The sequence below is a fragment of the Humulus lupulus genome, chromosome 7 (genome assembly GCF_963169125.1).
Source record: "Humulus lupulus chromosome 7, drHumLupu1.1, whole genome shotgun sequence".
Taxonomy (NCBI): domain Eukaryota; kingdom Viridiplantae; phylum Streptophyta; class Magnoliopsida; order Rosales; family Cannabaceae; genus Humulus; species Humulus lupulus.
The window spans coordinates 10,600,534-10,672,622 of NC_084799.1; the positions used below are offsets into that span (position 1 = coordinate 10,600,534).

The 72,089-nt window shown below is 32.9% G+C and overlaps 4 protein-coding genes and 2 long non-coding RNA genes across 7 annotated transcripts; all 6 read right to left on the reverse strand.

Moving 5' to 3' along the window:
• Window positions 1-6,982: 6,982 nt before the first annotated feature.
• LOC133790638 (protein PIR) lies at window positions 6,983-19,509 on the reverse strand. 2 transcript variants are annotated; one of them, XM_062228336.1, is made up of 31 exons: window positions 19,351-19,509; window positions 19,137-19,220; window positions 18,758-18,830; window positions 18,378-18,442; window positions 18,129-18,206; window positions 17,670-17,789; window positions 17,510-17,580; window positions 17,254-17,346; window positions 16,866-16,935; window positions 16,671-16,735; window positions 16,263-16,458; window positions 15,996-16,147; window positions 15,029-15,122; window positions 14,729-14,941; window positions 14,361-14,572; window positions 13,944-14,091; window positions 13,040-13,208; window positions 12,811-12,887; window positions 12,376-12,546; window positions 11,867-11,943; window positions 11,660-11,762; window positions 11,362-11,481; window positions 11,120-11,263; window positions 10,709-10,858; window positions 10,415-10,558; window positions 10,241-10,328; window positions 9,711-9,838; window positions 9,186-9,393; window positions 8,309-8,481; window positions 7,553-7,759; window positions 6,983-7,359 (listed from the first exon to the last, which is right to left on the reverse strand). In XM_062228336.1, exons 2-31 carry the CDS (start codon window positions 19,188-19,190, stop codon window positions 7,165-7,167), a joined length of 3,858 nt encoding a protein of 1,285 aa, XP_062084320.1. In that variant the 5' UTR covers window positions 19,191-19,220; window positions 19,351-19,509; the 3' UTR covers window positions 6,983-7,164. The 2 variants fall into 2 exon arrangements, with proteins under 2 accessions (XP_062084320.1, XP_062084321.1); XM_062228337.1 differs by lacking the exons at window positions 18,378-18,442; window positions 19,137-19,220; window positions 19,351-19,509 and having other exon boundaries at window positions 18,758-18,804.
• A 928-nt stretch (window positions 19,510-20,437) lies between these two features.
• Window positions 20,438-26,670, reverse strand: LOC133790639 (uncharacterized). The gene is made up of 13 exons (XM_062228339.1): window positions 26,235-26,670; window positions 25,961-26,132; window positions 25,650-25,867; window positions 25,499-25,559; window positions 25,183-25,255; window positions 24,919-24,996; window positions 24,178-24,335; window positions 23,506-23,674; window positions 22,594-23,056; window positions 21,871-22,329; window positions 21,309-21,512; window positions 20,959-21,092; window positions 20,438-20,831 (listed from the first exon to the last, which is right to left on the reverse strand). Exons 1-13 carry the CDS (start codon window positions 26,589-26,591, stop codon window positions 20,654-20,656), a joined length of 2,724 nt encoding a protein of 907 aa, XP_062084323.1. The 5' UTR covers window positions 26,592-26,670; the 3' UTR covers window positions 20,438-20,653.
• Window positions 26,671-31,416: 4,746 nt separating this feature from the next.
• Window positions 31,417-33,795, reverse strand: LOC133791359 (uncharacterized). Its single transcript, XM_062229289.1, has 2 exons — window positions 33,432-33,795; window positions 31,417-33,383 (listed from the first exon to the last, which is right to left on the reverse strand). Exons 1-2 carry the CDS (start codon window positions 33,793-33,795, stop codon window positions 31,417-31,419), a joined length of 2,331 nt encoding a protein of 776 aa, XP_062085273.1.
• A 13,270-nt stretch (window positions 33,796-47,065) lies between these two features.
• Window positions 47,066-49,651, reverse strand: LOC133790640 (uncharacterized). The gene is made up of 3 exons (XR_009874056.1): window positions 49,374-49,651; window positions 49,166-49,304; window positions 47,066-47,284 (listed from the first exon to the last, which is right to left on the reverse strand). It is a non-coding gene; the product is annotated as an uncharacterized LOC133790640 (long non-coding RNA).
• Window positions 49,652-54,902: 5,251 nt separating this feature from the next.
• Window positions 54,903-56,541, reverse strand: LOC133789455 (uncharacterized). The gene is made up of 4 exons (XR_009873560.1): window positions 56,425-56,541; window positions 56,087-56,223; window positions 55,633-55,733; window positions 54,903-54,949 (listed from the first exon to the last, which is right to left on the reverse strand). It is a non-coding gene; the product is annotated as an uncharacterized LOC133789455 (long non-coding RNA).
• A 10,351-nt stretch (window positions 56,542-66,892) lies between these two features.
• On the reverse strand, window positions 66,893-68,965 carry LOC133790641 (GDSL esterase/lipase LTL1-like). Its single transcript, XM_062228340.1, has 5 exons — window positions 68,657-68,965; window positions 68,413-68,540; window positions 68,020-68,262; window positions 67,648-67,900; window positions 66,893-67,288 (listed from the first exon to the last, which is right to left on the reverse strand). The coding sequence occupies exons 1-5, from the start codon at window positions 68,895-68,897 to the stop codon at window positions 67,056-67,058; spliced, it is 1,098 nt and encodes a 365-aa protein (XP_062084324.1). The 5' UTR covers window positions 68,898-68,965; the 3' UTR covers window positions 66,893-67,055.
• Between the last annotated feature and the right edge of the window lie 3,124 nt (window positions 68,966-72,089).

A 72,089-nucleotide genomic window follows, 5' to 3' on the forward strand; every position in this document is an offset into this window, starting at 1 on the left:
TAATAAAAACCATACAAACTCATATTATAACTTCAAAAGTTTAGGACATTATTGGTTCGTAATTTGAAAATTATATTTTTAAAAATGATTCTGAAATAAAAATTTGGATTTAGTGTCTAAAACATGTTTTTAAAAATGTGATTATTAATTGTACTATTTGCTAACTGTCTTTGAGTTTTAAAAAAAATGAATATTTAATTAATAGAAAAATTAAAAATATAAAACTAAATATGTAATTAATACGAAAACTATTTTAATTTGTTACCATATTTGTTTGATTATAATTTTTTTTTACTTTTAGTATAATAATTGAAGTGTAATAATATTATTTTTATTATTTATTAATAGTAATTATTTGTTTGTTGTAATCTTTATTTGATAAAATATTTTTTTCTTCAATAAATTTTTTTAACAAATATATTATAAATTAGAATAAAGTTATATAATTAATTTCAAGTGTTCTTTTTTTAAAATAAAAAAATAATTAATAATAAAAAAACAAAAAGATGGAGCTTGCTTCAGTCAAATATTAATCTCATTAGATCACCTAGAAGAGCCTATACATGGCAGATTCTCTAGTTTTAATAAAAAAACATAAAAGAAAAAACTTAAAGAAAAAACTTAAAACTGAGCAATAAAACAAGACGATACTGATACAGAGGAGGAAAGTTCCTTGGATGAATAGCCAATCACCAACTTTTTCCAACACATCCTCACCAATACTACTACACCGGCTTCTAAACACTGCTAATCCACCGTCGTAATCCATAGTAGTTGTCGTTTCATTGGAAGAGAATGGTACCCTCAAACCGTCACAACCGACCTCCATCCCAATCGTTCTCTGCTTCGACCAAGGTATAATAATATTACCACTTTTATACGTAACATCATAAGTCAACGCAAAGTCAACGTAAAAAACCCCAGATTCTTGCCCAGAGTGCATGCCGGTACTGCTGTCACCATCTACGTCCCAATGCTCGACCTCCGCCGTCACGTTCTCGAGGCTGAACCACTTAGTGTCGTAATAGTCATCTTCTTCGTAATCATTGCTCTGATAGTAAGCCACTATCGCGACTGGAGAATCGGACTTGGCAATGGTGAGATATTTTTTGTGGTTGATGAGTTGTGAAGCCGTGAGCGTTACGTGGTCGACGATCATGGCCTTCTTTTCTGTGTTTTCGAGGAGAAACCCTACGTTTAGGCTGGCGGTTACGCGGTTTTGGTCGACGTCGACGCCGCGAACGGTGGTGGAAACCGTCGTGACTGAGACTTGGGGTGGTTGTGGGAGTTGTTTTCTTATATGCAGCGTGTAGAGGGAAGTGCAAAATAGGATTAGTCCCATGGTTATGGTGATCATGAAAGCTGTGGTGAGCCAATGATCAAAAGATTTCTTCCCAGATTTCTTCATGTTAATTTGGTTGAGTATAGTCTATATCGATAGTTAATTGAATTATTGATCAGAATATATATATAGATATATTTATAGGCTAGACTAATTGGGTTCTAATTATATTTTTTTTCTTTTAAAAACAAATAAATATCTTTTAAATTGTATATAAAAAAAAATAATGAATTTAAATTTGAAAAGATATTAGTATTTAAATGGGATATATATTTGAATTATAATTATAAATATATATGAGTATTAAATAGTTAATTGTTAGTTTATTAAATTCCGGAAAATGTTACACGTTTGGTTCTTGTTATTTATCAATCCTTTCGGCCCAAATTTAATTTTTTCAGCCATTTGTCTCTTTTGTGTTAATGTCGTTTACTGGCGATGATAGTGTCGTTTTTACGTCATGTTTCTTTAATTGATGTCGTTTTATATTTTCTTCTGGAACGTCTTTGTTAAGAGCTCTGAATATATTGCATTGTCAGGCATGCAAATGAGTTGGAATTGGCACATCTCTGGTAATCTTAAAATCAAAAGCTTGAGTTTCAAGTCCAGTTCAATCGTTCTGTTCATCATATTTTTGAAACTATTTGTAGAATAGCCTAGTAATCAGTGACCTGCCATTTCAACTGGGTTTTGAGGAAAATGTCAATTATTCCTGTAATATGCCAGTTGAGCACCAAACTCATTAGTTTTTTTTTTCTTTCTATTATTATTATTAATAAATAGACAATAAGAAAATTTGGAAATAAATTCCCTATTGCTTAAATAGACCACATTCTTAACCCTAAAAAAAACTTTTATTACTCTTTTTTTATTTTCCTGTTTGAAAAATAGATTTTTATTTTATTAATTTTTTAATTTAAAAAGGTAAATTTTCAGTAAATTATTAAGAAATTCATAAGTTTTATTATCCTAAAAAAATTTATTTTCTCAAATAACAAAATAAACAAATTTTAGTCCTAAGTAATAATTATTTTTGTGAAAAAAATAAAGTTCTAACTCACACAAGAATATTTTAAGAATTTTCAATAAAATATAGAACCTCGTTATATTTTAAGTCACTTAAATCTTAATCTTAATTCATAGAAAGTTATATTCTATTTACTATAAGAAGAAAAAAATTAACATGATTTGAATAGTGAATTATGACTTAAAGTTTAAAAACCAAATTTGTCCAAAATATAACTTAATTTGACAACATTTTTAGAAAAATCAAAACTCACAATCTATGGGGTATTTCTTAGTCAACTCTTGCAGGACCTTTAATTAATATAAAAAGATTCAATAAATAAAACCAGCTAAAAATATTGATTTTACACTTGCCAAAACGTTGTTCAAACATATACTCTTCAAACTGTCAGCTTTTCACTCCACTTTGCACATCAATCACAAAAAACTTATAACTTAACCTTGACATAACATTTTTTAGTGTTTCAAAATGCTAAAATTAAGTACTATTCTTAATAATAAAATTCAGAAAGTCTCATTTTAAAATTTGACCAATAACCTAGTGTTTGGCTCGTTGGAAGCCACTATAACAAAAACCATTTTGGCAGCAAACAATTTTGAGCATCTAAGTTAGAAAATTCATAACTGTAGTGAATTTTTAAAAACGATTTCATAGGTTTAATATTCAATATACCAAGAATGTCTAGTTAAAATTTCAGCCAAAAATAAATAGTTTAACTCATCCAAATCGTTACTCAAAGTCTCAGTATTAAAACTGCCAGTCAACATTTCAGATTGCACATGCAATCTAAAAATAATCATTACTTGAGTTATCCAAAACGTTTTTCAGAGGTTCAAAAGCCTAAACTTGTGCAATATTCCCATATTATTTAACAATGGTGAAAACCATTTCATGATAACAGATTGTAAAATTAGAGTTTGACTCGTTGGAAGTCACCCATAAAATCTGGCATCAAGAAATTTTTATAAACTTCCTATGGAAGCTTTGGATTTCCACTAAAAGATCAACATAGCACACATGCATGCACCATCTAATGCTATCACACACATTATTACAACATAAACAAGAGATCAAAACCTTCCATTCATCTCAAAAACACAAATCGGAAGATTAAACATAAACTATTACCAAAACACAAGATTTTTACCTTTGAAGTTCTAGGTTTTGTTTCTCTTGGGTCCTTGAGCTTTTTGACCCACTCCTCTATCCTCTTAGCACCTTAACACTCATCACAAATTCACCATGATCATATCCAAACCAATCTTAGAATAAAAAAGTAAATGAAGAGATTTTGAAACCCTAAAGTGTACCTTGAAATGTTAGAATAAGGCTTGCATGCACAAGCTTTTAGCTCATCTTCCTACTTGAAATTGATTCCTACTCTTTCAATATACATGATTTGAGTTAGATAGAGCTCCAACTCTAAAATACGAAATGAGAAAGCACCCAAGGGTGCTCAGCCAAGAGAAAGGGAAAAAAACAAGAATGTTCATGAGAAACTTACCTCTTTGATGAGCTCAAGCTTGGAGGTTCTCTAATGGAATTCTTGTGAGGAGAGAGGGAGATTTCTTGTTCACATTTTCTAGTGAGATGGGAGAGCTTTCTTGCTGAAATGTTGCAGAGAAAGAAGAAAAAAAAATGAAAGAAGAGAGAGAGACAGAGGCTAGGCGTGCAGAGAGGAAAAGGAAGAGGAAGAATGAGTTGTTGGTTTTGCTCTTAGAGAGTTTAGTGTAAGACTTGAAGTAACAATATAGGAATATGATGACTATCTTACCACTCACATGTCAGCCAACCCCTCTAAAATACACTTATGCCCTCCTATTTTTTTTTTTTAAATAAAGCAACTTATTGCCCAAGGCTAGAATGATACTTTTTGTAAAAATGTAATTTCTTATAGTTTTCACCTAAAGGAACTTATGATTTTTAATTTAATTGAATATCATACAAAAATATTTGATGACATTAGTCTTGCAAAAATAAATATTGCATAATTTTACTTATGTAATTTCTTTTGGTCTTAATTCCACCTTAAGTAGGATTAAATATTTTCCCATAGCTTGCACATATTGAATTTTCCCGGAAAATTCATTAAAAATTTTTTTTTCTTTTTCATAATTATTTTATGCTCAACTTAATTTTCCTTTCGTTATAATTATTGGAGAATATTTTAGATCCGAGATTTTCACCTGATTAGGGATTTTGACTCGGTCCGCGACCGCAGTCTTAGTTTGATTGCATAACCAAACTTATTATATAATAACCAATATTTAAACACATAACGTACATACAAGACATACCATATTTCTTACAAGTATCAAAATACTTGGAAATAAAGTTTTTGAAAATAAAATTTACCGTAAACCCGAATTTTACTTGGTGCCCTAAACGCGGGGAGTTACATAAGCCAATTTTTTTGTCACCAACAATTTTTTTTAATTTCAATTGATTTTTGGTTTAATGGTTTTTTTTTCCTTTTTTAATATTCAAAAGATTGTTTAATTTTAAAAAAATTTAAAATTCGGGGAGTCAGTTGGGTAATGATAATAGTAATACCACATCGGCGTCCAAACTGCCACATCACTATTCCATTAGAGAAATTGGACGAAAGTCACATATTTTAGGAACGTAAATAATTCAAGGAGAATTTTTAACATGCTAAAAAACTATGGAGGCACGATTTGGATTTATAATAGTTCCGGAGAAAAAAAATCCTAATAAGCCTTTTTTTTAATACTTAACTCCATTGAGAACAAATTAATTTTTTTGAGAACAAACTAGCTAATTCAGATGATTCACACATGAATGAATAATGACATTGTATCAAATTTTTAGTAATGGGACAAAAAATTAGATTTAAAGATCTGTAAATCTTAGTATTTTTTTTTAGTGTAGATATAATAAGACGTAAGGATCATCTTCCACACCCTGACTTTTTATTGGTAATTACAGAATGAGCTGAGTAAGTATTAAATATATAATTAGGATAAATAATAATTTAGATTATACTCCTCTTCCATGCACCACAAAAAGTAAAAAAATATAGGGATATATTGAAGAGTTATACCGTATGTATATGGCAAGTTGGTTTTAATTAATTTTAATGGTGCTAATATTATACACTTAGTTTAAAGTCTTTGAATATTTGCTAAGGTTTCACCAATCATAGACTTAGTTTAAAGTCTTTGAATATTTGCTAAGGTTTCACCAACCACCACCGTACATGGAGAAAGACTTCTTTTGTTATATTTAAGATATTATACCAAAATATGAGGGAAGATGTGATTAAGAAACACCTTTCATGCCATCCAATCATTACTTAGATAATATTGAAGGTTATCATTAAATAAAAGTAGCATAATTTAATATCTGAAATTTCTTAGTGATTGACTAGTTAAGCTTATTGAGAATAAAGAGATTAAATATGTCTGTAAGCTCCTAGCTGCACTGCATAAATAACCCGTCATTTTAATAAATATACATATATATATATATATATTTGACCTAGTTGATATTATTGTAGCAGAGAAATTTGACTATTGATGCATAAAACCCTTTTATATTTCTCAAATGCAGGCTAACCAGGTACAGCTAATCCCCTCATATCGTTAGATTGGAGTCTTTGGAGTTGGAGCTTGCCCCATTGGAAAGGTATCTTTCCACATGGTATTGAATTGCAGATGTAAATACTAGATATGATTATGGTTCTTGGATTTCATTTTATTTCTCAAAAAGATAAAATATAATAATCCCAGAACATATTTGAACAGAGCAAATATTACATACATTACAGATTCAGAAGAAAAAAAAAAGAAGAGAAAAGACTATTGAATTAGAGTTATGCAATAGTTGGCTTAACCATCAAAATCATCACTCGGTGGTATGACTGTTGGTCTTGTATTAGTCATATTCGCTTTGCTTTACGGTTCCTTTGGCATTGACCGGTTCACATGGCGAAACAATATTAGAATTTAGAGTTGCTTTAATTACTGAGATTTGGACCTAACAAGGAATTATGATTAGTTTTCAATATGATTTTTAAAGATTAGCACACATAGATATGACTTTAGTGACATGAGATTGAGATAATCATAGTAAAGATGACATGAGACATCAAATTATTACAAGAATTCATTAAAGATGAACGTTAATCTTTGTTTTTATTATTAATACTCTTAAAAGTAAAAAAAAAAAAAATTGTCCTCTACATATTCGTAAAAAAGTTATCAAGTAGAACAAAGATTAACCATGTTGTTAAAGTGTTCAAACGTGGTCTCAAAACTCAAATAAGCTATTGATTCATGGCAAAAAGTTCCAACGCGTATTGTTATTATTATTTTGAAAAAGTGAGAGCTGGTGGCATCACTGGCATGAAGATGGTAACCACGATAAAGAAAAAAGAAGTAATTCATTATTGAATGGTAAGTGCTTTGCTTAAATAAATTCAACAATCGAAAGAGCACAAAAGTTACCCTGTTTTTAAGTCTTCTAATTTGTCCAACTCATAATGAATCTTGTATTTGAATGACGACTTGACCTTCTAACAAAGAAAACTATATTCCATAATGCACAACAATAGAAATAAATAGAATTAGAAAGAAAGAATAAAGATGCCATTTTCACCCGTGCCTACCTTCTATTTTTTTTTTCACCTAGTATTCAGTTCTAAATAGAGTTTAGTTAATGGAACAACATTAACGAAAACACTTTAGTACTTCACCACCCTATATTTAATTACAGATTAGGAAGAAAACAAAAAGAAATCAATAGTTGATGGAATTGCAAGAAATCTCACGGCTTAAGCCCCTTTCTGTGGCAGTGTTTCGAAGGCTGAGATGGTATTCTCGAACTTAATCCGATGGAGAGGGGCACCGCTTTGCTTTATAGCACAAGCTGTTTTGTCTTCAAGAGGGCAACGTGCTTTTAGCATAGAAAATACGTGATTGTTTAGCCTCCTTGCTTTCTTCATTGATTCTATTAGGGACTCCCATCCCTTCACCCAAACAACAGTACATTTTATCAAAAGATTATATAAAACACACATGATTTTAGTTTAGTATAGTCTCTGCTGCTACAATACTAACATGCATGCATGAGCCTGATTATTGATTTTGAAATCTTAGTGCTATAAGCTTAAAATAGACGGATGGTTTTTTTTAAAAGAAATAGAAGGCAATCTTGCATACCTGGGAAAAGTGAGGATTCCTGGGTGATTGTGTAGATGACAGAGTCTCTACTTCTGCGACATTGAGGACTTGATGTGAAAAATCGAAAAGCTCAAAATGTATCTGCTGCCCAAGCAAATATATCATGGTGCAACCACCCCACGCTACTGAATCACCCAGCAGTTCATGATTGTTTGAAGAGACTTGCCCAGATTCTTCCAGATATCCCTACAATTCAAGGATTATGACATATTAGCAGGAATACGCGATATACAATATTCAATTTTTCCATAATATTGGCCTACCGAAGCCCAATCACCGACCATTCTAATATGGATTCCCAAAGAATATTAGAAGTCAAACTTGCTTACGCATATGTATGTGCCCTTGCATGTACATTATTGTAATATACTTTCTAGCAGTAAAATGAATGTGGTGGCTATTGATTGACATTATCTCAGGGATCTGTATCAAAGCTGTTAGTCTCCTCAACTTTGCATTCTGCCAAATTGCAGAGCTAGACCTAAATATAACCTTCCACGAGTTTAAAATGTAGAGGGTTGCAAAAAGATCAAGAAAAATTAAAGCAACAGCTTTGAGACTAGCCATATACTAAAAAGCAATATGTTTTCACATCTGTAGTTTGGCTTTCAAGATAATTTCTTCACGATCTCAAAAGAAATCGCACTAAAAATGAGGCAACACATACACTCAGAATTTAAGAAGTATGCCATTATAAAAATAAATAAATAAAAACCACTTGAAACTTTTCCTTACAATTTGAAGCCCACTGTATATTCGGTAGAAATCCTTTGAAGTTGTAATGTCAACAAATCCTGTTTTGGGAATAGCACTCCATTTACTGCAATACTTATCCAATGCTGCACTTGTAAAGGCAAGGGCATATTCAAGCACACTTCCAGTATTCATATTTGCCTTGTATAAAAGATCTGCAATTGGAGGACACTTCAATATTTTAAATGAACTATAAAGATAGAAGCAAGATTCACATATCAATTTAGGAAGCGGAGAATTTAAGTGATCGTCATTATTGAAGGCTGAAAATATTCCGAGTAAATGTTTTGATTTCTCACAGACAACATTCAAATTAAACTAATATCTGCACAGCTTGATGATGTCTCATGACAACAATGTTGCAAAGAAAGCAAGCAACAAGTGTTAAAACTATCTTGCCCCAAAAGAGCACTGAACTAAATATATGGGAAGAAACTCACTAGTGAAGAAAACCATAATCACAATACTTGGTAAAAATTTAACCCAAACTTCCAGGGAACCACTTTGTCGCAATTTCAAAGCTCAAAGTAGTTACAATCCAAAAAATAATTTATAAGACCACCTTGACACTGCATCAAATTCAAAAGATTTTGCCCCCAAAAAAAAAAATCAAAAGAGGATATTGATAATTGATGCATATTTAAACTACTCTCCGCCTAACCCTACAATATTTGAGGAATAGCTATGTAGATGTTCAAGAAAACTCGAATCTCAAACTTTATGAGAGCAAACCACATGTATGACCATTTGAACTACCTGAGAATCGATGATATATACATACAGTGAGTTTTTGAAATATTGAATGTTCAGCTCTGTACATACAATGAGTTTTCGAAATATTGAATGTTCAGCTCTGTACCTGCAGCTTCTGCTTGTTTTGATAGGGTGCTGAAAGAGGTTGGATTTGGGCACCCTGGCTTAGATAATATTGCAGCAGTGACTGATTTAAAGAGACTGACAATTGGACTATCTCCACCATCTTGAGAATGTAATACTTGCCCATCTGCACTGGGGAGTAAACCCAGCCAAGGGGCTGTTTGCATGAAGTGCCAGGTATCTACTTCTCTCTGTTCAGCATGTGAGATGGCAACAATAAGATTCAAGTGGCCAGAAACACTTATTTCAACTTTAACTAACCAATTAGATGGTATGAATTAGGTTCATCCTCCCATAATATGACAAATTCTGGCAAAGGAATTCTCCATAATATTTCCGTGTTAAACTCATTTTGAGTGCATTTGGACAAAGTTCAGGTTTAATGTTCTTATATATGATTGTGATCTTTTCCTGTTGCACATTACTTTAGATGTCCGTTATACTTACAATATGGGTTTTGATTTATAATCATCTCAAATATGTAAAATTAAGCATATGGGATACCAACCAACACTATATCAAGAAGCCCCATCCAATATAACACACTTCCAATCTCCTTTATCCCCAGGAGAACCTCTGATTTGAGCTCTGATTTTGTTCCCCAATTAAGATGTTCTTTTACAAGCCTCATACAACCTGTGCATAGAGAAATCTTCACACAGATCAGGAAATATTATCCAAAAACTCTTAAAAGAATAATATTGAATTTGAAGAACACGCAATATAAACAGAAACATATGTTAGAAAACATAAAACATCTATTAGTGATTAGAAATAATAATAAATTTCACTTGATTTTAGGTATAAAATGCCACAAGAGAATGGTCGATTTGCAACATAACATTTCAGCAGCAATAACAACAATTATATTATAAGGGTCTCAGTGTTGGATATGACACGTATCATGTTTCAGGCATCTCCAGTCCATTTTGAAGACTTCAGTAAAATTATAGCAAAAGCAAGGACACCGACATACTTAATTTTATAAACAAACTCTAAAGAAAAGTCTTCAAGTTCAAGTATAATAACATCATGTACCTGCCACACCTCCATCAAAAGGAAGCAATCCAATGGACTTTGGCAATGATTCTTGCAATCCAGTGATCATTGGTTCAAGTGTTGTTAGCTGAAGCAAGCAGGAAGAGATCATAAATTTATTTTGTTTTGAAATACTGGATGTGAATAAGGACTTGTAATGGATAGGAGGAACACCTTATTTGATATATGATCAAGAAGTGCCCTAATAAGCCAAGGCAGAGATCTCGATCCTAGAAGCTTGACAATGGAGAACAAATGAGGAATTCCAAAGAAACCACTATGAAGCCGTGCAAAACTTTGATGAGCCAAATTTAATTCCTATCACGCCAAAAGCCAATGTAGCAGAAAATAAGACTATCCAGGGAAATCAAATATTTGATGGAAAGCATTATTATACTTAGTTATTAGAAAAAAACATAAAAGTTGATCTCTGATATTACTTGTGGTGCATGGGAAATAGATTCTTACTTGAGTACCACAATAGAAATTAGGCTTTGCATAGGGAACTGATGGCTTTTGCACAGGAACATGTGGAACCTTCGATGATCTAATAAAACGCTGAGTAGTGTTGCAAAGGATAAAGTTTGGCAAGAAATCATTTTGCATCTCTGACCATATCTGAAAGACATAAATTGATTAAGAGAAAACTCACAATAACGCTCCAATATTTTTTTTTTAAAAATTGCGTCTTAAATTTTCCCACACAGTAAATAAGATCCTTTTGTGTGTGTGCGTGTGAATACTCGTTCTATTAATTTGAAGCTAAAAGAAACTACCTCTACTCATTCTATTAATTTGAAGCTAAAAGAAAATGCCTCTCAAGTGACACAAGTCAGCTGGAAAGCCTATCATATTAGAATAAAGAAAATGTTACTAAACCTGTGAAGCAAGTCGACTAGAAAATGACACGAGAGATATATTTTCTTGCATCTCATTCATCATCAAACTGAAGGAATCTATTGAAAGATCTGTTGATAGCAAATCATGAGCATGCTTCAAAATATCCACTAACTTTTCCAACTCCTGAAACCATAAAATCACATTTAATGAGTAAAAGAAAGAAAGAAAGGAGGTGTCTCTCAATGCTCCATGACAAAGACAAATAAAGTCAATCAACTTACGACTATAGCACAAAGGTCCTGAGACTCAAAACGATCAAAGAGAAATTCAAGATTCTCCCTAAAAACCTTATTCATCCGCTCAGTAATCAAGCTTCTCAAGTTAATTGTCCTCCCAAGTAGCTGTATTTAACAAGTACATAGAAGTGGAGAGAGCCAAAGTTAAAGATGTTGATCTTATGATATCAAACCCCATAAACATAAATAAGCATAAATTTCTACTATCTAGTAATAAAAGCGCCCCCCCCCCCCCCCCCCCCCCTCCTTTTTTCTAGATAACAAACTAAAAAATATTATTTACCTTCACTCTAGTCATCTTTAGGAGTGCAGTAAACCTCATAGGATGGATAGAAAATTTATCACCATTATCTGATGCAAAGAGGAATGAGGGATCAAGTAATTCACTGCAAATATATGAACAACAATATTTATTAGCTATCTCATAGTTCCTGTAAAAGGAGTAATAATAGCATTCATATTCCGGTGGCACAGGAGAAAAAACACAAACCTCGCTGCCCAGCTCTTGTAATATGTAAATACAGTGTCGCACAGTTTAGAAACAAATAAGTCAAAGCAGTGATCCACCTATAATTTAAAAAAAAAACGATATGACGAATCGTCAAGAAACTACTTTGGGAAGGCAAAAAGTATATCCATGAGTGGCAGTGTAAGAGAATATCCATAACGTAATAGAAGATGCTTTCGATCCAGCAAGGGAATTTATTGGTCCAAACTAAAACATGTATTAAAAAAAATTAAAACATCTGATTGAAGAAAATTCACACGACTTGGGCAAAATTTCCAGAAGACTCTGCTTTTGTAATAAATGATTATCATAACTCGTTTGTACTAAATATTAGCCAAAGGATAACATTTTCAAAGATCAATAAACAATCATCAAGGAAAGAATATAGCGGACGGTAAAACAAGGTAAGAGAATACTTATTGCCCAGTAGGATAAATGGAAATACAAGAATAAAACTACAATGTCTCAAACTACTTCAGAAATTTCTATACCTCAGCCTCAATTTCATCATAGAGGAAACGTTGTTTCAAGACAATTAATGCTTGCTGGGCTGAATCATTATAGATGTCAAATGGCATTAAAACACTCTCAATAAGACTCGCGTTCTGTGACTCAAGAACATAATCCACCAACATCCAGGGAAGAGAGCATTCAATAGGAAACTGAACAAGGAGAATAAAAATGTTTCAATAAAATAAACAGGACTATTGATGATTAGTCAGAACAGCAAAGTAATAACTTTTAAGAAAATCGAGTGAGTACAACAAAAAAATAAATAACAAATAAGAATGCAAACATTTCACAATTTATGAAATCATTAGAAATTGTATCTATTTAAAAGTATCCCTCTGTATATATGTTTCAGCTACATATACTACTTCAAGTTTAAGAAGACTCCAATTCTAATGCTATAAAGTTGTTTATACCTGAATAACACGAGATGATTCCAAATAAAATTCTCTATACCATAGGAAGCCAAGGTCTGTCAAAGTTGCAACGGTTGCTGCGCATAGAATCACATGAAGGTAAGATAATATCATAATATTAATTATAGTTAATCTAGCTTATCAACTTCGACAAATTCAAAGGCTGGGTTACATGTGTGATATGGACACTCTTAGGAAAATGGGGCCAAAGTTGACTAAGCAAAAATACCTGAGTAATCCAATATATGTAAGAAAAAACTGAGCTTGTAAAAGAAGGTTTCCAACTGTTTCATATCATTGACTGGAATCTCAGACCCACTATTCCCAAAGAGCCCTCCAGGCTTCCTCAGATTACCACCAGAAACCACCTCATATATCAAAAACTGCAAGCAATGGACCTAAATATAGAAAAAGAGCTTATCAATTTCTTCCCTCTTTCTTTTAGGAAAATTAACTTGTTAATTAGTTCAACATCAATGGAAGTATCAGCTATCCCAAACGCATAGATGGTATAAAGTTTAACACGAAGACTACACCACCTCCTTATAGCTTCATAGAATATTGTGTTCGGATATTTATATTTTCATTTATGTGTAAGAGGATTTAAATCAAAGATGCACAATTTATGTCTACATTTTATATGTGTGAGCCCAGGCAAACAAGTGTTTTGCATGCCTGAGTAGAAAATCAGTACTGTATGTAATGATGATCGTGTCTGATTCTCACACATGTAGACTTTCTTTTTTTTTCTTTAAAAAGAAACTTCTTTGTATTAATAATAGTGAAAATACAAAGGTAAGAGATCAGGGGCAGATCTCAAAAATTTGAACACGGACATGTAAACATATGCGAACACGAACATCATATTGCCCTAGTAGTTTTTTCAGAAACAAAGCACCACAACTTGTATTATTACTGACAAGAATAATACAAACAGAAGAAGGTGTACAAAGATATTGCCCTAATAGTTAAGTGAAAAAATTTGAACCAATTCATCATAAAGTGTTTCCTTTAGTCCAATTCATCTCAAACATAAGTTTTTACAATTATTTTGATAATAGAAACTGAGCTAACATCAAAGAATTAAAACACACAAAAATAGAAAAATTAATTAAAAGTGAGAGAAAAGAAACCTGAGAAGCAGTTGGTGCAACAGGCCTAGGGAAAAATACATTTCCTTTGCTTTCTTCCCCTCCATGCTGCAGAGAATGCATCTCAGATTCAGACTTGCCTGTGTTTGCCATCCAATCTGCTGAAAGGGTCCGCATATCAGAAAGAATCCTGAAAATTAGCAATCAAATCAACATATAAGTTTTTTGGAACATCCTACTCGTAATATAACTAATATACACAATAGGATATTAAATGAATTTGCCTTGAAATTCAGGAAAGGAAATATTTTCATTTGGAAATTTGTTGTCTTACTAATGTAATAATTCTAGGCATAGTGTATATCAGGGTAGCATCAACTTAATGTCCAATTGAGTCAATCAGAGTAAATAACAAAAATGTTAACCATTTAAATAACTAAATGCAAAGTAAAATCCCACCTAGAGAGATCCTTCTTCTTCCGAAAGGTAGTCTTCAACATAGTAGCCAATGTATTCTGGACAAAATCCTGGACCTCTGCATGTATTGTTTCCCATAAAGCATCAGCCACCAATGTATCACATTGCTGCATCATGGATCCAATGCTTTTAACATAGCTAACAAGTTCAACCAGGGCTTTCCTTTCCTCTGAACTGTAATTATATCGTACAACCTGTAATACAAAAGGAAAAATCAAGTCAGTATCTGCAGTTGGAGCATGCACTATAGTGGGGTGGCCAAACCAGCATCTATCATGCTAAGTATGGTGTTTGGAGGAGGCCAAAAATTAGAGAATCCGTTTCAATTCTACATCTATTGGAGATGATACCTTTTCGTAGTCAGAAAAAGATGCTGATGCCTCCTGTAATTCCAGAGGAACATCTTTGCAGGGCCGAGAAAACTTCCATGCACATTGTTCCCAGATGCGTGCAGTCCATCTGCTTAAAATCTGAAAACCTTCAACAACCATATCATATATGCTTCCCTTAACTTCTTTGCACCACTCAGCATCTGCACTGTCCGCTGATTTCAGCAACAAGAGCTGCAAAAAGAAGTCTAGGTAAAATGGCGAATCTACTTTTCATAATGACTCATAAGTGAGGATCTTCATATGAGAACCAGAGAGCACCTGGTTCATGGCGGAAGCAAAACGAATAGTAAAGTCATCATGCTCAGCACGGATAGATCCAATGTGATTAATGATCAGATAATGTCTCTGATAAGTAATAATGTCAAGGCTTCACTAAAAAGGAGACAGAAAGTAATGCTTTAAAATATGTCAAGGCTTCACACAAAAACCAAAACCTTTTAAGAATTATGTTCTTTTGAAATTGCCAAACAGTTCTAGATAGACCAAATAGAGTAAAACACTCTAGAAATGTTATAAAAAGTTTGAGTGTGGCTGTATTATCCTGACATGTACATTAAAAACTCAATGTTAGTTTATTTTTATTTTTTTAAAGAGAATATATTACAAATGTATTGCTGACTGTAGAAAGAAGAAGGTTAAATAAAGAGAATTTACTCATTTGGTACCTTATGTTTTTGCAAAATATCATTTTAGTACCCTCTGTTTTCAATAATGCTCATATGATACCCTGTATTTTAAAATTATACATATTTGATACCCTAAACTCAGATTTAATAGATAAAATTTTGTCAATATGATCAAACTATCATCAGTTATATGTAATTAAGTAATTAAATTTAAATTTGGAACTTACATAATTGACAGCAGTTTGATTAAATTAGTAAAATTTTATTAATTAAATTTGAGTTTAAGGTACCAAATATGTAGGATTTTAAAATTACAGGGTACCATATGAGCATTATTGAAAACAGAGGGCACCAAAATGATACTTTGCAAAAACACAGGGTACCAAATGGTTACCTACCCTTAAATAAATGTTAAAGCGCACAAGTCCATGATGAGACGTATTTTTTCTGTCAATAAGGATGCTAAGCTAACAAGAAAGATGGTATATGGATGAGTCGGTGACTTGACTCACAAGGAAGGTGGTACACAGAGTATCAGCCGGTGACTTGAACAGCATATAGAGCAAAAAAAAAATACAAGATTCTATGTCAAAGGATATTCTTGTACTTCGCGCACTGGAATCTCGTGAGGTGCAGGAATAGTAAGAAGACGGGTTTGAGAAGAAAACTTCTGAAAATACATTGATAACTCTTTCATAATTGCAGCAGGAGAAAGATGAAGATCTGGAAATGCGGGAATGACTGGATCATTCTGCAAAAGATTAAGAAAATTACCAAAGCAAACTTTCTAAATATTTAAATATAATCAATTATTCCATATATGATAACCCATGTGTTATGTGCCACTTTAAGTTATTGTACAATACCTTAAATATGTTTATCAGTCTGTTGATTTTCACCCTTTTGTATAGAGACTCACTATCCTTTTCTGATGATGTTGCTAAGACAACAAGAACAGGCAAAACTCGCAGTAGAATGTGTCGTTCCGGGAACAGAAGTGCAAAATCCAGCTCAAGTGACTCAACAGCAAAGACTATGAGAACTTGAAGAATGTCCTCCACACTAAATCAAGTTAAGGAGCTCAAGGGAGATAACAAACAATAAGATATGACCCTTCAACTACGTGCCACAAATGGCAGAGAAAATTATTTCATATCTCCGCATATTAAAAAAAATCCTGAGTATAGAAGAAAAATCAAGGAAGTTGATGGAAAAAAATTTCTTCACATCATATGAAAATATGCAGGGTCACATGTGTGGTTTATATCGGATACTTGTTCACCCGGAACATCTCAACGTGCAAATTTAATAAAATAGCCCACCGTGTGCTTAGAAAAATCTGACAGATGAAAATGGAGGTTATTACTACATTGCAATATCTTATTGATTATATTTTTTGTTAATAATAACTAACAAAAACCCAAATGGTTCCATTATATGGATTAAGTAAGAGTACTAGGATCACGCACCTGCAAATCATCTAATTCCTCTCTCATTGAATCAGTGTCATGCCACTGAACACTGACTTGTGTGAATGTCCTGACAAATTACCCATAAGACATAAGGATTTATCATCAAATGGCACTCTTTTTTTGTGAAGTGTATATTCTTTAAAAGAATATGAAGTAATTAAATTTTCAATGGGTAGCAGCCATTGAAATTACTTAACATGCTATCTTTCCTTTAATATTTCTAGGTATTTCGTACAGTAATGTATACTACCTAGTACAGATATTCTGCAGAATTAAATTAAGAACTATGTGCATTAATTTTATCAGATTTAGCAATAGTGAACAAAATACTTGCTGATAAGAAATTCAGTTATGTTTTGTTGTAGAGATCGGTTTATTGTCTTACCTTTTATACCAAGAGAAGTCGTTAGGTATACTTGCTTTAGCATTTTTAAGATGATCAAGTTGAACCAAAACGTCAAGTAACTTCAACATGGACCTGGAATAAATAATAACCACCAGGAAAATAGGTAAGGTCATCATCGTGTTAAGAACATGGGTATTGGAGACAAGAAAAAGCTCAATCTTAAAATGTTACATACTATTTGGATAAAAAATAGAAAGATGTTTTGCATAGAATGTAAAAGAATAATTTTACACACCACAGATGAGTTACTGTAGGGCCATTTATACGTCGCTCAGGCCTAGAAAAGCGTTGCATGTCAGCAGCTAACTGTAGATAAATGACATTTATACTAAAGTGAGTATTTCGTTCTCAATAATACAGTTTTTTTAATTAATTAAAAGTACATGAGCTTATACTTTAGATGCAGCTGATGCTTGCCATTGCTGTATTTCACGCAGACGACTCATTTCCAAATCCAGAACTTGATACGTTTCCATATACAAGTCACCTTGACTTTGTTTCATAGAATCAGGAAGCTGCAACATCATTTCAACAATGTATACATAGCATCAGAATGGCAAGAGGTGGAGAAGTTAAAAGCCACACAACTTGCTTACCAGAAAGAAATTGTACCACAGAACCGCGAGGATTAAGTCTAACTACATGACCTAATGTTAACAGTGACACTAAACAAAGTTTCTCCACAAGTATTAGGAAAAAAATAAATTTTAAGGTAAGTATTTTAATATCCTATAAAAGAATAGAAATTTATATATCTTTATGATGCTAATTAATATGGAAAACGACTAATGTGATAGAGTTGTATTGTTGAGATCCAAAAGGAAGGTTTTACTTTGAACTATAACCATATTAACCTGAGGTAGCGCTTTGACACAACTGCGATATGTATAAAGAACTGATGACATCTCCTTTCCTTCTTGAATAAGAGCATTCTGCACACGTTGCATTGTTTAATTTAGAACATCAAACCATATTGAATAAGAGATTAAAAGATTGGTAATCATTGTAACTATTGTATAAATAAATGCATTAAAGTAACATTATATGTTAGTTATATGAATATAGCTCTTAGAATACCCTTAGGAACAAAAAGAGCTTCATACCAGTTGATTAAGAGCTTTTGTATCTTCTGATAGAGATAGGCGATATGCAGAAACATCATTATACTCTACAACAATGAAGTAATAGTTTTCAAATGAGATATACTTCAAACTTTTACAAACACAACCATTTAACACTAATAAAACCATGGCAAGTTTTCATTTAGACTTCAAAATTCTATTAACTCAAAACACTAATATAGCTATAATTTTTCAAGCAAGGATAGTGATAACTAAACTTGTTGAAGTAGCACTAATGAAATTTAAGTTGAGCTTTTTATGTCCCACGACATAAAAAGCAACATTCCATCATTATTCTCACAGAACCACCAAAATAGAAAAATAAATAAATAAAAACGAAGAAAATAAAAAAATTCGCATACCAATTGGACTTTCAGTTGCACCTCTCTCTGTTAACACCCAAATTCCTGGTCCTTGCACTTGTGCTTGCTCATCCTAAGAATATTTATTCATTATTATGCAAATATAGAAATAAAAAACAGAATGAACTGCACTTCAAATCTCAACCCTCGTACATGTATTGATTAAAATGTACATGCATTTAGGTCGTTTCTCAAGCTAAATTCATTCAATTGCTACTCAAATTCCACAAAGCTAACATGATAATCGCATCTCAAACAAAACTTAACCAGAAAAATTGTAAATAATACACCAGCTAAATTTAAGTCCCGTACATACATACAAGAAGTAATCATTTTCCGCAAAAATAGAAATGAAAAAAAATGTGTTCACAGGAAATACCTCGAGTGAGAATGTAGATAGCGCCGCAATGGCTTCTTCCACAGGAACAGCCATAGTAGTAGTAGCAGAGGTCTTAGCTACGATCTGACAAAAATTGAATCATCGCAATTCGGCAAACATTTTGAGCAGAAGCAGAAAATGGAATTGCTCAAAGTAGTCAACACATTCTCTTCACACACATATATATACATATTATCCAAAATTCATGGCTTACCGGATAATTTGGGAGAGAGGAGATCGGAAGAGAGAGAGTGAGTGAGTCGCATTAGGAGACGTTGCTCTGAACTCTGGCTCGTCTCCTCTGCTTTGTAAGCGCTGTCCGAATAGGAGTGGTTAGAGAAACCACTACTACACCGAGTGGGTCGGACATGGAGGACATTTTTGGAATTTACTTTATTTTTTCTTTCTTTCTTTTTTAAGTAAATATTTTATTATAATTTTCTAATTCTAACACGATCTAGTAGTGTTTTAAATAATGGGAAAAAAAATCTTACTCTTTACGTATTAATTATTGAAGATTAAAATGAAAAAGTATGGTAAAATATGTACATATATGTATGTATTTTGTTGCTTGTTTTTGCTGCAACTATAATGACTGCATTATAAATTGTTTTCCTTTGGTGTCACGCATCTACTAAATTTCAGCACCCACCAATTAGGAAAAATTACAATATCCAAGTCTCGAGTGTTTGGTGGCACGTTATACATATATGCCTCATTTATTTATTTATTTATTTATTTTTTTATACTAATGTTCAGAAATTAATATTATTGTTGAGGAAAGAAAAAAAAAACAGATTGAGAGAAGTGTAATAGAGATGAAAAATGACATGTAGTTATTATTTCTAAGTAATGTTGTATTTATAACTAATGTTTTACGTAGCTCTAATCTTGAGTAAACTTGTTAGTAGTAGCATAGCTTTCTCATTACTTAGGTTTTTATTTTTGGTTAAAAGTTTTTGTGTGTTTTTAGTTGTTTAATTAATTAATAAGTTGATTCACTTAACAGATGAAAATGCATTTGAACAAAATAATATTCTTAGATATACAATCCTGATCTTGAATGAAAGCCGAGACCAGAAGAGCGTTTTCCTTTACTTATTGTCAATTTATCAGTAATATGAGGCGTTTTAATTAAATTTGCTAGTTATTATTATGTAAATTTTGAATGTCCATTATATTGTTAATATGGTGGGCTTTCCAAGCACCTTAGAAAGTAATCATTAAGGTGCTTTACAATAAGCCGATTAATCTTCAAGGTTCTTGGTGGGTGTTTTAAAAAAAATAATGATAAATAAAAATAATAATAAATGGAACCAATACTAACAAACAAAAAAATAATGTGATCTTCCTCTTTGGCTTTTACAGGCTTCTATAGTGGTAAGTTTATATAGCTATTTCCTGATAATTTACACCTGCACTACAGCGGATTTCAGCTTTCGATTGGCAGCCATGGAAAATACATATTTGATTCTGGAATCAGACTAACCAAACAAGGAAAATAATGACAAACCAAATCATTTCGAAGGCGCATCATTATTGGCAGAATTTTCGTTCTGTCTTGCAGAAATCACCTTGTCCAAGGTCTCGTCTGGTACTGTGATTCCAGTAGTCTCCAAATCTGCAACTATAGCAATGGCAGCATCCAGCTCTCCAAGATCAACACAGAGAGAAATGATTTCATCGTAGAGGGGACTGCAGCATATGAGAGTAGAACATCTTCAATTTACGGATTCATGATGAAAATTGTGTTGGAAAAGGACATTGCTACAAAATGTAAGCAAGTTTGATACATTGAAATGCAACCGAAAGGCAGCCTTACCTCCCGAATACATAACCTAGACTGTGCGTTGTCTGCAAAATCGTCAAGAAAGCTGAAGGCATAGGAGCCTTTATGGCTGCACGCAGGATCATTGCACAATCCCCAATGGTGGGTGTTCCACCCAATTCTATAACCTGCGATATATGCCAATTTTTTAGTCTCAGACAAAATATATGTATCAGTACTTATCTTTAGTTAGAATTATCAGCCGGGTTCATCCAATCAAAAAGCAGGCCATATCTTCTTTAGTTCTCATATGTCAAATTTTAATATTAGATTAAAAAAAAGAAAGAGAAAAGCAGAAGATTAATAGTAAAGAATGATGGGAGCATAGTATGGTAGGAACTTACCTTCAGCATAATTTTAATTGCCAACTCAACTTCCCATTCCTGTGACCATCTTCGAGGAGGTATTTTCTTCAGTTCTTTCTCCCATGTCCAACCCCAAACATCTGCTATTGTATACATATCATCTACATCAAACACCTTCCTATTCCTCAGCTCCTTAAATGCCTCGTATACATCTTCGGGAAACCAGTCATCGTCATCATCATCCTACATCCATTTGTAAACCATAGACATATATTGGAAGATGTTAAATTCATCCCAAAAGTTAGATAACATGCCAAACTCTTCATTTAAAACTATAAATTTGTATATAACCATACATAAAGAAAATGTTAACATCTAGGCTTTAAAAAATGGCAAAATTTTCTTGTGGCTATATAAATGCACATGCTTACCACTTCATGCTTTTATATAGTTTCATTCTGTGCAATTTTTTTTGGACAAGAAATTTTCTTATGTAGCGACAGCGTGAGAAAAAGCAAGTAGAAATGGATAGGGCCTATGTTCAACTATGACTATTTAGAAGAATGTGAATAATAATCTGAAAAACCACTAATTTCCATACATCGGCAAATCTAGAGGCTCTCCTCCTTGACTTTTTAGATGAGGTTGTTGTTTGATCAGAATCCTTCAACAACTGCACCCCAATCATTTGAAGAGGTTTCTTAGCTTCAACTCGCTTTTCCTTGACTCTTTCTGCATCTTGGCCCTCAGTTTGTTCTACCACATCTGCCCCTTCCACCACCTCCTCCTCTTCCTCATCCTCCTCATCTTCCTCATCATCAGCTTCAGCATCAGCATCAGCCTCATCATCAGCATCAGCATCATCATCTTCTAACTCATTTATGGTATCTTCCACGGTATCAACTTCATCCAACACAATTTCAATATCCGATTTGCCTGTATTTACGGAATTTCCATTATCACCATTCAGGCCTTCTCCAAGGAACCGGCGTTTCCAAAACTCTGTATCCCCTTCATGCAGCTTAATCCGTGAGATTAGTTCATCCAGCTCTTCATCAACCTGCAAGATAAATTAGATTTGAATGTAACTACCAATTAAATTTGAAACCTAAGGTGCAAGCCAAAAAGAAAAAACTTTGCTACTCATAAACCCAAGTTACCCAACAAAAGACTGGCACATCAAAGAAATCTCCGATAACATAGAAGGCCATCCCAATTTGGAAACACCCACAACAAGCCAGTGGCCATGTCTAAATAAATTGTGTGAAATTATAAAGAAACAAAAGAGAACTAAATGGAATAGATAAAATAATGAAAGGCCTACCTCTTCTTCCTCCTCTTCGACAGGAGGAACCCAAAGTGGTCGACCGCGAGAGCGGTTTATTCTCCTTGCCTTTTGGACACGCTGGTAAAGAACATTTCTAGTACCATCAGTTGGCAGACCTTGTGCTTCTAGCTCTTCTTTTAATTCAGACACTACCATCTTACTAGCAGCTTTTGGCTTTAAGACATTCTGTTCTGGACCCTTTATTATTTTCCATAACCTCTCCTGTACTCTAATATAATCTGATTCAGATACATTTCCAAGAGCTGCAGGTCCTTCATTCCGTAAAGCTCTCAAAAGCTTTCTATGATAAACTTTCAGATCCTCAAGACACCTTTGCTTGAATGAGGCTTCCATAGGGTTTGAATATATAAATCCAGCAGCATCAGGATCCAAAGGAGTTTTTCCTCTCCGAGGCACCCATCGTTTGCGGTCACCAGTAAGCCCACCCTCTGCAATGTATCTGTTAAATATAAAAAGGAAAGTGAACTCCTCATAATATCATCATTAAAATGAATTAAAAGTAAAATGCCAGATCATAATTTAGAGAAGATTATTTTGTTGCAGAATATTCACAACACAGCCACAAAAACTCAAGCAAATTATTTATAAAGAATTGTCAAATACCTCTAGAGTTTTCTTTATTTATGGAAAAGAAAATAGCAACAGGAGCATTGGAATCCAACAAATTCACTAAGTAAATAGACAAACAAGGAGATCCATTCAAGACAAGGGAATAATTTGAAGTGCTAACAATGAGAATAAAATTGATGGAGACATTGTTGTAGACTTGTAATGCACAATTGAGAGCTGAACATATTGAGCAAAATATGAAGAAAAACATCCAATCTCATAAGTGTAGGGGGGGCGGACGAAATTTTACATCAACAAAATTATTATTTATATGCACACCTGGCCACATAATCAATCTCATATCCAAGTTCAGCTTCTTCTTGCAAAGGTTCAATCCAAGAGCTTACGAGAGTGCGATACTTTTTGCTCAAGATCATGGCTCGTGGTGGAATTGGTTGGTTATCTTTGGCCATAGCTTCTAAAGCTTCTAGCAAGTCAACAATTCTCCCTGAATTCAAACATACTTTATCAATTTATTTAAGCTTAACTGAAACATGCATAACATAGGTAAAAAACCATAACAGGTCAACCATGAGCAGTAATTCAATTATAAAAACAAAAACGGAAAACAAAATAGAATAGAATAGAATAGAAAATGGGAAAGAAAAACAATCCCAGTAAATCATGATGAAAAGATAACTATTGCAATAAAGAAAAAGATTTAAGAGAGCGATGTCTGTCAAATGCCTAAATTAGTCATCTGGCTTAATACGTGTGAAAGCTTAATGTTGCTATGAGCATTGCATCTATACAATAAAATTAGAAATATTAAGTTAAAAGTAAATTAACCAACTACCAAATACTAAACTAAAAGAAATTGCAACACATTTTTATGCCAATTTGGTTGCACGTGCTTAAAACAGAATATTGAAAACAAGAGCAAAAGAAAAGATGAACTTCAAAGACTGAAATTATGTATCCAAGAAAATTAAAAGATAAGTATGTGAATACCTTCTCGACATAAAGCCCGAAGATACAAAGAAAGAGGATCTCCAAAGTTTCCGTTATTGTGTAGAACTATTGTTCCCCCTTCAATGTTTTTAAGGGCACGGAAATGTCGTATAGCCTCTCCTATTACACAATACTTGGTAAAGCATTCTACTAGCAACCTGAGCAAGAACAATGCCATTTTATTATAAAAACACACTCATGAAGCTCTACAGACAAAAATGAAATGAATACCTGTCTGACAAAAAGTAAAACCAAAAAATGTCATACAGTATAAGAAATATCATATGCATTTAAAACAATGGACCATTTGATTAATTTTATATTGGAAACATTGCAGATTTGAAATCCTACAACATCAATAAATAAGTTTCAGACAACAGAATATTAATCTTTAAAGGACAATACGAAAAAAAAATTCTTCCTATTTACTTCCATTTAGTTAACATTGTCACGTCCAAAACAATTAAGGCTTACACAACTTTTACATAGATCATATACTTCATCAGGAAAGGTATTTTGTAAATTCAAATTATTGATATCCATACTCAATTACTAAAATGCATGTCTATGCACAAGACATTGTTCAATTACAATGTGGCATCTGGCATCATAGGGGAGATGAGGAATACAGAATGATATGCCAAAAAGTACTAACAACTAGTAACAATACATTAAATGGCCATTAAAAATCATGCTTAAGAAAGAGTTTAAATAAATTAAACTTGATAAGAAAATGCTTACGAGTAGGTCTTCACATTAGGCTGCAAACGTTTGTGGTCTTCAACCATCATGCCAAGTAACTCAGCAACATCTTGCACTCTACATGTCATATGGTAACACCAGTCACCAGGATAATGAGCATTTCATGAACATATACAAATTAAAAAAGGAATATACTTATATTATATTTTGAAAGTGAAAGTTAGAACTCACTAACAATCAATAGTGATCTCTATGAAGGCTACTAAACAAAAAACAGATTCATTTTTGTACAAGAGAAATTACCTGTCATAAGACTCAGCTCTGGTATATGCCTGGATCACCCAATTATATGTTTCTGTATCAGGTTTCATGGGTTCTGAAATTTGAAAGAGATTGTAAGAAAGAAGCCTAAAACATAGAAAATAAGTATTCCTGAAAAGTTGCAGAACACTCCATATAAGACAATACAAATTTCTCATTGTAAAAAAAAGTTTAAGCAGCCCTAGCATCCATAATATCGACATTGTTATCTGACATTACTACAAATGCTTTATCATAAACAAGATTGCTAACACAAAAGAAATGTAAACTAAACATACATAAAAACATAAATGTGAACCTTCTCCATATTGCATGTTCTCAAATGTAGCAAAAGCGATTTCAGGGATTCCACAAGTAGCCTAAAATAATCAAAGAAAGATAAATTATTATCAGTCTTGCACTAACGTTCTATTGACATGAAATGAAGTTAAACCATAAGCAATTTATACCTGCACACTAAGGAGACAATTGAAGTGAAAAGTTGTGGCCATGCGCCCTGCAGATTCCATTTCATAAGCAATATCTAAAGCATTGGAATGATCTCCGATTTTGCAGTCTTCTACTATTAAAAGGTCATAGACCTCATCAGTAGCTCTCAAGCCACCTTTGGCACCCCTCAAGAAGACCCTATTGGCATCCTCCAAATGATTACTACGAACCAGTTCCTCTGCCACAACGCACCAGAAAAACGACATAATCATGACAAAGCGCAGCATATAAATACACAAGGCTTAGCTCGGAAACGACCAAAGTACCGTACCAACAAGTATAATCCAAGCCCCACGAATGTCGTATTGTAATTTCTCCATTGCAGCAAGGATTTCTAACCCATTCGTAGCACGACCCTTCGACCCAAACAGTCGAATTAGGGCGACGAATGTTTCATGGAGAGGACGAAGACCTGCGCTCAGCTCCCTCCTGAGCGATTGCATCTGTATTCAGCACAAAGTGACGGTCCAATCCTTCAATTTCGCCCAGAATTTTAAAAAAAAAAAAAACAAAACAAAAATTCAAAAAAAAAAAAAAAAGTTTACCGCGCTCTCTGTATCGCCATTGAAGACATGAGCAACGATCAGGCCATGGAAGGAGCGTGGCCCGGGGCTGAGGCCAGCGGCGATCATGTCATAGATGACCTCAGTGACGCCAATGGCGTCGTGATTCCTGGCGCGTACCATGAGCTCCTCCATGAAGATGAAGCGAAGGCCTTTCTCGGCGGTAGAGTCATCGTCCTTGGGCTGCCTCTTCTTCCTTCGGGTACGCTTCTCTGGGGCGGAGGTGGCTGTGGCTCGGACGAGCAGAACGGCGTCGTATTTGGGTTTGGGGGAGAGAAAGGGGAGAGTGTTGAGGCGGGTGGCGAAGAAGGTGTGAGAGCTGAGAAGGAGGCTAGACATTGGGGAGTGGAGTGGATAAGATGTCTGGCATTTGCTACTGTATCGCGGGAACCGGGGTTTTAGCCGTTTTCACAAGGTTTTAGAATTTTGCAAAGGAACAAACCAAATCTTTCTATTCTTATTTGTCAAAAAAAAAAATTAAAAAAAAATATTTCCATTCTTAATGGGTAACTACATTAAATAACCCTATTGATCCTCATATTTATATTTATGACTCTAACCCTTAGTTAAAGTTTTTCACAATTTTTACTCTTTAAGACAAAGTTACCCCTTTGTTAAACAAATAATTAGAAAGGACGCTATTTTAGTTTTACTCTTCTCATCCCCTTCCCGTTGAAAACCCTCCATCCCAAATCCAACTATCTTCCCGTCGAAGTTGCGGTGGTGTTGTCGTCTCCGGCTAGCACCCACCTCGTCCCACACCGATGCATGTCCTCCCAGTTGCATCATCATTGCCACATCCACCTTTTTTTTTACCCATTTCGTTTTCAGCCCCTTTTACACTCTTCCTTCTCTCTCTCTCTCAAATCTACCACAGCCCCCATCCCCTCCGCTTGCTCCCGACCCCACGAACCCACATTGCTGCCTCGCCGTTCTTCGCAGCCATATCGTCGAGCCCACGTCGCAGAAGCCCAAGGTTTACAACACCTAAGACTCCACACTCCCCTTGCAAGCCCGATACCATAGCCCAAGGTATTGTTGTTGGGATCCCTTGTTGTTATATTATTTATGACTCCTTTGTTTATTTTGAATTTGTCATATTGATGCTTTGAGATTTGATGGTTGTGGTTGGAAACATGTTAGAAGAATGTAAGGTTTGGACTTTGGTTAAATTTCTAACTACTTAAGGCATGTTTTAATTGGGAAATAAGGAGTGAATTTAGTGTGAATTTGGTGTGAAGTGAAGTTGTTGTGAACCATATGTAATTTCAGTGTGAACAATGTGTGAAATTGGTGTGAACCATGTGTGATTGTGGTGTGAATTTAATGTGAACCATGTATGAAGTGAAGTTGGTGTGAACCATGTGTGAATTTAGTGTGAATAGTGTGTGAATGATATGCGAACCATGTTTTGAAATTATGGTGAACAATGTGAGAATGATGTGTGAACCATGTGTGAATTTGGTGTGAATGGTGTGTGAACCATGTTCTGAACTTATGGTGAATAATGTGTGAATTATAAAAGGAAACTACACTAACTAACCCTATTATAAAACTGCACGACCTCAATTTCTAGTGTGTATATTTCTCTTTTTGTTTATTGTAATAAATTTATTAGCATATTATGTATGATATATAAGTGAAAATCAATTGTGGAAGGAACTTGTAACTCAAATGCACTAGTTTGTTATCAAATATATGAATGAGTATTATCAAATGTCAAACATGCTCAAAGTAGCTAAAGAATATGTACCATATTTATCTCCATTGTTTTTAATTGAATCCTTATGGAGTGTGTACTTCACAACAATTTATGTTCTTTTAATGTTTATATGTGAATTTAATTGAAAAACTAGTATCTTTTAATGATATAGAAAAGCTCATTTGAAATATCATTTTATTTCTGCAGAATGTAAGTAATATTTTTTTAGGTTTTGGGTTTTTTATTGAAAAATATCTTAGCTCAAGCAAGACCAACAGTGGGATGGCTTATGGATTATTATGTGTATATATTTGTTAAATACTAACTTTGTTAGAATTTTGTGTGAGCAGAGGTAAATTTAGTGTGAACTGTGTCTGAATTTGGTGTGAATTATGTGTGAGGTTGGTGTGAATTTGGGTGAGCTATGCGTGAACCATGTGTAAACCATGTGTGAACCGTATGTGAAGAAAGTGTGAATATATCTGAGTTATGTATTAAGCGCGTATTTAATTTACTTTTTCAGATGTCACTCCTCATGCTTCCTACTGAAAGGCATTATCCAGCAAAGGCTGCGTATAGGGGAGGGAGCATTATGAGTACAATAATAACAAAGTTCACGACATTTGATTTGTTGGAACGAGCGAAACAATCACCATTCAAGCAATTCTTCTTAGCTCCGGCTCTACAATATTCTGGAGTTATTATTCACCAGTTACTGCTTAGGAGAGTTGTTGGTAGAGGAAAGAACGAATATTGCTTGAATTTTAATATTTGTGGTCAGAATACAGGGTTTGGAATTAGTGAATTTGGTTTGATCACTGGATTGAATTGTGGAATTTCTCCGGATCAGGCAAAGTATAAAGAAATGACCAAGAGTAAAAGACTTCTCCAGACATGCTTGAACAATAAAGAATGTTTGTCTTCTGAAGAGTTGGAAGATGGATTCAAAAGGTGCAATGTGAAAGAAGACGTATGGAAATTAGGTCTATGTTTTTTGGTAGACTCTCTTTTATTACCTAGTGAACCAAAGAAGAAATGTTTTATTGATGTCCTTTCCATGGTGGAAAATGAAGATGACTTCTTCAACTATCCTTGGGGAAGATTATCATACGATAAGACATTATTCGGCTTGACAAAAGATATGGAAAGGCTAAGGAATAAATACTTGAAGAATGTTGAGCAAAAGAGAAAAAGACCAGCACCTCAGTACACAATTTATGGTTATGTCATTGCTCTGAAATATTGGGCCTATGAAATTTTCACAAAGTTCTCTGCATTTGCTGATCAACAACCCCTTGCCTTTCCAAGAATGCTTAGCTGGTCAGAGCATAAAATGCTGAAAGAGAAAGATATTGAAGGTGTATTTAAGAAAAAAAGTGTAAGTTGTTAAGATTTTATTTGAGTTTGTGATTTATAAGTAATGTTTATACCTTATTAATTTATTATTTTGTTGCAGAATCTTGTGAAGGCCACGCTCAATCCAAGACCCGAAGAGAAAGAATTTCATGACTTTATTATTCAAGGACCAGATGAACTACTCATGGGACGTGTTATTAGCTTTGTAGACGATGATGTGGAATTGGAGTTTGAAAGGGAAGAACGTGAGGAATCTCCCACAAAGCCTGATGTAGCAGATGGGCATCGTCACGAGCAAGACCAGAAAGAGATACCGACTCCAATTAACACCCACCACGAAAAGTTGTTAGCTGATATTGACACTTTGAAAAGTAACCAACAAAGAATGGAGGAGAAGTTGGATTATCTAATTGAATTAGTGCTCTCGCAACGTAAATGTAGTGATTATGAGGATTCATTATCAGATGAGCATCTTGCTTCACCACACCGTACATTTATTATGGAGCACGTTGTTGGAGAAGATAGCCCTAGCTGTAAGGTGGTATCTCCTGAAGATATGACTGGGTGGAATTCAAGAGAAGGAGGGTTCCAACGAAAAGAATTTTTGGTTCCGAGTTTACTGATCCAACTAGGAAGAAAAAGAAAGCAAAGACAATTGTAACTGATCCTTGTGAAATTAATCCCCTACAGCCATATGACGAAAAGCAAATGAGACGTTTTAAGAAATGGGTAATTGGTTTAAAAAAGAATGATAAGCCTATTTCTCTCTTGGCTGGTTCGTGCACAGTGAAATGGTTTATTCAGCTACTTACACCACGTACATGGCTGGACGAACTGGTAAGACTACTGAAATAATTTTTTTTTAAAATATATATAATTTGAATGTGATGTATATATACTTATAATATTTGGCATGCAGCACATTGATGCAGCTTTAGGGTTGATGAAAGAACGAGTGTACACTTACAAGAAGACTTACTTCGAAAGATTCACCATAGTGGATTCTATGTTCCAACAGTTGTTCGAACCACATTGGGAACAATTCAACAAGAGGAAAATCAAATCAAGCTACATTTGGCCAAAAGAAGTGCTTGATTACGTGGTAGGTGATGATAACAATTTCAAAAGGAGTTGGAAAGACATTGACGATGTGTTTACCCCGATTAATTTTTTTGGGACACATTCGATGTTGTTAGAGATATCATTGACAAGCTATCTTATAAAAGCTTATGACTCTGATATCACTGTGGTCTCCAACAAGGAGTTTGAAAAAAAAAATGAGCAGATGGGGAAAAATGCTACCATTTCTAATTCAATCCAGGTTGTTAAGCCATAGGAAAGATGTCCAACTACAAGCAGAGAAAGTGCGTTTTGAGTTCATAAGACTTGGCACAGAAAAAGTGCCACAGACCAAAACTAGGTATAACTCTGTTAACCATATTTACATTGCAAATAATCACTATGGTCTTCCAATAATTAAAAAACTTTATTTCCTTTGCAGTGGCGATTGTGGGGTATATGTCATCAAACATCTGGAGTACTTGCTAGCCAAAAAACTGCTATCCGAAGTAAATGACAACAACATGGATTTCTTTAGAAAAAAGACTTGTGTAGATTTGTTTTACCATAACTTACAACCATAGTTGTCTTTTATTTAAATATATGTATCTTACTTTTGGATGTATGAAGAAACTATGTCAACTTCATCTCATTAAATGGTATTGAATGACTTCGTTTATTTCATCTTAATAGTGGAATGGATAAATCTTTGTCACTTTTATCTTATTAAGTTATGTGTGAATTGGGTGTGAATTAAGTGTGAATCAGGATTGAAATATGTGTGAATCGGGATTGAAATATGTGTGAATCAGGTGTGAATTAGGTGTGAATTAAGTTTGAACCAGGTGTCAATTATGTATGAATTATGTGTGAACCGCGTATGAAATATGTGTGAATAATGTGTGAATTAGGTGTGAATTAAGTGTGAATATGAATTAGGTGTGTCCGAAACGACAAACTTTAACATAAAAAGTCGTATTACTGAACCAATCTAAAAATTCAAATTCCGCAATTGAAGAGTACAAAGTAAAACAATAAAAGTACAAACTAAGCATGTCTAGACGACAGGGGACAAATAGTGGTGCACGTCACTCGATTGTGGCCCACGACACCACATCTAATACATCTATGTTGTTTGTTATTCTTCTCACCCTTTGATAAACGTCGTTTCTTCTTTGGACGACCAGCATTCTGCTTCACTATAGGAGGAGCTATCATCATACTTCCTATGTCATTTGGTATCATCCAAGATTCTTCATTACCCAGCGTATATACAGATCCACCATAGGATGACAACCACGCTTCAACTATGTAGAATCTGGAGCATAAACTATATGGACTAATGCCACGATCTCGAGCACCAGCTAGAGCGTGTTCACAAGGAAGACCTGTCAAATCAAATCTTCTACAACTACATGTTTTCCTCCTCAGGCCGACATCTCCATCAAGATCACCATCCAATACTGTTATTTCATACTGACTAGACGGAAAAGGGAATGAGGTAGTGGACTTGTCTGCTAACTTTTGCAAATCAGCTTCCACTTCTGTGGCAAGAGGACCTGTAGCCGCTGATGCTGCAGTTCGACGCTCGAAAAACCATTTTTGTAAAGTGTGCCTCATAAATTCCATGAGACAAGTAAGTGGCCACCCACGTGCCTCAGCAATGACATTGTTCCAGCTTTCGGCAATACCTGTAGTCATTAAATTATATCGATGACCAGGAAAGAAAGAACGAGCCCACTTTTCAAAACCCACTTGATTCTCTAAGTATTGAGCAATTGCAAGATCTTTGAATTTAATCTTCTCAAAATGGCGTAAAAACTCTCGCTTTCTACAAGCTTTCGCTGCAAGGAAGAATTCTTCATGGCAATGGTCAGTTTTGAACTTCGCACGGATATTCATGCTAACATGATGTATACAAGCACCGTGGTGTGCCTCAGGAAAAATTTTAGTCAAGGCACTTGCTATACTAGTATGTCTATCAGACACGAATACTAGATTCTCAACTTCACCAATCGCTTCCTTCAACCTCAGTAGAAAATACAACCATGAGTCATTATTCTCTGAGTCAACTAATGAAAATGCAATTGGATATATTTGCTTGTTAGCATCTTGTCCCATGGCACATAACAAAGTACCTCCACACCGAGTAGTCAAGAAGGTTCCATCTACACATATAACTGGGCGAATATATGTTTCAAACCCCATTATAAAAACACCTAAGGCCATGAAGCAATATTTGAACCTACCTTCATTGTCCATCTGCAAATGAGTAACAGTTCTAGGATTTTTTTGCTCCATCATATATAGAAATGAGGGAAGTTTCTGAAATGATGATTCTGGTGTACCTCTTATGTAAGCCAATGCATGCTCTCGACACCTCCAAGCTTTAGCATAGCTCATATGAACTCCATATGATAAACTCATATCTTTTATAATTGACCTTGGCTTGTAATTAACATTATCACCCTCAAATCTTCTCCTTATGACATGTCCAATAAGCCATGGCGATGCCTGACGGTGATCTTTATGTCGAACATCCAATGAACATGTGTGTTCACCGAAAAATTTACGAACCTCGAACATATTGGAATTAACCAATTTTGTAGCTCTCAACCTCCATTTGCATTTATCATCAACACATACTGTACACCATATATTTTTCGCAGACTTCTTTACTTTAAACTCAAAGTTTTTCTTTAATGCATAAAGATGGAATTTCATCTTCAACTCTTGCTTGTTCTCAAATATTTGACCCTCTTTTATTTCCCACGAATTGATACTCGAAGAAGATGTCAGTAATTGAGCTGTTGAGGCTGAAGTAGAGCCTTTTTCCCCTTGATTCAACAAAAGTGGAGTACTCCATAGATTATCTTCACCAACCTGTCTTACTTTACGACCTCTATTATTTGAGGAATCATGGCTCTTCAATACTTCATTGGAGGTTGACTGTTGTAAATTATGTTTCACAAGTACATCATTGCAGGTAGGCCTATCAATATTTTCATTATCATCTGAGCTTAATGCATCATTATTATCATCATCACAATTATCTTCATTGCCATCTGCATCATTATTATCATCATCACAACTGTCTTCATTGCCATCAATGCAAAAATCATCATTCACTTTGGTTTCAACTGGAGGAATAGTATACAACTCACGTGTTTTAGTAACCAAATGATCATTACTTCTCTTCTCTATAGTAGACACACATAGGGGTGTCCGATGATTGATAGATGTTCCTATCTCATCAAGAAAAAAAGCAACATCATCATCATTACTAATCAAAGATGGAGGGATACCTTTACTTCCAAAATGATAGATTACATTTAAGTCAAGATCAATACGAGACTTGTCAGCTCCGATTAAAGTATACAATTGATCAACAAGACTATTGTAAGTGATAGTCTTTGGCACATTCATACCCTTGCTTTGTTTAGCACTAAATGACCAACATTCGTTCAAACCTTGTTCCCACGATCCATTATATAACACCACAATATTTATATGTGTTTGACCTGTATAACATATGACAAAAGGTTCGAAATCCAAAGGTTATTAGGTAAAACTAGCCAAAAGAAATAAGAAATAAATGTGTGCAGCAAGCATGTGTGAATCATGTGTGAACCAAGTGTGAAACGTGTGTGAACCGTGTGTGAACTGTGTGTGAACCCAGTGTGAAATATGTGTGAACCAAGTGTGAATCATATGTGAACCAAATGTGAATCATGTGTTAAGTACTCGTGAACCAAGTCTGAACCAAGTATGAATCATGTGTGAACAAAGTGTGAACGCAGTGACCTAAATCACGAAAATGTGAACCAAGTGTGAACAAAGTGACCTAAATCGCGAAAATCATTCGAAAATTCGTCTTCTCAACATAAAATTATTTCTTTTCACAAATTTTTTAGTGTATAGTAGTTCCAAATTTCCATTTAAATTATTACACAAGACACCCATAACCTATAAATAAAAAAAACTTACTCATTATCAAATCAAATGTTCAAACTTCTTCAAGTTTGAGAGAATCTTCAATCTTCTTCAACTTGGGTGAGAAGAAAAAAAAATTATGATAGATTACATCATTTTCCAAAGCTTCGTGAGAAGAAAAATTGTGATGATTTCTCTTTGATGATGATTTAAGAGAGAGGGAGAAGGAAGAGTGTTTATTCTCTTTATGAGAGAGAAGGAAGAGAGAGAAGGGGCTGAAGACGAAATGGGAAGAGAAAAAATGGGAGGAAGAAGTCTAATGTTAATAAGGGTAAGCTAGTTTTTTCACATGGGTATAAGGTTAAAAATATGAGAAACATTAATGTGGGGTTATAGTTAGTATTACCCTATTATTATAATATAATTAAAAAATAAGTTATTGTTATGTGAATACACTTATAAGCTTACAAGAAAATTATTTAATCAGTTACAAGACTATACTCTCAGCAGCAAATAACAAGATACAGTTACAACTTCTTTTATAACAGCTTCCTAAATCTTGAACTACAACTCAGATTACGACTGTTATAAATAGAGGAGAATTTTACCAGAATCATATTACATCTTTTGAGAGCCAAAAGAAAATCATAAGTCTTCAAGTTGCGGTGGTCCCGTTCTCTCATTTTGATCCAAGGTTTCAGTTCATGTGAGAAATTAGGGAAAAACAAGAGAGTTGTGTTAGTGCATGTAATCAAAGGGAAAAGAAAGAAAAACCCAGAAGATTGAGAGTGAGAGTTAGAGGTTTACCAGTCAATTCTCTGTGGCTTGGAAACCTCCATTGATGTTGTAAATCTGCTTTAAATAGTGCAAAGAAGAGCTTCTCTCTGAGGCGAGCTCAACGAGGACGTAGCCCCTGTTTTGGGGGTGAACCTCGATAAAATCCTCTGTGTGCCTTCTTCTCCTTCTTCTTCATTTTACTGCTTTGATTGTTTTCTCTGATATTGATGTATGCTTGCTGTGTGTGAATGCCCTAGAACTTCTTTGTGTCGAGAACCTTTGCTGTTTTTCAGAGAGAAGAGTAAAGTAATTGATTAAATATACATATATCAATATATATCATATATACAAGTTCTGTCTTCTTGTGTGTGTTAAAGGTCAAGTTTGACCACGGTGACTAACTTGGTGACTGAGTGTCAAGACAGGGGTTATATTGTAATATATAACAGTTATTTTATCAAAATTACAAAATAACTCATACCTATTTATTTACATCCATCAAAATAATTTTCGTAAATGAAATAGTAATTTCACATAATATATGCTTGAAAAATAAAGTTTAAGTTGCTAAAATATTATTTAAGAGTTTTATATCATTAATAAAAATTAGTAGTTATTATATCAATATTTATGTTCGATGGTGATATTAGTTTTAGTTATTCAAAAGTGTTCAATTTAGTAGCTTTCCAAAATGTATAATAAATTAGGGTAAATAATAAATATTATTATGGCTCTTAAATTATCGATTAGATCTTTTGTTTTGTAAAATGATAATTTGGATCTTGTCTTTAGCAAAATAGAATAAAATAATACTCTGAGTCTCATTTTTATAAAAGTAATTTCAAATATAAAATAAATTATTAAGTCCTTGTAAAGATACAATGAGTTCAGTGAAGAAGAAAAGATAGTCGAGAAGTAAAGATAGAAATATTATATTCAAAATTATTTTGACTAAAATCGAACTCAGAATATTATTTTGTTATATTTTGCATATCGCAACGTTCGAGTTATCATTTAATAAAATAGAAGAAATGATCGATAACTTTTGCACAACACAAAAATCAAAATAATATTTCAAAATATTAAATTATTTTTAATATATAACATTTAGCTACAGTGTTAGAGCATTCTCAATATATTGTGCTATTTTCTTTAATATGAATCATCAAAATTTCATTTTCTCTATTTTATATCAAATCTTTAAATTATACCATAAATCAACTTTTTTCTATTTTCTTTACCTCGTTAAATATTTTTTCATATATTGTTTTTATTCATTTTACATACACATATACATATACGTTAAAAATAAAAATAAAAAAGTTGTTATTCCCAAAAAAATATATATATAATATGTGTAGAGCAATGAATAACATCCTCTAAATGTGTAGCAAGCTCATTAAAAAAAATATGTGAATAGTTCACCTCAAAGTATTTGCATCATAGTTGGTTATGTTATGAGGCTAGACTAGAAACATTATTTGTTTCAACACTAGTTAGTTTTTATTTTTATTTTAGATTACTATTTGTCTCTTAACTTTTTTTAACAATACATTATTTTTATTATTCTTGAATATTTAAAATAAATTAAAAAAATAGATAAGATCAATTATGTAGCTAGACACATATATAATTAGAGACTTGCAATATTCTGAAATTTTACTTATATTATGTAGACTGAATATTAAAAGTTGAAAGGGTTACACTTACACATATGCTCAGAACAAACCCAATACACATATATGTATAATGACTTACTCCATATACATATATATACAGTTTTATTTAGGTATATTTATTGCTATTTATATCCATATTAAGATATATATATATACTTAAAGACGACCCACATTGCCTAATTGTTCTCAGGCGCAGGCGCAGCCAGCTTCTGCTCCTTCTTCTGACGCTTAGCTTGGTTGAAGAGTTGGATGATAGAGAGCAGCTTGTCGTGAGTCAAGGGCTTAATGACGCAGTGATCCAGACCAGTCTTGAGGAATGCTTGTACCTGATCATGATCACTAGCGGTCACTCCCACAATCATGCTCTCCACTCCCATAGCTCGCAGCTCATAAGTTGCCTAAGTATATTATCCGTTTACAAGAACATGAGTGACTTCATTCATTACTAATTAGTTTCGAGATAAAATCTCAATTAATTACCTTGGCCCCGTCCATGACAGGCATTTCCCTGTCCATGAGAATGAGATCGAAAGAAGCCCCGGAACGATGAAGATCGACAGCTATCTGTCCATTCACAGCTTCCTGAGTTTCCAGACCTAAACCTCTGGCCAAGGAGTTGTGCACCATTCGAGCGAATTTCTGATCTTCCACGATCAGCACAGTTGGCTTCTTGTCATCATCATCACTAGTAGCAGATGCATTAGTTAATGTTGATGATGATGATGGCTTCTTCTCCACGGCATCAGCAGCAGCAGCAGTAGTGTTACTCTCCACCAGCACACTGCTCATTACCACTTCCTTTCCTTCTTGGTGGTCATGGGTTGCACCAGCAGCTTCATTTCCTAACACCATTTTTTCCTGAAAGCCAAACATGCATGTATATGTATATATTTAAAATGTGTGTATAGAAAAATGTACACATTATATATATATATATAATACAAGTGATAATACCTTCACAGATGATGATGAGAGGTTGTATTAGCTTTTGGTGTTGTGTGTTTGATCATATGGGGTGGGGTTAACACATATTTTTATATACACAGTCATTTAAGTCTAGATATTGCTTCAGTGTGCTTATTGAAACTAGTGAGATTATACATATCTGACTTTACTTAAGAAAGAGCTTGAAACAATGAAAGTTTGTAATCTAAGCAAATTGGATATTTCCAAATGTAGGAGAGACACAACTATATTGAGAGAAGAAAATAAAATCTGGAAAAATCTTACTTTGTAAAAGTCTAACGATTTTATTAATTTTTTATTATCATATTTCAGATATCGATTAATAATGACAGTTAGAATGTATAACAATACGTTTGATTTAGAATAAAATCCATCTAAAAGAAATCGTTATGTTTTGTAATGACACTTGTAAAAACTAGAGACCGGTGTAGTATTGACCCCACTAAAATATTTATATTTATTTATATTTTTTAAGATTTTATAATTTTGTTTATTTATTTCAAACTTTATCACATATACTTTATTTTTAATTCATAAGAATATTATTCATATGTATTTTTGTTAATGAATATTTTTTTTTGACCCCAGTAAAAATATATTCTAAGTCCGCCCCTAAATATAGTATGAGTTGGGCGACTTCTACTTCTAAGTGGATTTTACTTGCGCCCCTAGTAAAAACATCATATATATATATATATATTGAGGATTTTTCTTATTTTATTCGAGATGTACTTCATTTTAATTATTATCAATGAATTATTTATTACCACAAAAAAAAAATGCTACTAATATTGTATCACTATCAAGATTTAACTTGAAATGTAGACATTATAAAATCTAGCTTAATTTTCAAAGTACATATAGAATCTAAAATAAAATGCAAATTAAGATTTTTTATTATTATTATGTGATGATTTTTACATTATGAAATTGATACGAAATCTTGATGCTATATACATGTAAACTTTGTTAATATTTGTGAGTCAGATTATAAAAATAAAAAGAGTAATATAATAGAAAATTTTGAGTTTAGTTTATTTATGTCACAAAAAGGGAAAATAATCCATAAAATGTTTTTAGATTTAGAATATAGTAATTTACTGAAATTGCCAGTACATGTTATGATTTTAAATCAACTAGTCCACAATTTTTTTTAAAAAAAAATCAAGCAATCAATTATGTAATTTCAACCACTTGCAAGAAAATTAGTTAAATTTTGAAATTTAACAATAAAAAAATGCTAAAAAAAAGTAGAAAGCCAATAAAAAAATAATGATTTATTTTTTGTTTTGCCAAAGCTATGTATTTTAAAATTTAAATATACTTAATTAAGAGGACATATATATGTAGAAACTGCAATAATAATAGTAAGATTTTTATGTTTTGCTTCTTTTAACCCTTTGTTGGTAATATTAAACTTAAACTTCAAAAAATGGCAGTTCATTCATTACTTGAATATATATGCATAATTTAAGATATATATTTTCCCTTGACTCAGAGAAGATTTGTGGTTATTTAATTACTATAGAATGATGATCTTTTTTCTTTTCTTTACTACTTTCATTAATAATAATATCATTATTAACGTACTTCTTCATTAATTAATATTAAATTTAGTCTGTTGATAATATTACATGTACACATTCTCTCAACGTACATTATAATAATAACACAAATCTCCAGCAGATTCAAATTCTTGTTTACTAAAACGTTAACATTCTTGTTTGTCTTTGCATTATTTTAAACATATAATTATGATTATAATAAAATTAAAGATTTGAGCCCAAGTTAATTAATGTATTTAAGAACATTGTTGAACATATATGATATTTAATAATAATAATAATAATCAAGAACCGTACCTTTTATTATAGGTTCATTTCTGATGGAAAGAAGATGACTTCAAGACTCAGAATTCTCTTAATCTTGAACTTATTCTCGATATTAATGAACTTTCTTATATCGCCGAGAGCAAAGGGAAAGAAAAACAAAACAGAAGAAAATTTCCGAATAAGAGAAGCCTAGCTTTACTAGTATTTATAGATCACAATTAATTAGAGCGATTTTGAACTAATTAACAAGAAGAAGAAAAAATGTATAAATATATATATACAGTTAATTATGATATATTACCAACGGTATAAATAATAAACCTAGCTCTAGCTCTAGCTCTTGCATGCATGTATGTACGGATCGTATAACAATTAACATGTAAATTATATATAATTAACTATATATATAGGGAAATTTGAGTATTGAAGCATAAAATGGGTCCTATAACAAAATTATTGTGAAAATTACATATTATATGGGAATTTTAATAGATTGTGCAAAAATATGGCTTTTTTTCAAGAAAAGTTAATCTATGGCTTTTTTTGTTTTAATTTCACTTTTATGGGTTTAGTTTCCCATATTTTTGTATAAAAGTTTGTTTATGCCATATTTTCACTCTTAATCAAGTTTTATGAATTTTGAAGGGTATGTTTGTAATTTGATTATTTTTTTTAGCTTATTTGATTATTTTTTTATATTAATTTTATATAACTATTTTTATATTAAATTTTTCTATGGTTGGTTTGCATTTTTTTTTTTGTAATATGAATTGTGTTTATTATTATTTTTTATTTATTGTAAACATTTTTTTTCCTTTTTTTTAGGTTGTACATTTTTTTTTTAAAACCTGGGTAAGGTAACCAGTTACTTATTTAATTTTTCAAAGTTATGTAAAAAAAATCCTACAGCTAGCTTAAATAATATTTATCTAGAGGGGTAACCAGTTACTTGTTTGTGTTTTTTCACATTTATGTAAAAAATAATCTTAGAGATTAAATAACATGTATCAGGAGGGGTAACCAGTTACAATGCGATTAGTAACTTACTGCCATAAGAGGGGTAACCAGTTATCATAAGAGGTTGGCGAGTCACTCATATTATAAATAAAAAAAAACATTGCATTTGAAGGAAAAAAAGAAGAAGAGTAAGTATGATTTAGTAACCTAGGTAACCAGTTACCATATAGAACCTAGAAATATACACACACATCAGAATGTGAAGGTAACCAGTCACCTCCTAAAATATACAAACAAACAACGTGAAGGTAACCAGTTACCACAGATCTCAAGACAGAAAACAAAACCAGATCTGACCACGAATCAACCTCCTCCCTCGCCTCCGACCACTTGCCTCCAAATTGAACCAAAGAAGTAGTATTTTCCATACCTGTAATATTTTGTAAATTTTTAAGTAGTTAATTGGGTGTAACTGCTGAAGGTAACTGGTTACTTTAGTCTGCAATTAAATACGTCACTGAAAAATTTTATTGGAAAATATAACAGTTTTTCAAGGTAATTGGTTACTTTGTTGTTACTGAATGTTTTGACAATTAGAATTCAGACCAATATCAAATATATTTTTATCGCAAAGACAAAGTTGAATCTAAAATAATCATAGTTCTTTTTTTTTTGTATATTTTTGGTCAATCAATGCAACCATATTAGTAGGTTTAATTAATTTTTTCAAATTTCAAATTAATTATTATGTTTTTTTTTTTTTAAATGGACATCATGAACTTCATGATTATCATTATAATTTGTAAAATAGCTATGAGAAAAATATGAAATCAATGGTTCTATATTATGTAGAAGAATTAGGAAATTAATAGATATTAAGTTGAAGAAAATTAGATTAATATAGTATTTGACATAGCAAGATTTTACAAACAATCTTGACATTTCTAATGCCAATCAAAGTTGCTTATTGTTAAGTGTTTAGTACACCGGTGCATATATGTAACCATCTAATCGATATTCCTACAAATTTTTATATTAAATCATATTTAAACTCCAATTCATAAAAAAAAATTATTTCTTCTAATTATTATTTTTAGAAAGAAATAAAAAAGCTTCAGAATCTACTTCGGAGCCATCGATGACCAAATAATCCAAGACCAAAAATTTAAAAAAAAAAAAACAGAAATGTAATTAGCTTGGTGATGGAACTAATGGGGATAATTCTCAACAAACAATCCAATCAACGAGATTACAAGTACATAAGATTTAAGAGAGGGGGAGAAAAGAAACCGTGAGAGATGCTTGTGGGACCACGGGATTTACAATAGCCGCAAGATCTTCTATTCCTTCCACAATCGGCAACCTTACTTGCCCCTCTGCCACTGTTGATTATATTATTCCTGGTTCTGCTGCTACTGCTGGCCTCATTCTTCATCTTTTCTTGGATGCTTTGGACGATGGAGAAGTTCGTCGCCGGAGATGGAGAAAGACGTCGCTGGTGATGGAGAAGGACGTTGTCGGAGATGGACGTCGCTGAAGAAGCAGATCCGATTGTAGGAAGGTGTTGTTTCACGTGGCTGGAGGTGGCTGGAGGTAACTGGAGGTTTGGGTTTGTGGCTGGAGTTGCCGAAGGAGAATTGTGTTGCCAGCCGGAGATGGGTGTTCTTGCTGAAAAAAAAAAATTTGTTGGGGATGTTTTTGATCGAGTCAAAATTTCAGCATTGTAGTATTTGGATGTTTAATTACAATACTACCATCCTTAATGGATGATTTGTTTGTTTATTTTTTATTTTTTAATGTGGGATAACTTTTCCCATATTCTGATTTTTTGTAGTTAAATTTTTCCATACAAAGTAAGTAAAGTTTAACTCCCATATTTTTGCACATTGATGGCTAAAAAGCCATATTTTTAAAAAATCCCCAAAATTACTCCATGCTAATTAAACATCACCATTTTATGCTAGTATTCTCCTAGATTCCCAAAATGCCCCTAACATAAATTTCCATCTCTTTTTTTTTATATTATCTTCTCTCTCTATCTCCCACCACTACTACAAAAAAGACTTTTTAGGACTAGCATTGCGAGTCCTCTATTTGAGAGCCTTAAAAACTGAGGTTTTTAGAACTCGCGTTGTGAGTCCTAAAAGAAGTTTTTTAGGACTCGCTAAAAGAATTTTTTTAGGACTCGCATTGCGAATCCTAAAAAGTTTTCATTACTACAAAAAAAGAAAGACTTTTTAGGACTCACAATGTGTGTCCTAAAAAATTTAGTTAAGTACCTTTTAATTAATTATAATTTTATTTTATAAATCAATATTTAGGTAAAATGCACAATTTTTTTTTAAATCCCACCATTGTCTAATGACTAATGAATATATAAGTATATATTTAAAATATATATTATAGAAAATTTTAAAAACATTACTATGATTAAATGAATAAATACAGTACATATAGACAAAATCAAAGCATGAAGATACAATCTAATACAAAACCAAAAATACATCAGTAATGAAGATTCAATCTAATACAAACACAACACAAAACAGAAATAAATCAACAACAAAAAAAACGAGTGATTGTATATATTTTTTAAAATGAAGACCCAAGACTGCCCTTGTTAGCCACCACTGCCGCGAGCTACAGCCGCTGCCAGCCACCTCCGCGAGCCACCTCCGTGCGAGCCACCGTTGCAGCGAGCCACCTTCGTGAGCCACTGTTGCAACGAGCCCTTAACCCCTCGTGAGCCACAGTTGCAGCAAGCCCCCACCAACCGTGAGCCTTCGTCCACCACCACCGTGAGCCTTCGTCCACCACCGCAAGCCTTCGTCTGCCACCAACCGTGAGCCTTTGTCCACCACAGCAAGCCTTCGCCCGCCACCAACCGTGAGCCTTCGTCCACCACCGCAAGCCTTCGTCCGCCACCATCGTGAGCCTTCGTCCACCACCGCAAGCCTTCATCCGCCACCACCGTTGCCACCGGCGTGAGTAATGAAGGATGGGAAGCTAGTGAGAGAGAATGAGGAAGAAAGAAGATGGGAGGAGGAAGAGGATGAGATGGTGAGGCTGGCGGCTAGGGCTTCATTTAGAAAGAAAAAGATAAGGAGGGAGAGAGAGATAGCACGTGGAAGAGGGAAGATGATGGGGTTTTAATAATAATAATAATAATAATAATAATAATAATAATAATAATAATGGGCTGTCTTTTTTTTTTAGTATTTTTAATAATAATAATAATAATAATAATGGTAAATGGGCTGTTTTTTTTTTTAGAATTAAGGACTCCCAAAGTAAGTTCTTAAAATTATTAAGTAAAACACTTATTTTTTAGCCCAGATTTTTTTAGGACTCGCATATTCTTTTAGGACACTCATTGCGAGTCCTAAAAGAGTATTAAGGACTCTCAAAGCAAGTCCTTAAAATTATTAAGTAAAACACTAATTTTTATAGCCCAGATTTTTTTAGGACTCGCATATTCTTTTAGGACACTCATTGCGAGTCCTAAAAGAGTATTAAGGACTCTTAAAGCAAGTCCTTAAAATTATTAAGTAAAACACTTATTTTTATAGCCCAGATTTTTTTAGGACTCGCATATTCTTTTAGGATACTCATTGCGAGTCCTAAAAGAGTATTAAAGACTCCCAAAGCAAGTCCTTAAAATTATTAAGTAAAACACTTATTTTTATAGCCCAGATTTTTTTAGGACTCGCATATTCTTTTAGGACACTCATTGTGAGTCCTAAAAGAGTATTAAGGACTCCCAAAGCAAGTCCTTAAAATTATTAAGTAAAACACTTATTTTTATAGCCCAGATTTTTTTAGGACTCGCATATTCTTTTAGGACACTCATTGTGAGTCCTAAAAGAGTATTAAGGACTCCCAAAGCAAGTCCTTAAAATTATTAAGTAAAACACTTATTTTTATAGCCCAGATTTTTTTAGGACTCGCATATTCTTTTAGGACACTCATTGCGAGTCCTAAAAGAGTATTAAGGACTCTTAAAGCAAGTCCTTAAAATTATTAAGTAAAACACTTATTTTTTAGCCCAGATTTTTTTAGGACTCGCATATTCTTTTAGGACACTCATTGCGAGTCCTAAAAGAGTATTAAGGACTCTTAAAGCAAGTCCTTAAAATTATTAAGTAAAACACTTATTTTTATAACCCAGATTTTTTTAGGAGTCGCATATTCTTTTAGGACACTCATTATGAGTCCTAAAAGAGTATTAAGGACTCCTAAAGCAAGTCCTTAAAATTATTAAGTAAAACACTTATTTTTATAGCCTAGAGTTTTTTAGGACTCGCATATTCTTTTAGGATACTCATTGCGAGTCCTAAAAGAGTATTAAAGATTCCCAAAGCAAGTCCTTAAAATTATTAAGTAAAACACTTATTTTTATAGCCCAGATTTTTTTAGGACTCGCATATTCTTTTAGGACACTCATTGCGAGTCCTAAATTGTGTTTTTTCCGGACTCTCAATGATTGTCCTAAAAACTCTATAAATATTTTTAAGGACTTGCATTTAGGTGCGTGTCCTAAAAAAGTGTCTCGTAAATGGTATTTTGTAGTAGTGCACATTTTCCCTTCTCTCAAGCTCTCTCAGTCTAAAAAACAAGGCAGCCACCATGTATTCTCTTGATCTATAATAATTTTGGAGCTTGTACTATCCACTTATGCTAGTAAGGGTATTATGATAATCTAGCTTGGGTCAAAGTATTATGATAAATTGTATGTTCTTATGTGTTTAATTATACGAACTATGATATGCATGATTTATGCACTACTACAAAAAAGGTTTTTTAGGACTAGCATTGCGAGTCCTAAAAAAGTTTTTAGGACTCGCGCTTCGCGAGTCCTCTATTTGAGAGCCTTAAAAACTAAGGTTTTTAGGACTCCCGTTGCGAGTCCTAAAATGATGTTTTTAGGACTCCCGTTGCGAGTCCTAAAAAATGTCCACAAGTCCTAAAAGATCTTGCTGAGTGCCTTTAAGTAAAGTTTTTAGGACTTGCGTTGCGAGTCCTAAAATGATGTTTTTAGGACTCGCACTGCGAGTCCTAAAAAATGTCCGCGAGTCCTAAAAGATCTTGCTGAGTGCCTTTAAATAAGATTTTTAAGACTCACGTTGCGAGTCCTAAAATGATGTTTTTAGGACTCGCACTGCGAGTCCTAAAAGAATGTCCGCGAGTCCTAAAAGATCTTGCTGAGTGCCTTTAAATAAGGTTTTTAGGACTCTCTTTGGGTGACCTTAAAAGTTATATTTTTAATTTTTAAAAAAATTATTTATTATTATTTTAAATTAAAAGTTATGATTTAAATGAAACATTTATATACAAATTAATCTAAAAATTTTTAGATTAAAATAACAAAACTTATTAAAATTATAATCGTCTTGACCTTACAAAATATATAACTAGATTTACAAAGTAATAATTAACCATTCAAACAAGAATCATTTACTCTAATAAAAATTACAAATATAATAAAACACAAAATTCATTGTCAAACAACATATATTTCTTCTTCTTGTCCTTGTACTCACCCTCGTCACTGCCTTTCCAAAGTAAGGATTGGTTGCCATGAATTTCTTTCTAAAATCATTCCTGAAACATGAAAAATCACATTATAATACATCGAACATGAAAAATTATAACTAGATTTTTATTGTAGTGTACATAGATAAGTTTAAAATACATGAACATGACACATGAATTGTGTCCGATCCCCAAGTGAAACTAAATTAGAACAAGGACTTTCATCACATTTAATTGTCATGGAATGCAGGGTCGCCATAAGAAACACATAATATCAAAAGAAAAAATATGCAAAAATATCGTCTTTCATGAAAGTACAAGTGAGACCCTCAAAGGTTCGACTTTTTTTTTTTTTTTTTTGTGGTTACTTCCCGCTATCAAATTAGCAATTTAGAATATAATAGATGCATATGTAGCTAAGTACTTAGATACCCAAAAACATATATATCTAATACTTCCAAGAAATAAATTTTAAAGCAGGGAATGAGCTTGAAATGGCATTTATGAAACTAATGAATTTTTCCAAGTTGAAATTTTTAAACTTCAGTCTTGGGTTACTGCTAGCTGATGCTGCAAGAAGTAATGATGCTCAACTAAAAGATAAAAATATCTGCATATAAACTTTAATGTAAGAGCACTGATTTGAAACAAAGAACAAAAAATCTAGAATACGAAATAGAAATGAAGACAACAGACATGGAACCAGGCATTTCAGTCCTAAAAACAAAAAATATATATTTATATCATAGCTCAAAACATGAAAAAAAAAATTGTTTTCTGATATCCCATTCTATGATTATTGAAATATCTACCACTGCAATGACACTTTGCAGAACTCCACAATAAAATCTGTGACTACTATGAGAATGCTTTATGGATTACAAAAATATAAAAACGAGAAAGTTATCATTTTGGGTGTCTCAAAATGGTATTTAATGAAGTTGAAGCTAATCAATTCAGTTCAAAGTGTTTGAAGTTGGTTCTAAGTTTCCATATAACAATATTTAGCAAAACACAATCTTTTAGTTCTAAGGATAGAGTTAGAAGAACCTTAGGGGAAGATCGGAAGTCATGCAGAATTCTCCGTACGATTCCGGTGGAGAAAAATCTAGAGGTCTCCTCCCTCACAACTCTAGACGAAGATGATGTTGCTTGGGTGAGGTGGTTGTAGAGAGCCTTACGGTTGCTCTTCACCAACAAAAATGGTGATAATCGGCTCCGGAACATCTCTCTTCCTTTCTGTCTCAATACCAATGCCAATGTGTGAGGATTTTACCAGCCCATATAGGGTTATAGCTTCTACTAACTTTTTTTTAATAATAAAATGTATTTCTTTGAAAACTAGTAAAATAATTATATCATAAACCATTTTCAAATCACAACAGAGATTCTACTTGCAAGCACAACTGCGTTGTGGTTGGTGGCATATAGAAATGGCAAATTCTAAAGATTTCCAATCTAATCTCATGCCAAGTAACTAGAGGAGTTCAATATAAAGCTTCCTAACAAAAAACTTGTAGAAATAGTTGTCAAAGGCTGAAACAATATACAAGAGAAAGATGAAAGTTATTCAATCTAATTATGGGTGTTGAGACATTAGCTTTAGCCATACTATGGTTTATTAAGAACAACAAAACCTTGCACGTACTACTAATGATTCATGACCCCTGAACTCAATCTTTTGTTTCTAATAACATTGAACAACGAAACATGAAGCAGTTTGTCGTCACTATAACCAATTATTCACACAGACATTTTATCAAACACTACACATACCAACTACAACACCTACATTTTATCAAATATTATCTATCTATCTATAAATATATATATATATATTTATATACATATAACAACTACCACAATACTAAATACACAAAGCTATAAAATGGAGACGAATTGAGGCTCCTCCGAGAGAGAATTGAGTTGAGATTGAATACGTAGTGTGATAAAGGGAGAATGAATAAATGCAATAGTCAAATACATACTTAACCCAAGAAAAAAAACTGAATTTTGTACAAGATTCTGCAACTAAATACACACACATTCCTATTCAAACTAAAAATCATTTAACATTTCATGTAAATACAAAATCAGAGCACATAAAGAGAGAAAAAATGGTAATACCTGATTAAGGTTGTTATTCGAAATCAAAATGCTAAGTAATCTGCAACTGATTTTGTTATATAGTAAGGCTCAAAAGTTGTCAAGGTTAAAAGGGTGTCAGTCAAAAATGAAAATAAACCCATGACAAATGAAAGGTATAATAATTATTGCACTGTGGATAGAATGATATTAACAGAGCAACAAGTAGAAGAAGGGAACAAGAAAAATATTGTGAAAATCTCTAGAGAAGAGATAAAATTTTAGCTGTTAGATATAACTAACAGTTGAGTCATTTGCTTTTATTATATATTGTATATAAAGATTGGTATCTCTATTGCAATCATCCTCAACACCACCAAAAGCAAGACTAAAAGAAAGATGACAATAAATACTCATGTATTTATCACGAAATACTCATATATCATCTTTATACATTACTCCTAAAAGGACACTCATTTTTGCTTTTCTGGTCACTCAATTCTTATATAGAACCAAGTATTGAGAATTAGTCTCAAAGCCAACCAATTTGGAAAATCCTCTTCAACATTCCGAATAAATAAACCTGTGGAGTACTACCAATAATCTATATACAATAATAAAAAATTAAACAATAAGAGATGGATCATGCATCTAATCATTCAAACAATATATACTTTAAATCAAATATAGACACCTCGTGCTCCCAAACCAGAACTTGTCGATTCAAAAAAATCAATCTAACACATAAAATCAATGAAGTTCATAGCAGAGAAATTAGGCATCTTGAGGTAATAAGTAGTGCTACAATACCTCAATTTTGAAGATGATGATCAGTTTCTAGCCATTAGATCTCACATAAGAACAAACTAAGGAAAATGATTAATCCCACAATTAAAATCTCAGTTTTGAACCCAGTTTTAAACCCAAATATATACAGAGATCTCAAAACAAAAAATATATACCCAAATATCATATTACATATCTCCATTTTGAACCCAGATATTTAAAAAAAAAAAGGCTGAGGAAAAAACTTACCTGTTCGACCTCTTCAATGAAGTCACAGTCGACCCTCGCCTGCGCCGTTCAAGCCCTCGCCATTAGAGCTCTGACGATATCCCTTCATTGTCCACCTTAGCCCCTGCTTGTCCCTTTTTCATCGAGCCTTAGTCCACAACTGAGAGAGGATGAGAGATTGAGAGCCAAACCAGAAAGGGAGAGAGAGAGTGACTCGCAATATATATACCTGAACCCACGGCTGGAACCCACCGCCTCATCGCGAGCCACCACCTCATCGTGAGCCGCGAGCCGCGAGCCACGAGCCACCGTTGCAGCAAGCCTCTCCGCATCTGCTTGAGCGAGCCACGGATCTCGTCGACGGCGTCCATGTGCGGCCAGGTGCGAGTCTGAAACTGAGGGAGACTCATGGAAAGGCTGAGGGAGAAGATAGGGTCGGCAGGGCAGGGGAGAAGAGAGGGTCGGCTGGGGGCTGAAGCTTTTAGGGATTTTTTTTTAAATACAATATTTGGGTATAACCCCAAATAAATAAAATTCAATTTTTTTTTTCTTTTTTTAGAAAATAAAATAAAAATCTGTTTTTTTAATTTAGTTATTAAAATAAAGCATTAATTTATTAATTTATTTATTATTTTTTACTTAAAAGTTTTTAGGACACCCAAAGTGAGTCCTTAAAAGTCACTACTAATATTACACTTAAATTTTCTATTAAGGTTTTTAGGATCCACATATGTTTTTAGGACACTCATTGCGAGTCCCAAAAACAGTTTTTAAGGAAAATTGGAGGGAATTTGAATTTTTTTTAAATTTAAACTTTTAGGATACACATAAGTTTTTAGGACTCGCAATGCGAGTCTTAAAAACATTCTTTTAGGACTCGCGCGAGTCCTAAAAAGTCCAGGAGGTATTTTATTTTTAAAAAAATCTCAAATATTTAGGACACATATAGTTTTTAGGACTCGCTCCGCGAGTCCTGAAACAAATTCTTTAAGGACTCGCAATGCAAGTCCTAAAAGGTCCAGGAGACTTTTTTAGGACTCGCATTTATGTAGGTGTCCTAAAAATGTGTCCTAAAAAGGTGATTTTGTAGTAGTGATGGTATATGTTTATTTTATGTTTTCCGACAGGCAATCTGCGCACACATTAGTTTGTTCGAGTATTAAAGGCCAAAGTGCGATAGAAATTGAATTATGGGGGTCAAAGTAGAATTATGAGTTTTGTGATAGGAAGTGTAATTATGAAAAGTTAAAACTATTAGTTTTGGTTGGAAATTACAATAAGAATCTTAAGTGATTATTAAGGATAAATTTGAGGTTGGGGACAGAAAGGTCATTTGATTTTATACGAATTAAGTCAGATTAAATAATCTATTAATAAGAAAATTAGGTTTAGATTTCGTACGATTTTTAGACTCTGGTTTTTGGCGATAGATTGAAGGGGAAACAGACCAAGAATAATCTCTTTGGTTCTTCTTCTTCTTCTTTCGTTGGATTTGATTCTTGCAGTGGGTGGGAGTTTCAAGACAACAAAGGAAAGTCCTCTGTTATATCTGGAATAAGAAGGTGGGGACAACAACGACGATGAGTCTTTTGCGTCGAAGGGTTCTCTGGTTCATCAATGAGGTTTGGTGCAAAGGGGTTGTGTCACCAAGTCTGGTTGTGTCTCATTCATCAATGGGGTTTGGTTCATCAAGGAACGTCTAGGAGTTTTTGTTTGTTCAGATCTGGTTGTGTCGCCAGGCAGAGGTTGGATACGACGATGAGGCAGAGGTTCATCAAGGGGTTTGGTGCGACGAGGATGGGCACGTGGGATCTGGTGTAAGGAAGAAGGTCAGTCTGTAGGAATTTTGTGTGAAGACGAGATTGGGTTCACGAGGATCTAGTGTGACGATGGGGCTGGACCCAATAGGAAATCATTTGGTGTGCACTTCATATCTGGTATTTTTTAAATTTCTAAGTATGAACTTTAGATCTGGTATTCTATGATGTTTTGCTGAATTTGATTATTGTCAAATTCGATATGGGATGGTGGTTTAATTTTTTTAATTAAAGTTGTTGATTTGATGTTGAATTGGGTCTGAAGTATGAACTCAAGAAAAAGAATTTTTGGGTTTTGAATCTTGGTTTTGGGTTTTGAATCTTTGTTGTGAAGTTTGAGCATGTTTTGCTTTAATTATTTGGTTTGATTTCTAATATTTGTTTTATATTTTATCAGATTTTGATTAATTAAATTAATGTTATAAGTTAAGTATTAAAATTGGATTTTAAGTTTAGTGTTTAGGTTTAAATTTTGTTTATTTCTATTATTTTAAAATTTCAATAAATTAAAATATATATTTTTTAATTTATTAAATTAACTAATTTACAAAAGTCGGGATAATTTGGTCATATTAAAAAAAAATTGACCAAAATCAGCCTCAGGATATTATTCTGTTCTATTTTACAAAACGCATGATCCAAATTGTCATTTAACAAAATATAAGGTCCAATCGGTAACTTTTGCAAAACACAGGTCCAAAATAATATTTACTTTCAGAAAATTTTAACGTTGATTTTGTTTAGGATAGTTCTAGATTATAAATACAATTAGGCCTATTTGTTGAATTTTTTATTTTTTATATGATAAATATATAAATTGCATATTAAATAGTATTTAAATAAAAAAAATAACTAACATTGAAATTATCAATATGCATGAGAAATTTATGAAAAGAATAAAAAAATTAGTTTTAATAAGATTTTTTTTTTTACTTTTTTGCACTAAAACATTACTTTTTTATTATTTATTAATGTATGTAATATTTAAAAAAGGAAAATACCAGTTCGGTCTCTGTGTTTTGCCCGAATACTCGATTGTCCCCTGTGTTTTGTTAAATGACAAATTAGACCTTGTGTTTTGCAAAACGAATCAATTTAGTACCCTGAGCCCGATTTTGGTCAAACAATTTTCAAATATGACCAAAATACCCTTCAAAATACAAGCATAAGAAAAGAAAAGAAGTCATAAAGTCCAAAGTCCAAAATAGGTACAAACATATTAACATAATGTCCAAGTCCAAATACTAAATACTAAATACTAAACAGTAAACACTAAAATATTTGGTTCATAAAGTCCAAAAATACAATCATAATTTCCTAAACAAACTTTAGTTCTTCCAAAATACAAAGTTCTTTGTCCTTTTTTTGTTCACCTTCCAAATTTTGAAACTTCAATGTCCAAATCCAATCATTTTCAAAACAAACTATAAATTAAAGAAAGTAAATAAATAACAATATAACACTTACCACTACAAGAAAATGGGGTATTTACCTACCAATTGTAAGTGTAGGCAAAACTAACCTAATGGTGGGTAATATGGTTTACCTACCAATATTGAATTGGTAGAGACTGGTAGGTAAAGGTTAGTAGGGAAAGAGTCTTTACCTACACTTATTGATACTGGTAGGTAAAAGAATCAGTGGACCCCACTAAGTTATTTGATGAGTCATCAGATGACGTGTTTGATAACTTGTCATTCTACGTGTCTGCTGACATGGCTTCCATAGTAGCATACACGTGGCATACGTCAATACCGTCACTTGGCATCTTGTGGTTACTCCACGTGTCAAACAATAATTTGTCCACGTGTCGTTTGATAATTAGTACATATGTCATCATTTGATATAGACCACGTGGGATCATTTTATTAGTCCACGTGGCATCATTTTTATTAGTCTACGTGGCACAATATTATTGGACCACATGGGGTCATTTTATTAGCTCACATATAGCATGATTTTATTGGTTTGTTACATAATTTATATTTTGGTCAAATTTAATGGTTGTGTAAGTAAAAGATAATAACAACTATTTATAAATATTCTATATTAAAAATAAACTAGAAAAAAACCATACAATCATCTTGTGACTACCGAACCGAACTCAAAAAAATTATTTAACATTAATAATAAAATAAACATACACATATTATAAAATATTCATTGCTTATTAAAGATGAGTGTTAAAGTAATTACATTTCATAAAAAATATCAACAAGTCTATTCTTCACTTTGAGATTATTACATGAGAGCATCATTTTTCTCGAACTTGTGAATGTCGATGATGGCTTGTGAGGTGGACAACGACGATGGTTGGAGGTGGGGTTCGGGTTGGCAACAATGGGAAAATATAATTAATCTCAACACAATAATTATCCCCAATTTAATCATCATAAGGATTTCAGAAAATATGACTTATTATTATGGGCATTTATGACACTTGATATACCAGCATATATTAAAAACAAATATATGAGCACATAAAGTCCCATAATCACCAACATAAAATAAAATCATTTATCAACATCATAGGCAAAAAAAAAAAAATCAAAGTAGCATAATGATCCAAATCAGAAAAAGAAAATATAAGTCAACATTCAAAACTACTTTTAATAGGCAATATGCATCGAAAACTAGAATTCATGTGATAAAACAAAGAATTTCATACGCAGTATATATGAACATGTAAACAATGATGAAGACAATACAAACTAAATTCAAAGTTTAACATAAAAAAACTCAAAATAAAAAGTAGATGTCTCTCCGCCTTTTTAAAAAGAAAAACAGATTCATGTATATAATCAATGGACAATTGCTAAACTCTGTTTCAAAGAAAAGTAATTACTTGACAGATTTAAATTTAAGATGGAAAAGTGGTGAAGAAACTGAAATGGACAATGCACTATTAAGTGAAGAGTCTGGCTGGCTAAATACTCCTGGCATCTCAAGCAAATCAACCAAATATTCCCTGGAAGATTACACAAATATGTCCAATGCTATTTATCATTCATGAAGAAACATATAACATTTCTAAAGTTTCTTTTAAGATCATAATAAACAAAGCAAACAGTTTTCTATGTAGCCAAAAGATAATCGGCCTTTCATAATACACTTTTTCTTGACCTTGCATGCCTAAACATGAAATAGCCTTTAACTGGTCGTATAATGTAGACCATCCTAAATTCATGCTTAACTAACCATGCAGCTTTTTCACCAGCTTCCAACCCCGTATTTAGTTTCTTATGCCTAACGTTTTGCTTCAAATACATGAGTAACAAAATAGTGTCAAGTTTTATGCTACCATTGACAATAATAAATAAAAGAACACCCACTAGAGAATAAACTACAAAACGTTCAGCCACTAGAGAAATTTTATTTTCTTTCCCTTTTCACAAGGAAACACCAATTAAATCAGAACATAGAATTGAAGCAAAACGTTAGGCATAAGAAACTAAATACAGGGTTGGAAGCTGGTGAAAGAGCTGCATGGTTAGTTAAGCATAGCACAGACATGTACATTGTAGGTCATGAGTAACAAAATAGTGTCAAGTTTTATGCTACCATTGACAATAATAAATAAAAGAACACCCACTAGAGAATAAACTACAAAACGTTCAGCCACTAGAGAATTTTTGTTTTCTTTCCCTTTTCACAAGGAAACACCAATCAAATCAGGAAATAGAATTGATAAGGTGCATTACTCCAACATGTATATTGAATGTGGATAACGTTTGTACCCATTAAATAACTTGTAATAATTGTTCTGATACATTGAGAATGTAGTGTGCAAACTTATGACAAGTTTATATATATGCATGTATGTATAATTTTAAAAAGATGTAAGCAGTAAGCAGACTTGGGATACAACATTACAAATATAGCATTCAACAGAGTTAATGATCCATGATGAAGTTAAAGATACATAAAAGGAAGAATAGGTACCTGTATGAGTAAATTCCTCCACATAATGTTTGTTATAAGAGGTTCTCTGTATTAAATAAGAAGAAAAAAAATGAGAGAATACGGTCTCAAATCACCATTTTCCAAGAACCTTAATATAAATGCAACCAATGCCCCTTAGAAATAGATGATGCACACAAAAGTATGTAGATTCCTTCTTATTTTAAGGGGAAAATCCCCATTTCAGAATCAGGAGTTTAACACATTTAAAATGGACAAGACTTTATTTCCTTTCCCTACTTTCAAAGGAAATGCACATTCACACGAGACATAAATGCTGGCATTTAAATTTAGAGAGAATGCCACAAATCTAATTTTACATGAAATATTATTTTTGGAGAAATGAGATCAACAGCTCACAGACAGAATCAGATGCACAAGCAAGGTAAAAATGTTTTTTTTTCAACACAAGATGATTCAAAATTCCTAAATATCGAACTTGTACACATTTATCAATCATCTATTTTGATTGAAAAAAAAACTGTTGAGAAATATCATAGAGAAAAAAGAGAAAATGTTTTTGGTTGAACGAAAACATGATTGATGAAACCTATTAGAGAAAACACCATTATTTAACATAATTTAGATATAACCAATCAGATGCAAATACATACAAGACAAAGCTGTAACAATATAATATCAAAACAGCACAAAACTACAGCAATTACAGCTTGAAAAAAACTGAATTTGACCAAGCACAATGATTCAAACCTCCGGCCAACAGGCATTCTATGCATGAGGTGGTCTGTAGGAGGTTCAGTAGCCAAAGCAAGTGCTCCAAGAGTATCCATTATCAGGTTAACCCATAAAAGCTATGAAAATCATCAAGGCAATACATTGATTTTGTAAGTTGCTAATTTGAAGTACAAGCATAATACTAAATCTTGTATATTATAAGCCTGGTAAAAATATGATGTTAAATTTCATACAACAGAATAATGTTTCTTATAAGAGAAAATTATGTAATACACCTGCACTATCGGAACATATAATTTAAGAAGGCATCACACGTAGGCCTGATAAGATATTTAATCTCATATTTTTCAATGGTTTTGTTGACTTCAAATTTCAAAATATTTCAACATGTACAAATCCGAGCAATTGGGTAATCAATCAAAATACAAAGCAATTACTGTATAGTAATATATGAGAAAAGAGGATCAACCTGCACTGCATTTAGAGGGACATCACTGAGGACACAGCAGCCACAACATTCATTACAAGTGCAGCAACATTAACAGTGAGCTGGAATTGAATAAATTTCTGAATATTTGCATAGACAGAGCGTCCCCAACGAACAACCTATAGTAGAAAAAGAAAAATGTTCAAAACAAAAGGAGTGAAGGCTTGCCTCTAAACATTAAGAGCTAACAAGATTAAAAACATCATGTAATGAAAAAACATCTAGTGGTTTCTTAAGGAAAACATATAAGATAAAAGGAAAAGAGAGAAAATTCCACCAAATGCACACCTCCAAAATAAATACAAAATGTGCATACTCACCTTGACAACTGAGGCAAAGTCGTCGTCCAAAATAATGATATCTGAGCTTTCTTTTGCAACTTCAGTTCCTTGAATGTCCATAGAAAGTCCAATATCTGCCTAAAATACAAAATTGGTATAAATGCAATTAACTATTACCAGGAAACATGAGAATAATGTAAACAAAAAGTTCACATTCTAGTACAAAACAAGAAACAAAAAATAGTATCCACCAAATTCTCTGTGGAATGGTCAGGAGAAAATATCTTGTCATCTAATACTTTGATGTAGAAACGGAGTATTTCAACAAATAAACTAAAAAAACTTACCCAACACTCATGGACGCCCCACGCCTTACAGTCGATTGAGTCAATGATGTCGAGTCCCTCGCTTGCGCCTGCATCCACGATGCCGAGCCCAGCCACATTGTCGCGCCGCTACCTACACCGCCACTCACGACCCCTCTGCGAGACTGAGCCACCCACGACCCCTCCACGAGACCGAACCACCCAAGACCCCCGAGCCCCTATCGTATGCGCCGTTTGCCCATGACCGGCCCCCAAGCCCCCCACCGTTTGCCCAATACCCACGATCGTTGGCCGTTGGCCCTTCATCGTTCACCGTTCGTGTTGTTCGCCGAGTGTGAGGGAGAGGGAGTTGAGAGAGTGAGTGTTGCGGCTGAGAAGTGAGAAAGATAGAGAGATAGGGTTTAGGGGAAAAGAAAAAAATGTGGGTAGGTAGAATTTTTAGTTTTTATTTTAATTTTAAATACAAATTTATTATAAATATATTTTATTAATATTTTTTTCCAACTATGTACACACGTGGCATGCCACATGTTATACAATGTGTACACATCATATTATTTACTTCACATAAGCTTCCAAATAAACATTTATAATAATAAAATAATATAATGAAAATAAAAAATTGGGGGGGGGGGGGAATTGAGCGGGAATGGTTAAAAAATTTCCCTCCATAATATACGTAGGTAAAGATCATTACCTACTGATATTATTGGTAGGTAAAGCTATGTTCTGAAATATAATATAATGGACTAGCATTTACCTACTAATATTATCTACCAATAAATATTGGTAGGCAAAACATTACTTTCCCTACCAATATATATTGGTAGGTAAAGATCAGATTTCTTGTAGTGTATACTTAGTAAAATAAGAAAGTACTTACTTTTTCAATTCACAGATTGTTGTGCAGACGATAAGACTGAAACTGAAGATGGAGCATGAACAGAGGGAACGATAGTAGCATCAGTCATCATCTCTACAAATATTATGAAAATAAAGATAAATATTATAATACAAAACACTTAGACACTTGAATTGAAATAATGAAAAATCCTAATAAAATTACCAGACTCAAGATCATCAGAGGTTTAAAGCACATCTGCTTCATCCATGTAGTCTGAACAATGATGGTTTGATGTGGATCACTCCACCAATTCTTGACACAAATTAATGCTTCAACCATCCTTGGGCTCAGTGAACTCCTAAAATGATCCAAAATTTGACCCCCAATTGAAAATATCGCCTCAGAAGCAACTGTGGTAACTGGTATAGCTAACACATCACGAGCCATGAGCGGCAAGATCTTGTATTTGCATCCACTACTCGCCCACCATCCCAAAACATCAAAATTCTGACTTGGCAACTCAACTACCTCTTCCAAATACTTATCGACCTCATTTTTTTGTCTTACCACCCTCATTCTCCATTTTTCGTGCCACATACTCATCATGCAAATTACGTGACCTCTTACTCTTGCTACTGGTACTACTGGTGGTAGGCCGAGAAGACATGACATAAGAGAATGAACCAGAAACAATAGCTTAAGACTGATTCATTGATTGATCAACATGCGTATCAATTGACTCATGATATTGATTGAGCATTGCCCGTTTAGTTTGCTCCACCCCTATAACCATCACAGTGCACGTTGCATAATCATGAATATCATTAAAGCAATGATGGAGATAATCAAGCTTGTATATGGGGTCAAGAACCAAGGAAATCAGAAGTGTCTCATTACATTCATCAAGCTTCCCCCAGTACTTGTCATATTCTGCTTCATGTTCTTTGCCATGCCACGCAACAATTCATCTTCCTCATCATCATGTGTTAAGTCATTCAACTCCTATTACATGTTGCATATTTCAATGAAGTACTTATTGGCGGTGACGTATGTGGACCCACTAAACTTCAATTTTAAATCATAAAATGTCTCCAAAAATCTCACAAACACTGACGCATCCTCCCAATGTTTTTTGGGTGGTGGTCCCTCCTTTGACTTCCCATCTTTGTCAACCTCACTAAAATATTTCAAATAATTTCCATCACCTTCCATTCTTTCAAATGCCTTTCAAAATTTGAGTGCACAATTAAGCATAAGGATTGTCGAGTTCCACCTTGTTTAGACATCTAAACAGAGAATTCCCTTGCATTCGACTCCTTCCTCTTTCACACATTCCTTAAACGTTATAAGCCTAGAAGGGGAAGGCCTAACATATCCCACAACATTTCTAATTGCAGCAATTGACTCATGTTTTTCCTTCAATCCTTCACTGACAATTAAGTTTACTATATGAGCACAACACCTCATATGTAAGAACTTTCCTTCCAAAATAAGTCATTTATCTTTCTCTCTGAACTGCCTCTACAAGTACCTAATGGCAACATCATTAGAGGAAGTGTTGTCTAACGTAATGGTAAACAACTTAGATATACCCCAATCATTCAGACATTGCTTGATCTCTTTTCCAATAGTTCCACTTTATGATCTATCACTTGGCAAAATGTAATAATTCTTTTTTGGTATGCCCAATTATTATCAATCCAATGAGCTGTGCTGACTATGTAATTCATATTTTGGATGGAAGTCTATGTGTCTGTAGTAATAGGATAGCCTATCATTGCTCAAAACATTTTTCAGTGTCACCTTCTTTTCTTCATATAACTTCAAAACATCCCTACCAACGGTCATTCAAGAAAGGATCACAAACCTAGGTTGAAGAGTTTTCACAAATTTTTTGAAGCCCTTGCCTTCAACATGTCTAAATGGTAACTCATCCATCACAATATATTCTGTAAGGGCTATCCTACAAGCTTCTTTGTTATAAGTCAATGCTACTAAGCTTGTTTCCCCCTCCTTTCCTCCCTTAACCTGTTCAAAACTTAAAATCTTCTGTTTTTTTTTCATCCATCCTCCATGGACTAAGCTCACAAATGTTCCTAAAATGGTTCCATAGATGGCTTGTCCCATGTTTTCTTGTGTCACAAAAAAATCCATATCCACAATAGTTACACATACACTTAGACGAAGGAGACTCTTCCAAAGGATTGGTTGTTGATGGGGGTGGGAGAGGAGGAGGGTATTCCTTGGTGAAATGTTCCCAAATGGAAGACCCTTTTGCCTTTTTCGGAGGGAGGGAAGGCTTAGTACTAGAAGAAGGTTTACCCATCTACCTACTACCCCTATGTTGACCTTTATCTGTGGGGTTTTCAGTGGGAGGATGAGGTTGATCTTGATTCTCTTTCACATGAGTTTCATCGACTTCCTCAGTATCCATCACCTAATACAAATGATTTAACAAAAATACATAACTAAATCTAATCAACAGAAAAACACACAAGCCTGTAATCCACTACAACTGAGCAGCACACATTCACACACAAGCCTAAAATCCAATACAATTGAGCAGCACACATTCACACACAAGCCTAGAATTCACTAAAAGAAAGATAATAAAGTAAGATTTACCTCATACTTTTGAGTAGAAGCGAGTCGCAACCTCTTCAAATTTATTGACTACTCAGCATTGACCTTCTTCTCAAACTCACCACCAACTTGTAAATTCACAAAAATAAATAGAAATTGTTTAGCATGTGGCCTCAGACATATATATATATATATAATATACTTACCAAATAATTAAATATATTAAATAAATCCAAAACAAAAAAAAAATTGGATTTATTATAGTGGCTACCTTTGATTTAAACACACAAATAATAATAAGCATATGTCTATTTGATTTGAACATAATGACTGCATATGTTCTATATTATTTACACTAAAAAAACTTTCAAAACTATTAACATAATCTATTAATCTTCACTCGTATATCAAACAATAATATATGTAAATTTAATATTAGTTTAAAAGTGTATATACCTGCCTGAATCCAAGCCGAAGCTGCTGTCGACAGTGGTGGTGGTGTTATCCTAGTCCGACTTGCCTGAGAGTGAGAGACAGAGAGAGGTGAGAGACAACAAGAGAGTTGAGTGTGAGAGTGAGAGAGGTGAGGGACGGAGGGGCAGCTCACGGGCAGAGTGTGAGAGACAGAGAGAGAAAGGTGGACGAAGAGGGGACGAGGGCGAGGGGCTAGCTCAGGCCGGAGGGGCGACTAGGGTTAGGGACGGTGGTTGGATGCTACTGCTGAGGTTGGGGTTAGGGAAGAGAATGTCACGAGAAAGAAAGAGATAGAGGCATAGAGAGAGCTTGGGCTTAAGGCTTAGTTAAGTCACTTAGGTTAGGGAAATATAAAAAAATTATGGGTATTTTTTTCGGATTACCTTTCGAGTTTCGGGTTAAACTCGAACTCGCACACTGCCAAAATAGTAAATTCGAACTCGAATGTGTTCTGATAGGTTCAGGTGCACCCGAAAATTTCAGATTTTGGGTAAAACCAGGTTTTGCGGGCTTGGGTCGTTTTGGGTTAAAATGGTTTTGCGGGTTAAATGTTCAGCCTTAGCTACTGGGTGACGATGGTCGGTCGAAGGTAGCTGCGTTGCAGGGAGGGATGGAGCTTCACGGTCAGCGAGTGACGAAGGTTGGTGTGCGAGGGAACTTCACAGTCGAAGAAATATTTTTTATTTTTTATTTTTTTCATAGTCCTCCCGTTGGTTCATCTTAACCTTCTTCTTCATCTTCACTGATAGAGGAGGAGCAGTGGCAGATCTGGGCTCACAACTAGCCTCTAGCAAAGCTTGGGTAGTCGACGTTGACGGAAAAGATGAAGTTGGGAAGTCGGCATCGAGGGAGAAGAAAAAGTTGGCGAAACCCAGATCTGTGATTGGTTTGGCTGCTGAAGATGAATCGAAGGTAAATATGTTTGTTTGATATGGGTTAAATCTTGCATGACAGATTTGGTTTTTTTTGTTCATTGTTCAAACCCATTTTTCTGGGTTTTTTCCATGGCCAAATAATGAAGGTTTTGGAACTTACTGGGGTTAGAAAGAAGAATAAGTGAAGAAGATGACCAATAATTTCTTATTTCTTGAGTCGCATTACGTGGGTCGGACCCTTCCTCTTCTTCTTCTCTTGCTTCGCCTTGGGAGGATCTGAATGCTGGAGGTAAAGGGCAAGATAGAGAAAGGCTAATAGGGACGGGGATTAACACGACTTTTATGGGTTTGTTCAAAATCTCATGAACACGAATAATGAATCAATTTATGTTGGGGGGAAACTGTATGGGTTTTGAGCAATTTAATAATGGGATATTGATGAACACATGAACTTGTTCTTGTCTCTAGATTTGTGATTTCAATCTTGTTTTGATGATTTTTAGCAATGTTTAGTATACATCTGTATTTTGGTGAAGGGTTTGTAATTAGTTTATAATTATATTTTAATTAACAATGTTTGATTTCAAATTTTAATTAGCAATGTTTGATTTCAAATTTGATTTAGTTTTTGTTGTTTACATTGTTTAATTTTTGTTTTGGAATTTTAGATAAATAGGTTTTAGTTTTTTTTTATTAAATTAAAAATATTTACGTTATTTATATTATTTATTTTATTTTCAACTAAATTAAATTTATTTTTATTTGAAAATCTATCTTTAATTAATAAAACTTGAGGGTATTTTGGTCATATTTAAAATTTGTTTGACCAAAATCGGGTCCAGAGTATCATTTTGTCCCATTTTACATAGCACAGGGTCTGATTTGTCTTTTAACAAAACACAGGGACCAATCGAGTATTCAGGCAAAACATAGGGGTCAAACTGGTATTTTCCTTTTAAAAAATATCATAAAAATCCCCCCATTTCAAAAAATTTCCTAAGGCTACTTCGATGGTGATTAGAATGACAATAAATACTAGTAAATACTATTGGGAATTTAGAGAACATGTTTGAAGTAATTATAACGAGATAATAGAATAACGAGATAATAAAATAATTGCATAAGGCCTCCGACTTCATTTTGGAGGTAGTTGAGCCCATTTTATAAGAAAGAAAAAAATCTAGATTGCTCCCAATTGTTAGATCATTTTCGACATCTAGAGGTCGAGTTTGGGTCATTGATCGTATTGTGTATACTACTCTCCTTAACCCTATAGGAATACAGCCTAAGGACAAGAGCATCATTATCTAAGTGGCCGTTCAAGGGCTGACAACCTGACAAGACAATAATCAATCATTTATACTCACAACTCATTATTCCCCTCAAGTGCCTCTCGCTTTCACTCCTTCTCACTTACTCTATTTCATCGCATGATCGCTATGTAAAAATATTGATTTAGTTGTTCTATATTTGGTTTGATTTGTGTTATTTGTTATGGATTTGGTTTATATAATATTGTTTTGTGTTATTTGTTTGTTGAACATGATTTTGGTCAACTGATACAGAGTCAAAATGCTTGACGTGAACAGATATGTTGGAATGAATATAATGACAAAAACAGTAAAGCACACAAGAATTTATAGTGGTTCGGCCCCAGAAAGTGGTAATAACCTACGTCCACTTGAACTATTATTGATATGAGATCTCAAAGGAGTGATCAAAGAACTAGGGTTCTATGAGTTTCACCAACCTCTGAAGAATAAACAATATATCACAATGTATTAGCTCCAATTCTCTCGTAAATCTATACTCTCAAGTAATCAAAAAACCAAAAGGTCCCCTCCTTGAACTATCTTTCTCCATTTATAGGCTCAAGGAGGATTACATTAATTTGTTACAGATATTCTCTCCTAATTAATCGGATCATCAGGAATTATTGGAGACAATCTCGGGATTGACTATGATCTTTATAAAATCATCTTGAAATATGCGGAGTGTACGACTAGGCTGGTCGTAAGAAAAACTTCAACCGTTATGCTTGCAATATCTTACTGATCGATACTCTAACAGAACTCTGCCAAGTGTCAGCCACGTGTTCAGAAATCACCAGCCACGTCATCCGTGCCTGTTTTTTTGGATAACATTGTTGTTTTGTATTTATTGGTTTTGTTGCGTATTTTATATATTTTTTTCTTTACCATGTCGGGTAAAATCTAACAAGATAGATTCTATGGCATTGGTCATTAAATGACACAGAAGTTAAGTACATTTAATGTCAATAAATACTGTTCAATTGTCCGACTAACATGGTAATCTTTTCTTGCTTGATTTTAGTCTCGACTCGAAACAAATATTTTGAATCATTAAGTGTGGTGTGGTTTGAACCATGTTTTAAAAAAAATAAAACTGCACCGCACTATGGTTTGAAAAACAAAAAACACAACCTACGTACACCATACTATAAAGAAATTAAAATTGCTTGTACTTTGCAATCAATTTCAATAGGTTGACCATTTTTTAGAAGCCTTTTATCTACTTAGTTTATATTTGCTAATGGTGATGAAAATAGCCTCACTCAATCTGAATGACCCTGAGTTGTAGGAGACTCTGTACAAAATATATTATTTTAAAAACAATAATATATAAAATAATAATTTTCAAAATTTTGAGACCTTTTTATATGTAAAAAAAATAATATTTTAAAATTTTTGGGGCCTCATTATGTGGGGAGCCTAAGCACAAACTTGACTCGTCTGTGTGTCCATGATCGGCCTTGCTGAAAATATTACTAATTTTTATAAAAAAAGAATTATGTCTTGAAGATTTCTCTCTCTCTCTTTTTTTAATCTTTTTCTAATGAAGATTTCTCTGTTTGGATATTTGAATTTTGCACCAAATATAAATATAGGGTAGTTGCGAGACAAAAATATTAATGATACACATATGGTAAGGAAATGTTATTTAATTTTGTCCGTACTGTGTGTGGTACTGTGTGTGATACACATGTGGTACGTATATCATACACATGTATACAGTATAACAACAAAATTAATAAATAGAGTTAGATGGCTGTGCATGGTGCCTAGGGCTGCCCACCTTGAGTTTATTTATTTAAGTTTAATATTATTTTTACAATTTAACTATTTTTATATAAATTTTGATATATATGCCTTCTAAATTTTACAATTTAGTCATTTTCATGTAAATTTTAACATTTATGTCATCTAAATTTTATATTTTACAAATTTTTATGGATATTATGATATTTTGCACACTCTAAATAATTTTCTGGATCCGCCAATTAGAACAATGCATGAAAACCTAAAGTTCATTTATAAAAGAAAATTATTCAAAATAAAAATTAAATTAAATTAAATTTTTTTGAAACTAAATTATTAAATGAATGTGTCTTTATTACTTTATTTTGGTTTTGAACATAATTTTGTGAGCCAGCTAATTAACTAATATGATCAGTAATATCAATACATATCACTCTCTTCAAAATATATTAGTATATCACAAATATCTGGATTTGTATTCATATATGCAATCCACGTTTTTTTAATTTTATTTATAGAATTTGTTAATTATTTTTATTAAATTTGTATCATTGTCATATAAATTTCAAATAAATAAATAATATTATATATAAAAAAATGACATAAACATATTAAATAAAAAATTACACCAAAATATTGTTTATAATTTTAAAATATATAATATAACAACCTTTTTAATTAAACATAAATGCTATTTTTTTAATAAAAATTTAGATTATGCATTATATATTATTATTATAATGATATTTTATAATATTAATAAATATCTATTATTGATTAGTTTTACACATATATTCTGTTAAATATTTATAATATTAAGTTATTTATACAAAAGATATATATATATATATATATATATGGGTGCACTCTTAATGGTTTCTACCCATGTATGGTTACTTTAATATTAACCATTAGATTAAGATCAATGGTTCATATTTATAGTTGTTAATTAATATTTCTAAAAATGAATTTTGAATTTTTTAAATTTTTGGAAGGGTTACCTGATGAAAACTGTGTATTTATTTTGAAAATATAATATTGTAAATTTTTTCATTTTTCAAATGTATGTCAATTTCTAAATATATCTAGTGTTTCTCTTTGGTTGAAAACACCATTAATTATGGCAAAAAAAAATAACTAAATTCGAAATTAATATAGAAAAAAAAATATTTACCTATTGGTAACTTGCTATACCAAGTCACTATGTTGTCACATCATCATAATTGTTAGTACCCATCTATGGGTAGTAACCATTGAGAAGTCTTCCATATATATATATATTTGATATAAATCAAATATTATACTAATAAATAATTATACCTTACAATAAATTTTGGCAGCTTCCTTATAAATATATATATGTATTAATTGAACCATGTTTTTTATGTATATGTTTCGAGTTTTGAGTAGCCAGCTAATTAATATGAGTAATACCAATTAATATTATACATACACATTAAATGTATTCATAAATCATATATTGTTCCAAAATATTTTTTTAATTAAATAAAAAGCTTAATTACAGGTTCACTAATAATGCCATTATTAACTTTCTCTCTTTTTCCTGTAGATTTACTTTTTGGTTCATATATACAACTCGATCAGTGTAAAAAAAATGATCTACTAATTAATAAACCAATTAATTTGGTAAATCTGATATAAATTAATTTTTTGGCAACACTTGTTATGTATTTTAATTCTCAGCTTCGTCAGAAATTTTAAAGGGGCATTTAATCTCTATTTATAGTCAATGTGATCAATATTCATGTTTTGTACGTATATATATATTTGAAAATGAATTAATCCAAGTTATATATATATATATATATATGCGTCTGTGTCTAGCTACCAACATCATGTTCCCACCTTCCTTTTCAAGAGTAATAAGATATAATTAATTTCAGAGAGAGAAATATTTGTATTGGGTCATGAGTATTATAATGTACTAAAATAATAATTGATATGTGTCTCCTAAAAAAATACATATAAATTTATTGAGAAATACAAGCCTTTGATTGCCTATGGAAATAAATATATCAATTCTGAGAGAGAGAGAAAGAGAGAGAGAGAGACAAAGGCAAGTTAATTATAATTATTATTATTATTAAAGGAAAATGTGGTTGATAGATCAAACTTTTTTCATCAATAACCAAATTATTACACAAACTAATAATAATAATAATATAGATAACTAAGAACATGGACACAGTAATTAAGATATCTCTAGACTACATTTTGATCATCTGCGCGCGCTCAAACTAATCAATTATTATAATAATAATTAACCCTCAATTTTGGTATATATGATATGATCAATACGTCACAAACAATAATTTTCTCTCAAAATAATTATTAATTGCATATATGCACTACGTACGTACGTACTTACTAATAATAATAGTCGAAACAAAGTGATTGAAACATATATATAGTGATCAATAATCAAAAGTAGTCAAGTGGTAGAGTTTGATCATCGAAATCAAGATCATCATCATCATCATCATCGTCATCAAACCCTAGAATCCAAAGCCATAATAGTGCTGAGATTCATGGGATACATGTACTCAGTAGAGCCAGTGTGAATCTGCTCAACAATCATACTGTTAGCCCTCTCAGTTGGATGAAATGCATCCCAAAAGGCATAAATGTCTCTGTTAGGGCACAGATTAGAGGCAGCAGTGCAAAGCCCTAACCCATTATAAGGCCCTTGTCCACAGCATGCTATCTTTGCTGTCACAAATCCTGCTCAGCAGTACATTAAATATAAAATTAAAAACAAAATTATATAATATAACCCCATTATTTTATAATTATATATTACTACTGCTCAAATTGCAGGTACGTACGTAAAATGAAAAGAACAAGTCTCTCTACCAACTATATTACAGTATTAATTAAAGAGTTGTTTTCAATAAGGACCACAAATTTGGTTGGTATTTTTCATTGTTTTTTCTTTTACTCCTCAGAAAACGGGTCTAACGTTCAGTGAATTAATTAAATGCAATATATACACATGTATGGGTATGTTCACACAGTGTTATATATATATATATACTTGATATGTACGTATATGTATAGAGAATGATTTAAGTTATACGTACCAAATGCTTGAGGGTTGTTGATGAAATTATAATGAGTTTGTTGTGTATTGACAGCAACAAAGATGTCAGAACCAATTTCACTGTTGATTCCCTTAACCATGTCAATAAGCTGGGGGTTGAACAACCCTGCTGCTCTTTGGAGCTCAGTTGAGCATTGGCCATGTCTGCCTCTCATGGCTAGTTCTGCTGGGACACACCCCAGTGGTCCAGTTCCAGTCACCAAAACCCTCCGGGCTCCGAGATCATACAGTTGCTGAGATAATATAGATAATCAAAGATTTGGCTAGCTCAGCAAACAGTTTGAAACAAAAACTACTAAATATTGATGATGATGACTATGAAAAAAGAGAAGTTGAGGATATATATGTATACCAAAAGAAGCTTTCTGTACTCAGAGATGAGATATGTGACATAGTCAGGTAGAGCATATTGGCGAGATCTAGCTGAAAAAGGCACCAAGTAATAGTTGTTGACAAAGTCATTGCCACCAACAGTGATTAGAACAAGTGCTTCGTTAACCAGTTGCTTAGCCTGAGCTTCACCGATAAGGGCAGCCACTCTTTGCTGGTAGTGTTGGAAGTACTGGTATTGTCTGTACATTCTGATTATGTTTATCTGCATATATATATATAACCCATTTTGAGAACCCTTTTAGCCACTCTTTTCACACAGTGCATATATATATATATACTAATTAAAAAAGTAATGACAACAACCAAACAAGTAGAAGAAAAGTAAAAAATTCAGAGTGAGATAGAGACTTACAAACTGAATACCAGTGTCGTTTAGTATTCCAATACCAGCAGAGGCGAAGTTTGCACCAACAAGTAGCTTTTGACCAGTGAGCTCTGGACTCAAGTAAGGCAATGTGGGTTCTGAACCAATTTTCTGACCTGAAAAAAACATATATAATAATAATAATAATATTTTAGTAACAAGCAGGGTTGTGTTGTGTATACAAACACTGATTAATTACCAAAATGGGGTTGAAAGAGTTAGAAAACAGAACTGATAAAGTCAGGAATGTTGTAGCCATTGGAGAAACGGCCAGTGGGGCGATGAGTAGGGTAGTCAACACCATAAGGAGGAGCATCGGCCCTGGCTTGAGTGGCCAGAAAATTATTGTTGCCATTGTCAACAAGAGAGTCACCGAACACAAAAAATGCTCGAGCAGCCTCAGCCTGATGATGAGTAGTCATCAAGGCTCCCAATAACACCATGACTAGACCAAAAAACACTAAGGGAGCCATGGCCAAAGAGTGAGAGTGAGTGAGTGAGTGAGTAAGTGATGAGAGCAGAATTGCTTATATGCAAAGTGGTGGAGAAAGAGGGTCTTAAATAGTTAGGGGTTCTTATCGTTTTGGAGCCATTGAAGGGCCCCACAGTACGAAAAGCGTTCAAAGTATATACAGGTTGTATAAATATATATATATATATTTATATATGTGACTCTCTATATCCCAATATGTATCCCATGTGGTTTACTCTGACGTCTATACAAAGTGATGAGATGCTATACTATTTATTCAAATATTTACTCTTTTCAGCTAAAAAAGCTTACTTCGTTCACGAAATCTACTTGGCAGAAAAACGAACAAAAAACTATTTGTACACGTACTAGCACTTTAGCAGTGACTCGTTTTAATGTTAGTGTTTTGTTTTGTTTAGGTTATCTGGACTATTTGGATAAAGTTAGGGGGATTCCAAAATTATTTGAAAAATAATGGGGAAAACAAAAAAAAAGGATTGGGATATATATAATAACAAAAAAATATTCCATTTTTTTGCCTTAATTAAATAAATCATATTTATGTAGAAAAAATTCTCTTCAAATTTCTATTATAAACTGGAAATTAGATATTAATAAAAGATATTTTTGTAAAATGTTTTGTTTTGACTTGTAGATTTCAATTTAGGGGTGGATTTTAGTAATAAGTATAAAATTGAACCGAATATATATTTTGTATATAATTTTCAAAAACTCATTATATAAATGGTGGTCCAATAGCTAAACACGAGAAGAGATACTTTATTAGTAAGAATATATTATATACATGTCAGAATAAATACATTTGGACCCAAAAAAAAACAAACCATTTAAGATGAAGACAATTTCAGAGACAACGACTACAAAGCATCTACATTTTTTATGATGCTTTTTTTTTTTTTTTTCTTTCACTTGTATAGATATAATTTTAAATTTTTTTATATGACGGTGTGTATTGTAATTATCTAAAACATTTTATAAATTTTGAATAAATTATGGTATCGAAAACAGAGATAAAACTGTCTGTTGCACGCGTGTGTCTGTAAAATTTGATAGTTTGAACCATATTTTTGGCTTCGTAAATTATTCAGAATTTCTTGAAAATTTGCGAGATATTCTAAATAACCATAATGAATATTGTCATATATATAAAAAAAATTATATCCATCCAAGTATCAAAAATAGAAAAAGATACATCAGTGTTTTAAAAAAAATAGATGCGTCGTAGGAAAGCCAAATTTTGTATATGTGACCAAAGAACAACCAAAAAAAAAATAGCCCATAAATATATATATATATATATATATGAACATACATGATGGGTTCATCCCTTAATTGTACATTGAAATCCAAAACCTGTTACAAAGAGATTTAAAAGCTAATAGTAATTTTTATCAATTGCTCGATAGACAGAATTTCAGCCAATGTTAAATGTAAAATAATGATCTCTAATCTTTGAAATACAGTTGGGGTGATCGACTAAATGAGTCAAATGGCTATTAGGTTACGCAGGCATTAATTAACAAAAAGGATCCCAGCTCATCACAATTACCTTTATTTTATGTTAGAAAAAGTTAATATTTTATATTTATATATATGGACAAAATTTACGTGGCTAATCTTAACAAATATGTCTCATTAACAAAGAAATATATATACAAAAAGAGTAATATATAGTTGTATATATATATAATTGCTCACCATCTTGGATTAATTATCTTTCCCTTATTATAGATATGTGATGTTATATATATATATATATATATGGGAATTATCTTCACTTCAAGTCCTACTGGTGAGATTCTCAGTGTTTCTCGATCTATGAACAGTTTTCAGTGCGATTTTTTTTTATGACCGTGTATATTGTAGCTATTTAGAGCATTTTGTAAATTTTCAGAAAATTCCGAATAGTTTACAGTATTGAAAATTAAGTTCAAACATGTTGTTGCACACGTGACTAATTTTTTTTATATGGGTGGAAATCAACATGTTTTGACTTAGTTTTCGGTATTGTAAACTATTCAGATTTACTTGAAAATTTGCAGGATGCTCTAAATAGCTACAATATATACGGTCATAAAAAAATTCGCACCGAAAACTGTTCACGGGTCGAGAAACACTGAGAGTCTCACCGGTAGAGCTTAAAATGAAATCCCCATAAAAAAAAAAATTATCATATATATATATATATAGTTGAATCTTTGTCACAAAGCACTATAGGTTTATAACTATTATGAGTACCAAATGGTCGGTATAGTTTTGTACGTTAATTTGTGAAGGTTTTGTGGGTGTATTAGGTTTTGCGTAATTAACGTGACACTTTGGTTACTTTTTAAGGAATGCCGAAAGTGACACCATATATTTAAAAGTTATAGCTGGTCTCATTGGCATGTGATTGTCATAAATGGATCCGAACCAAAATATTGCTTCACGAATCAATTAAATAGATTTCGACCCCACATTTTAAAGTGTATATATATACACATGTATTTATATAAAAAATTCAGCACTCATCAAATAATATGTATGCTGAGATTTAGGATTAGATTTTTGGGGTAAGGTATGCCGATGCTTTAAAATAGCTTTTTCTTCAAAATTTAAAGAATCAAAGACTAAAAGTGCTTTCGGTTACATTCTTCATTTTACATCACCCGCTCTACATGTAGAACAAAGTTTAAAATATTTTTTTAATGTTTTTATACACTTTAATTTTCCTTCTCTCTCCAAATTAATTAATATTTTATTATTTTTTAATAAGGTGTCGAGAATTTCTAATAAAATGTCTAAAATTCTCTATACAAGTGTCGATAATTTCTAACAAGGTGTTAGAGAAATATTAAGGCCATCTAGAGTGTTATCATTTTGTTAAAAAATATTGAAATAAAACCACTATTATTGAAAGTAATTATATTTTGCAAAATACCTCTAATAAACATAATATATATCACTTAAAAAGGAGTTAAGTAGCTAGTAACTACATAATTTTGGTCCCACAAAATTAATCTTTTTATCTTTTACAGGAAAAAGTTTAGAACTTTAATTAGGACCACACGAGAGAAATATGTAAATAATAATACAATACTAGTAGACATAGTTCTAAAAAGGGTAGCTAGAGCCTCTCCTAAAAACTATAAATATATATATATTTATATATAATAAAAAGTAGCTAGAGCCT

Excerpts from the sequence above, each read along its gene's own strand:
- LOC133790638 (XM_062228336.1), bottom strand. The coding sequence starts at position 19,190 with ATGGCTGTTCCTGTGGAAGAAGCCATTGCGGCGCTATCTACATTCTCA. Across the intron at positions 18,443-18,757 it reads TGCAACTGAAAGTCCAATTG|AGTATAATGATGTTTCTGCA; the intron begins GTATGCGAATTT and ends TCATTGTTGTAG. Across the intron at positions 10,859-11,119 it reads CTAGTCGACTTGCTTCACAG|ATATGGTCAGAGATGCAAAA; the intron begins GTTTAGTAACAT and ends TATGTCTTTCAG.
- LOC133790639 (XM_062228339.1), bottom strand. The coding sequence starts at position 26,591 with ATGTCTAGCCTCCTTCTCAGCTCTCACACCTTCTTCGCCACCCGCCTC. Across the intron at positions 26,133-26,234 it reads ATGGCGATACAGAGAGCGCG|ATGCAATCGCTCAGGAGGGA; the intron begins GTAAACTTTTTT and ends TGCTGAATACAG. Across the intron at positions 21,513-21,870 it reads GAGCCTCTAGATTTGCCGAT|GATGATGATGACGATGACTG; the intron begins GTATGGAAATTA and ends AAATGGATGTAG.
- LOC133791359 (XM_062229289.1), bottom strand. The coding sequence starts at position 33,795 with ATGAATGTGCCAAAGACTATCACTTACAATAGTCTTGTTGATCAATTG. Across the intron at positions 33,384-33,431 it reads TGATAATAATGATGCAGATG|ATGATAATGAAAATATTGAT; the intron begins GCAATGAAGATA and ends CATTAAGCTCAG.
- LOC133790641 (XM_062228340.1), bottom strand. The coding sequence starts at position 68,897 with ATGGCTCCCTTAGTGTTTTTTGGTCTAGTCATGGTGTTATTGGGAGCC. Across the intron at positions 68,263-68,412 it reads ACGACACTGGTATTCAGTTT|ATAAACATAATCAGAATGTA; the intron begins GTAAGTCTCTAT and ends ATATATATGCAG. Across the intron at positions 67,901-68,019 it reads AGTACAGAAAGCTTCTTTTG|CAACTGTATGATCTCGGAGC; the intron begins GTATACATATAT and ends ATATTATCTCAG.